Genomic DNA, 61,211 nt, shown 5'->3' with positions numbered 1-61,211 from the left:
TCCAAGAAAATAAACTACAGTCGTGCACAGTAGACCCAGGGGGTGGGTGAGGGTATTTTGTGAGAAAATACAGGAAGATGAAGAGGAACCAATAATTAGATAAATGCTTATGAAAGAAAAAATATTGTAAAGGCAAATGGCAAATTCCACTCCAAAAACAAAACAAAAATTTATTTTTTTCAAAATACATATTATGCTAGAAGTCAGCCAGCCATAGTACTCTAATGACCCAAAGACTTGGTATCATTCATTATCTCCAATCTTGTGAATTTGAACATCCAAATTCTCCCATCTTTAAATAATATGATAGTTTATCATAAGGTGTTAAACTGTGAATTAGCTAACTCTCCCCCAATGATTTCTTTAGCCTTTTCTTTCTTTCTTTCTTTCTTTCTTTCTTTCCTTCCTTCCTTCCTTCCTTCCTTCCTTTCTTTCTTTCTTTCTTTCTTTCTTTCTTTCTTTTTCTTTCCTTTTCTTTCCCTTCCTTCCTTCCTTCCTTCCTTCCTTCCTTCCTTCCTTCCTTCCTTCCTTCCTTCCTTCCTTCCTTCCTTTCTTTTCTTTTATTAAATTAAGTGAGAGGAGGGGAGGCAGAGACAGACCCTGTCTAGCACCTGAACCGGGATCCACCCTGCAAGTCCCCTACAGAGTGGTGCTCTGCCCAACTGGGGCATAGCTCCGTTGCTGAGCAATGGAGCTTTTTCTTAGTGCCTGAGGTAGAGGCCACAGAGCCATCCTTAGCACCTCGGGCCAATTCGCTGCAATGGAGCTTTGGCTGTGGAAGGGGAAGATAGAGGGGAGAGAGCGATAGAGAAAGAGAAGTGAGAGGGGTAGGGGTGGAGAAGCAGATGGTCCCTTCTTCTGTGTGCCCTGACCTGGAATCAAACCCGGGACATACACACGCTGGGCTGACGCTCTACCACTGAGCCAACTGGCCAGGGCAGTGTATTTCTTGAAAACTCAATTTTACTTCTTTTTGAAAAGGAAATCCCAAGACAGGCCTGGGTGACTGTTTATTTAAAACAATTAGGATGACGTGCCCTCATGCAGGGTCCCTTCTACACAGAGAAGACTCAGGTGAGGGAGGTTTACTTCACTCTGCTTTTTGGTTCAGGGGGTTGAGTCTGACTTCCCTGGCAAGGGAAAAGGGCAGCTCACTCATACTTTTACCTGGCACAGAAGAAAATTATTTTATGAAAGCATTTTTACATAATTTTCCATAAAAATGGGGAAATTTACATTCTTTAATCTAGATGGAGTATTAATCAATTTTCTAATTATTCATGTAGTTCAACAGATTATTATTTATTAATGATTTCTTAAATGTAGGGAAATATCAAAGAACAAATGTCTGAAATTAAGTTATGTTGTCTGTGTTGGGTTTTTTTAAGATTTATTTTATTTATTGATTTGAGAGAGAGAGAATGGGGGGGGGGGGGAGCAGAAAGCATCAATTTGTATTATGTAGTTGCTTCTCGTATGTGCCTTGACCAGCCAAGCCCAGTGCTTCGATCTGGTGACCGCAGCATTCCAGATCAGTGCTTTATCCAGTGAGCCACCACAGGCCAGATGTTGCCTGTGTTTTTAAATTTGTCTAAACTGAAGTTGCCTTTCTAACTGGCCTTCTCTAGAGAAGACCTTGATTCAAACATTTCATCGGTCCCTTCCCTGTTGAGATAACCAGCCATTCATTCCTACTATTGTCCGTTCCTAGCTGACACAAACAGTCGTTAGCCGTCACCTCTGCAGTGTCCTCATGGCCCTCTCACTCCCACTCCCTCCGACCCTCGGGGCCAGGCCAGCATTGAGGCCCTTCCAGCGCCCTCCTCGTCTCCCATTGGCATCTGGAAGGTGTTGCTGTCCTTGTTTCCCATTCCTTTTGTAAGCTACTTGCTCTCTCTATGTTTTTAACTGCATGAATTAAATTCTTTTTTATTTTTACTTACTTTCTCTTCAGTTTAAGTGTTTAATAATCAAGCATTAGCAAGTAAGTGAAAAAATTATTTCAGAGAAGTCAGTATTCCCACATCTCAATCAGCAGCCTCTCCTTCCTCAGTCACCTGGTTCCTTAGGGGTGATAGTAAACTGGCCCAGGCTCAGTTACCGCAGGTGTATTCTCTGGAGTCTGTGTGTCTTGTGCTGACATTTTGCTGGACCTGGAGTCTCACACGTCTCCTTGCGGCCTCACCTGCAGGCCCCCTCTCAGGCTTCACCTACCCCAGTCTTCTTCCCGGGCAGAGCAGATTATCAAGTGGGGAGGCAGAAGCTAGGGCTCCTTCTGGTTTTGAACTAAAGATGGTTTATGTTTTCTAACATTCTGGGTGTTATTTCAGTTAGTAACCCCTGCCTCCTTATCATTTTTGTACCTGTAATGAACTATTTCTCAACAAAAATATGGCTGGAATGATAAAAAAGGATTTTCCTTACCAGCAAAATTATTGTTTCCAAGGTGTGTGTTTTTTTTTTTTTGACACTCTGCTTGAAATGTTGCAAAATATATACAGTATCTCCTTGATTTTTCATCTTCTCACAGAGTTCCATGCTTCCTGGAAGCTCTTGGTAAGTGTGCTGTGGTCCCGAGCCGTCCTCTTCCACCACTGAATGAGAACTTCATCACTGCATAAGTTGGATGCCATTTCTCGTACTTCTTAGTACTCTAACAGGATTTGTAAAAACATTATTTTGGTTTTTACTGTAGTCAGGAACCTCAATGCTTTGATTTTGCTTTTGGCATATTCCTACAGATGGCTGAGAAGGACAGTGAAATCTCGCATGTGAACTGTATGTAGCATCTGTACTAAAACAGACACACTGTGCAGGGTTTTCTCAGATCCTGCCATGTTTACCAGGTGCTTTCTGCATCAAAGAGGATGGTGAGAAACCACGGAGTTTTTCTAGACTGTCTTACAGCACTTTAAGGTGAAGTATCTTTATGGGCAGACAAGGAAGAATAATGGTTTCAGAAAACTACTGAATGAAAAGTCCTAATGAGAAAAAAGAAACTATATTAACTGACTAATGTATAATCTACCTTTCTAGAATTCTTTTTTTTATTTCTTAAAATATAACATTAAAGATAGATTTATGAAACATGATATATTTAAGAAATCTTTGCAAAGTTGTTTTTGGGTTCTCTAATTTGTCTTCTTTAGGAAAATCATATGAAGATTGAAGACTAATTTACTTAACAAATTCTTGCCTTTCATTTTAGGTAGCATTAGAGGTACATATCTTTGAATTTACCTTATTGATTTGTCTCTCATGCTGTTGCATGGATATGGGTTGACTGTGGGAATAGAAATAATTTGTTTGAAGACCAGTCCAGCTTTTAGGAAATAAATATATGGCTTCCAGAAAGCTAGAAAATACTTGATAACGTCCATGTTCATTTGCAATATAGCCATGGAATCGTAGATGTTAGATCTGAGAGAGCATCTGGTTCAACCCTCTCATCTTCTGGATACAGACTCTGAGCCCAGAAAACATGAGTGACTTCTCTAAAGTTACAGAGATAACACAAATCAAACCCTACACCTTCCTAATCCCAAATTCAGTGCCCCTTCCACTATACCACACAACCAAAGCATTTTTCTGTACTACTGGAATTAAATGTAAGCCTGTAAATAGTTCATTTATTGATTGAAATCACAGCATAATTAATTTTTAATTATTGTTTTTATATTATCAGTCTTAATTCTTTGAGAATTACATGTTTTTTATGTTTCTCTAATGGGAACTGTAAATATCTTGGTTTCTAACTCAATATCACACTGAATATACTTACATTTGTTTATACTTTGTGTCCAATCAATATATAACAATTTTGTTTCTGTTTTTTATTGTCTAAAAACCATCCAATTTCTTTTCAATGATAACCTGGATGGCAAAGATATTGATGATTTCCTATTTAGTACAACCCATGTGAAGTATACTTTGGGACCCTAAATATGTTTATTAATGTGAACTGCTACTTCTCTCAAGTTTTTTTTATAACAATATATTTGCAGTCTAGGGCAGCCTCCTGTCTGTTGTGTGTGGCATATACTCGCTGTGGGCATTTACTAAGTGATGGCCATTATAATAATAATAATTATTATAGCCCCATTTCTTGTTTTCTTTTATTAAGCCCACTACTCTTCTACCAACTGGCTGAAGAAGCTGATTGCAGGGAAAACATTTTATTTTTATATAGCCTTTAAAGGATTGGTTTCAGTTAATCATATATTACAACATAGTTATGGAATCTGACATTGGGGAAATAACATTGTAAAGTGAACTCATGCCTATTCTGAAAAAAATATTTTAAATAAAATTTAAAAAAAGTCCTCAACAACTAACATAGGTTATAGCCATTAAAATAAATTCTTTTATATTTGGTACAAATCCTTATCACTGCAGTGGCATCCCATGACATATTTATGTCTCCTATGGAAAGATTAATGTTGCAAGCAGTATATATAGAAATAGAATCTGTTTTCTTAAGATCTTTTAATAACTACCTATATTCTTTTGAAAAATTTATTTATTGCTTCTGCAGCTTTTAATAGAAATAATTATCATGAAATGAAAAGAACTAAATGATATCAGAATTCATTAAAGTTAATCTTGGGAATGATTTGCCTTGATGGATAAATAGGAGAACAAATGTTCCCAGGCAAGTCAAAAGTCAGTCCACAAGGTTTTACTTGCCACTGCTCATCAGAATTGACTGTAATTTGGGCAGAGAAAGGGTTTGGAGAATTAAAACTTGGCTTCCAAAGAAGTGCTGCTGAATTGAAATAGAGGCATGATCTGGTGTCTGGTTACATTCACAAACTTTATACCAAAGAAGAATTTAGATTATACTGATTCCGAGCTGGAAGCCTTTAGCTAGAAACTCCTTTGTTACTAAGGGAATTTCTATGAGAAATAAACTTCCTGATTCTATCTATATACCTGGGAACAGCACATTTGAAGATGGAGGACCAAAAGAAATATCCAAGTCACAAACCTGCAAGCTATTCAGGCAAAATACAGCTGGAGAGAAAGCTGTTCCCACGATCCTGGAGCTTCCCCAGCTAGCCTGTAGGTGGGTGTGTTTAACAGAAGGAAGCAATGGAAGCCCGCCTGTCAGCCAGCCTTTAGAGCTAATTAGCTCAGCACACAACAAAGATAAGTGGGCCTGGGAGGAGGGCCCCCTGAGGGGTCTTTAGATTCTGGGAAATGTCTGATTGGCAGATGTTAAAAGGGATTCTTTGGTAATCCTGTGCATCAATGAGCTGCACAAATTCAGTCCAGGGCTGCAGGAATTCAGGCATGAGGACACTGTGCTGCAGGCTTACACAGGCAGACCCAAGATGGACAGAACCTTGGAATCCCTGCGGCACATCATTGCGCAAGTCTTGCCTCACAGAGATCCAGCTCTAGTCTTCAAAGATTGTAAGTACTAAAGGGGGAAAAGTTTTTTTTTTACTTTTTAAGAAAATAGCCCCAAACATCTAGTTACATCCTATTTAAGTATGATTTCTTCGAAGACTCTGTAGTCGTGCGCTGTGGTCTAAATTATATTTAACTTGTTCCTGACTTTAGTCAGGAGAAAGATTTCATTTCATTTCACCTACGGTATGAGTTGCCGGGTTATTTTTTCTATTTTTTCAGTTATGCATCTTGCTAATGGTTTAGAAGTCTCTCCTAAAATTTAAGACTCACCTAAGACTTAATGAACTTTACCAGATGCTTTTTTGAAATAAAGCAAGGCTGATTGCTTCTAAGATTGAAATTAAAAATAGATTGCATATTATAATAAAATATATATTTACTAACCTGTTTAATCCTTGATAACATATATTAGTTATGTTGAATCAAGTACTGTATTTGTCTGAAATTTTTTGTTGCAAGCAAAAGTTAGTAAGTCATCATTGAGCTCTTAAATTTTGATAACAAATTATAACACATTCGTTAAAAGGCCAGTAAAATTAGATGTCTTTCACCTCTGCAACAGCCTTCCCTTCCAAAATATCCAAATGGCTATGGCAAAGATATTTTAAAATTTTCTTTTAATGATTATGAAAAATAATTCAATGAAGCTTTCCAAATCTGGCAATACTATTAAACCATTTGTCATATAACTTTGTTTCTGGAACCGATTTGATTTCCTGCTGCTGCAAAACAGACTATCTTCCAATTGTATCTTATCTACAGTGGGTTTCATATTACAAAGAGCTTCTGAAATAGAACTTTGCTATGGAACTGCCCAAAAGGTAAAATGCATATGGATTTTTTTTTTTTACTTCAATAGGTTATAGCTTTCTTGGTTGTAAATCTCTTCATGTTTGTCTCCATCAAAGCTTCAATGGTATGAATTTTTCCTTTCTGAGTGCTGAATAATGTTAGTTTCCAGATGTCCTGTTAGTTTATATTTCTCATATGTGTGATGAAGAAAAAGAAATGTTAGGCCATTTTATTCTATATTCTTTTTAGAAATTAAATTATAACTTATCTGACCTCTAAGGCATAAAATTAAAGCCCTTCCTTCTTTTCCTCCTTCCTTTCTTCCTTTTTCCTTCCTTTTCTCCTTCCTTCCTTCCTTCCTTCCTTCCTTCCTTCCTTCCTTCCTTCCTTCCTTCCTTCTTTCCTTCCCTTTCCTTCCTTCCTTCTTTGTATTGTCTTTAAGCATGTGTCAATATCTGTGTTAGAAGTAATAAACTCACTCCCTACCCCAGTCTAACCTGGAGACTATTCAAGGTTGGTTATGTTTCTTTAAATGAAAAGGGAAGGAAAGAATGTCTCCTACAATAGCACTGAATTCACTAGAAAGGGTAAAGGGCTCTTGACCTGCCCAGAGCTTTGAATAAATTGTATAAGACCAGGGGTCTTATGCTGAGTCTTTGGATAGTGGAAAAAGTAAAGAGAAATAAAGGGAAATTTTTTTCACTGAGTTCATTATGAATTTAAGAAGTTTAATCTGAAATCACTTTTAAGATGCATTAATCCCAGAAATTGTTTATAGTTTAGCACAAAGAATAAAATAGAAGAAGGGTTAAAATAAAGCATACATTATATTTTGTCATTCAGACCTTTGCAGGGACTCTTTTATATGTATAAAACAACAACAACAAAGAAGTATCCTATTTTATGTATTTCATTCGTTGACATAGAACCTCAATGTGATCAGGTAGCACTTCCTGCTTAACCTAGAAGGTGCTGATAACTCTGCAACTGCTTGCACTGCTTCATAGGTGTCAGTATTCAATTGTGTTTCTAATCTGAAAGATGACCAAATGAAAGGAAGCCAAATGACAGATTTCAGTTCCAGGAGTTTTTATAACATCAAAACACCCAACCACTCAGCATTCTCGTGGAATAAATGGGAACAGGCTTAGTTACCTTCTGGGGCAAAAATCAAGTCATCTTGGGACTATGCCATGCCTTGGCAACCTACCGTGCACATGCCAGAGTTTAGCATGCGGACTCATTTTCTTTGGCACACCTATAGTTGCTGCCACCACAATCGTGTTTGACACACACAGCCTATAAAAAGCTGCCATCAGCTTGGAATGGCAGGTTCTGAGCACCTCCTCTCCTCCTAGTCACTTCTGGCTTTTCTTTCTTCACCCTGGCCCAGTCTCTTCCTTCCAAAAGAAAAGGGCTAAGGAATTAAGCACATTACTGCCAATTGCTTAAGGAAAATTGCTACTGTACTTTCCTGCAAGATGAAAAGCCAAGCAAAGAAAGTTTTAAAAGGCAGCACAGTTGAACAAAGGAGTGTAAAAAACACTGTAAAAGTGTTTTTTCTAAATTTCTCTTCTATAAAAGCAAAGGCAATTTTTTTCTTTTTATTATTTAGAAATACATAACATAGAGGATATAAGTGATCCTTTTATTAATTTGCTGCCCTCTGTTGGCATTTGAATTTTTAAAAAAACAAGCAATAGTAAATTAAATGTTTTCTTCAAGTTGGTGAGGAAACGCACCCACAGTTTTCTGGTCTGAGACCAGTGCACCTGAGGATAGTTACATTAATTTAAATAAATAAAGTTTGAATGCATTCCTCAGCCTTTCAAGTGGCAGTTTGCGATTCATTAAATCCCTCATTTGTTTTAGACAAGAAGTTCATTGGCAGTTGAGATTTGTTTTTTATTTTCTTTCCTGGAAGGAAATGAATTCTGTTAACAATTTTGTCCCTTTTCTCTATTCTATATCAAAAATAAAAATAACCTAAAATAAAAATAACGGAAAGACATTTTTAAAAAGGTGCGCTCTCAATTTGAAGTTTGCTCATTAGGCTGTCACTGGACTGTTCTCCACTACCTAAATGTCTCCATTTTGTAAGAAGTAGCCCTGGGAGTCTCCGCCCCACCAAACAGAATCTCTTTGCAGAGAATTGAGGCACATCTCCCTGCTGCCTTCCACTCTTGGCTTAGTGCAACATCCAGTTATTTTCATGTGCCATGTGTCACAAGCAAAGATGAGCTATTGTGAAACAGCCTCGTCAAATCTCTAAGAGTGTGTGTGTGAGCTTACTATTTGTTTGAATTTATACTAATGATTGACAGTTTCTCGCATGCTTTCTCAGAGGAAATCACATTTCAAGGTGGCTGTATTCTCAGCTCTTACTCTGAGCATTAATTCTTCAAAATACAAGAGCACAATACACTTATCTGCCGTCTGGAGGCTCTTCCTTCATTCACAGGAGTGCTAGGAAGTCAAGAACTCATCATGTGATGACAGACACTATGCTAGGAACATTAATTCTTCACAGCGAGACAGTAACGTCGATACTATTTTTAGTTATAGGTGAGGGAACTGAGGTTCATGGAGGTTAAGTGACTGGCCCAAGGTCACACAGCTGGTAAGTGATAGAGCCAGGATTCAAATTCTACCTTCCAACTTCTTACCTTTAGCCATTACAAGACATTGCCTCTCAGAGTTGTTATATGAGCATGTCATGGCAATCTCCGTTAGGAAAACAGAGAGGGGATTGAAATGAACTCTTCCGGAAGTGTGGAGGACACCCACTTAGTAGGCATATCTGAACAGAAGTGTGACAGAGAAGAAGGGCAGTTTTGAGGAGAGAACCGCTTGTTGAGATCAGGTTATTCAAGAACAGTGCTTTGGGGAAGGTGAAGACAAGGTTGGGAAGGCAGGTGGAGTCCCCCTGACGTGTGGGCAATAGGGAGCCATCAGAGTTAACAGTGATTCTAGATTACATCTGGAAGTTTATAGCCTTTTGTTGCATTGAGGAAAAGATTATATTGACATCAGTTGGAGGTACACTTCCTGATACTAAGTGGGGAGACAATTACAGCTTTTTCACAGCAAGAATCCTTTTATCCATTCAGGCAAGATGCAAGATTTGTGAATGTACACATGCCTATAGGGAGAAACCACATTCACTAACTGAAGGCCAAAACCAAGACAAGTTTTCTCACACAGATAGTAAAAGAGCTATCTGAGCACTGATTGAAGACATGAGGATGTGCTGGTTTCTATCATTGACTTATAATGTGACATGTTAGATTTCGCCAATATGTTTCCCCAAATTGTATAATGAAAAAAAGTAAGATGGAACCTTTATTAAACATTGCACAGTTTGAAGCAAATTTCTCACATATTTGGGATGCATTAACTCTTCCATTTTGGGAAGCATTTCCATGAATAGAAAGTTTTATTTATATAAGATAGGTGAATACTTTACTTCAAAAAAAATACATTTTTACCTTTTGGAAAAATTAGACCAGACTATAGAGCTATTAAAAACATCTTCGTAATCATGAATCTGGCTGTATGCAATGTGGAAAGAGCAAAAGTACTCAAGAGTCAGATATTTTCTTCATTTCATGCTTTTTAGTATAGTTATCTGAAATCTACAAATTTGATGGTACATTTCTGGTTTCCTTATCTCACAGAAAGGAAGAGGGTGTGAGGGATGAGGCACGTGTGCAGTGAAATCTGCACACCTTGCCTTGTGTCCCACCATGTAAGCATGCCTGAAAAAGTGTGGTAAGAACACCTCCACTGCTCACGAGCTCAGTTTGGAAAAAAGGATTGCATCTTAATGACAATTATTTGAACTGTGGATGTCTGGTCTACTGAAGTATATTCAAATGCTAATTTTACTTAAACATTTTATACTAAAAGATAATACCAAATCTTTTTATTTGAATTTATACTAAGAGAAAAACTCAGATTTTAGTTGAGATATCACTGGGATAAGCACTATTCCCCCTTTTTCAGTAAATATACATTTGACAGTTTAAATAGTAAAAATCCCAGCCCCAAAGGAAAGGGTTTCAAAATGGAAATAAATAAGTAGCTTCTTGAACACTTAGTAGCCACATCTGTCCTAATATATTTATTTCTTAATATACAAATAAAAGCTTTAACAAATAAAAATAAAATGTGATTGACACTCATCCTACGATCACATCAGGTGCCTCTTTATGGTCTGCTGTTTCTCTCACCATAGGCTTTCTTAAGAAAAACAAAACAAAAAAACAGTTCAGTTTTGTTAGCCTGAACTCAACTTTAACAACTTCTGAAACTCATGTGTTAAGTTACAGCCCATAATAGGATACAGCTGCACAAGGGTGAGTTTCTAAGTTATGAATTTTCTGTTTAAATGATACGGTTTTACTGATTATGTGCTACAGATTGATTTAAGAAATCTAAGACAACTTTAGAAGCCTTTCATAAAAGAATCTTCTTTATTTAATACACTTCATATTGAAGTTTTAACCCCAAAGACTCATTTCTTTTCCTCCATGTTCAAATGCTCGTATAAGTTTTGTCTGTCAAGGTAGTTAAAACAATCTTTATTTTAAAAGAGAAAGAAATAAAAAGAATCCTACTGAAAGTTTAATATTGACAAAATAGGCAATTACTGTACTCCCAATAGCTCTCTCTAGTCTCTCTCTGGTGTCTGTGGAATGCTGTGTGAGTTATAGTTTAGTGTTTTCCCCACTGTGATGATAATCAGTTGATCCCTGTTTTGATCTCACCCTGTTGGGCAGCTGTGGGAGCCCATCGTTAGTCACCACTCCTTTGGCACGTACGGCCTGCACTGTGTAGTTGTGTTCCTCGCACGGGGCTCTGCACTGAGTTAGAGTTTCACTGGCATGTTTTTGTCCACACCTAAGTTGGAAATCCCAGGAGGCAAAACCATGGCTTGCACTCCTCTGTGAGCCCCAAGGTGCCTCCCATTTGGTCAGGCGCCTAGCAGGTGCACAGCAGACCTGTTTTGATTGCTGATTGGTTTGTTTCCTCTCTCACCAAAGGAGGGTTAGAGATTTTTCCCATTGTCAGGTGTTCTTCTTTATGATGAAATAAACTGTGCTAAGATCTTCTAAGCAGTGGCGGGATTCAAATAATTTAACCAGTTCTCTGCCCTAATGACCATTTTAAGTATATAAAAACAATATTCCAAAAGGTAGTTTATTATTTCATGCACTTAATACTTAAATAAGAATAAAAGAGGTACACAAAACTAGATTATGTTTTAAAATATTAATAAAAAAATATTAAATACCTGACAAAAAAACAATAAAACTTATTTAAAATATTTCCATATTGCTTCTTAATTGGTGTCCTCACTTGCAATTTTTTTTCACCTATGATGGAATGAACATTACTACGGGCGCTTAGAATACGCTGTTGCGCAGATGAACGTTAAAAAAGAGTAAGGAGCCTGACCAGGCGGTGGCACAGTGGATAGAACGTTGGACTGGGATGCAGAGGACCCACGTTCAAGACCCCGAGGTCACCAGCTTGAGTGCGGGCTCATCTGGTTTGAGCAAAAATGCCCACCAGCTTGAACCCAAGGTCGCTGGCTCCAGCAAGGGGTTACTCGGTCTGCTGAAGGCCCATATGGTCAAGGCATATATGAGAAAGCAATCAATGAACAACTAAGGTGTTGCAACGCACAATGAAAAACTAATGATTGATGCTTCTCATCTCTCTCCGTTCCTGTCTGTCTGTCCCTGTCTATCCCTCTCTCTGACTCACTCTCTGTCTCCTTAAAAAAAAAAAAAAAAAAAAAAAGAGTAAGGAATATAAATTTGTGATTTCCACATTGGGCAACTGCCCAGGCACCCACCTTAGAGAGGTCCTAGATTACAAGTGCTATTTTAACAACCGGTTCGCCGAACTCCAACAAAAAATTTGGTATTGGTTCTGCCCAATCTGTGCAAATCGGCTGAATCCCACCTCTCCTAAATTATCATCCAGTGACACCTTAATCACCACCTAATTGCATGCATGGTTAATATGACAGTCAGATGAGACAGGAGGGAGCAGATAAAGACGCTCTCTAAACACGGCCGCCTCAGGCAACTCTCCCAGAGCACTGCCTCAGGTGGGCCTTGGTAAAACAGCCTGAATCATCCCATATACCGCATTGGTGCATGACTTCGATTGGCTGTCCTTATATTCACCCTCAGAATCTACCTTCAACTCTGAGTCACCAAAGACCATGCTTGTACCACACACAGCCTTTCAGGCCTGACTCTGTGCCTTGCACATAACCCTCATTCGATAGCTCATGGCAGGGTTTTGAAGAGCTTTCTTGTAATGACTGTTTCCCAGAGAAGATGTGTTATACACCTAAAGCCACATTTGCAAAGATTTGACTCTTTTTAAGTATGCAGAACTGGTCAGCAAAGCAACATGTTTTTCTTTATCTATATGTTTGATCCTTGGTTGGTTATATCAACAGTCCTGCAAAGTCTCTTCAATGCAGTGCATGGTCAGTACCCGATGGAACATGAGAAGATGCATGCTCCCTGACTGGTGAAATAGATTGCATTAGGCTCTTATTTTAAACACAGCTCATGTGGTTGCATGACATCGCCTTACCTGTGGTGCACACACACCACACATGGGAAGCAGAGCTGCTGCCACACGCCAGTGTACTGAATGGCTTCTTCTTTTAATTTGTCTTTGTAATTCCCTCTGGCTCCTTCATATTCTGTCCCTTCTTACTTTTTTAAAAAAAAATCATTCTATATATCCAAAGATATAAAAAATAAGTGTTATTTAAATTTCTCCCCCCCCCAAAAAACTTCAGCAACTTTTTTCCTAAAGACAAAATTTAAACCAACAAAAATGATATACTTCTTGCATATTTTGGAGAATCTCCAAAGAGGCTAACTTTGTAAAACACCAAAAGGATCATAATTCCCTCAAGAAAAGTGTTCAGGGTAGAGGATGGGGACCAGACCAGAAGAAAAGAGAAAGCAAACAAAAGAGACCCAGCCAGCGCTCCAGCTGCTGAGGGAGTCCGGCCCGACTTGGGAGCACGACTAAAAGAGTTTCTCTGCTGTGAACAAAGCAAGACTCCGAGCAGCCTCAGTCCTGCCGGGTGGCTGTGGCTCCCTTTGAAAAAACGTCTGCACAAAAGGGGCCCAAGTTTCCTACGTGTTGCACCTGACATACAAGCTGTGTCAGCAAGAGTCCATTAATGTGGTCAAACTTAGCAAAGCCTGAGGATAGTTTTAAATGATTTGACAGCTAGCTTTACTGGTCAGTGTCCTGCGTTTCCACAAGGCCAAGCACAAAATGCAAAGGTACCCCATTTTGCATGAATGGCAAATTGCATCATACCTTGAGCTTATGCCCAATTACATGGGCTTCCTTTCTTATTAATATATTTTTTCTCAACAAAACTAGGAAATCACATTAACAAAAACAAGTTTTAATGATTAAATTTCAAGCATAGAAAATACTAATTTACTTTAAAGTATTATCTGGTAAGGCTAATTTAATTGAAACTTATATTAAAATATTACAGAACATAAATCCATCTGCTTGGAGGCAGAGAATCAATTTGAAAATATGTTAGTCATCTAGAAAACCTCTTAATGGTTTATCCTGAATTGGTAACCCTTTCAATTTGTCCTTAATTGTTTTTGGCAAGGTACATTTTACCTAGCTGGAATTTTTTCTCATGTAAGGCAGAAAGAAATTGATTTTTTTCTGATAGATTTATAACATACTTTTACAAATTTTTTTTTTCAGGCGAATGACTGCCTTCCATGCAGGACTTATATTAGGTAATTGAGCTGGGAAATGAACTATATGCCACTTTCCTGAAGCATAAAAAGTCATTAAACATTAACTTAAAACAAAAGTTAGGTTCTATCTGTAATTTTTGCTAAGAGCAGGTTTACTGCCTTTAGCATTCATTAGAAAGTGAAAATTTGGGATAAACATTCATATTTCCAGATTTTGAGACACATACCATTTCATCCATTTATTTTTTGGCTACTGGGAAGTTTGTTTTTTTTTTTTTTTTTAATTTTTTTTTTTCTTTTTTTTCATTTTTCTGAAGCTGGAAACAGGGAGAGACAGTCAGACAGACTCCCGCATGCGCCCAACCGGGATCCACCCGGCACGCCCACCATGGGGCGGCGCTCTGCCCACCAGGGGGCGATGCTCTGCCCATCCTGGGCGTTGCCATATTGCGACCAGAGCCACTCTAGCGCCTGGGGCAGAGGCCAAGGAGCCATCCCCAGCGCCCGGGCCATCTTTGCTCCAATGGAGCCCTGGCTGCGGGAGGGGAAGAGAGAGACAGAGAGGAAAGCGCGGCGGAGGGGTGGAGAAGCAAATGGGCGCTTCTCCTGTGTGCCCTGGCCGGGAATCGAACCCGGGTCCTCCGCACGCTAGGCCGACGCTCTACCGCTGAGCCAACCGGCCAGGGCTACTGGGAAGTTTTGACTTTACCTGTGAATATTATCAAAAGAGCTTTCTCTTTTCTATCTCTGAACTCTTTACATATTTTGGAAATAAATAGAACAATGTATACAATTAGAAAATTTTCAGACTTACTTTTAGAATGTTTAACAATATGGTTTCCAATCCAGGAACAGTCAAATTCAAAGTTACAGTATACAAGCATATAAACATGCCTTTATCTCTGACCACAAATAATAGCTAACACTCTAGGGCAGTGGTCCCCAACCTTTTTTGGGCCATGGACTGGTTTAATGTCAAAAAATATTTTCACAGGCCGGCCTTTAGGGTGGGATGGATAAATGTATCACATGACCAAGACAAGCGTCAAGAGTGAGTCGTAAACAGATGTAACAGAGGGAATCTGGTCATTTTTTAAAAATAAAACATCGTTCAGACTTAAATATAAGTAAAATGGAAATAATGTAAGTTATTTATTCTTTCTCTGCACACCGGGGGTTGGAGACCACTGCTCTAGGGGTTATTATGAAGGTCTCTATTTGAGCATCTTCCATTTTGAGCCTTAGAGCAACCCTGTGATGTAAGTACTGCATTTTACAGGTAGAGCCGGAGCAGCAAGTGGGGCAGGTATTTTACAGTGCGAGAAGCAGGAATCAAACCCAGGCAACCTGGCTCCAGAGTGCATCGTTTTAACCACAAAGTAAACTGCCTGCCTGTTGATAAAAGGTGGAGAGACAAGATGCAGTATGAAGTTCGTTGTGTTTGAACCAGTGCCTTTATTCGAGAGCTCTTCTCTGACATACTCTATAATCCATCAGGCATTTACATCCTCTGTATCACAGAATTCCCTTACTGTGTCTAATCTGTGAAAATGACAAGCTCTGCATTTTTAGGATAAAAGCCCTCTGAGTGCCCAGTTATTGATTTCCTTTTCCCAAGGGACTCTGTGCTCTCTCCAGGCTGCCAAAGAAGCATTCTGTTACTTGCTTCACCTCCTGCCCAAGTTCCTCCCTGAGAAACCTTCTCCCTGGGGTAAACCAGATTCGAAAGGGCAGCCACACATTCTCTCCAAGGGCTGGGGCCCTTCCTCTGCACGGACAGCAGCAGCCACCGCAGGCAGCGTGACACATTAGCAAGAACAAAAGAAAAGGACCCTGTGCTCCAGCCTTTCTCTTCCCCTCGGGTAGAACAGAGACACTAGGACAATGGGGTTGATATTCAATCACTAAAAGAAGCTACATTTCCTCACCCTGTCCCCCGTCAAATCCTGTCCCTCTCCTCGCGGTATCCTGTCCCTCTCCTCGCGGTCTCCTGTCCTGTCACTCCCTGTACAGTGACTCAGCAGAGGCATTGTTATTCTCCTCACTCTTTTCAAACCTGACCCTCACCCTCTAGGAGCAGTTTCTCTCTCTTTTCCTGAACTTTCCAGCCCATATTCATCTGTTTTTCTCATTCTACTGATTTAATTATTGTGGCATAAATTTTTAAGTTTTAAATATTTTAAAATCATCCCTGTTTTACATTGTAGCACTCTAATATTTTGTTCACTAATTATATTATGAATATATTATTTTTGTAATCAAACTGTGAGTCTTTATGGACAGAGGTCTGTTCTGAACTTCGTTTTTAGTCTATACTATCAAGGGCAGTGTCATCAGATAGACTATGCCAGTGCCACACTGCTGGCTACTTATGGCACCCTGGTACCACCAGCCACTCTCAAATCCTCTTCAACAGAGCGCTCATGCAGGCAGCATAAATGGATGAGAGATGGCACTCTAAGACAAAGGGACTCCTCCCGCCCCCACATCAGGCTTTACTGCACCCTGTGTATTATGAAGATGAAGCCCCAGCTATTGAGTGGCAGGCCATCACTTGTCTACTCTGACCACGCTTCATCTTTTCTGCACATACTGCACCATCTCCAGCTGAGGAATGGCGGCCACCACCATGTCCATGTTGTGTGGGCACCACAGTGGCTTCACGTGGGAAAGTTAAGTGAAGCAATTCTTTTTTATTATTATTAAGGGAGAGATGAGGAGGCAGGGAGGCAGAGAGACAGACTCTCACATGCTCCGCAACCGAGATCCACACAGCAAGTCCTCTATGAAGAGGGGGGCTGCTCTGCCCATCTGGGGCTGCAGTTTTGTTTCTTAGTAACCAAACTATTTTAGCACCTGAGGCAAGGCCATGGAGCCATCCTCAGCACCTGGGGCCAACTTGCTCAAACCAAGCCATGACTGAGAGCAGAAGAGAGAGAGAGCAGTGAGAGAGAGAAGGGGGAGGGGTGGAGAAGCAGATGGTCACTTCTCTTGTGTGCCCTGACCAGGAATCGAACCCAGGACTTTCACACACTGGACCGATGCTCTACCATTGAGCCAACAGGCCAGGGCCTGAAGTAATTCCTGTGAAGAGCCTCCTGTGCCTTTCCCTTCCAGGCCTCAAAAATGCAGCATATTTTCTGTACCTTTGATAACATTCAAGTACTCAACTAACATTTATTATGCTTCTACTATATTCTAAATGTTGTGAAAAAAATTATATAATTCTTCCTCTGAAGAGTACTGTCTTTAGTAAAGGTAAACATACATGAGAACAACTTAAATGTCATAATAATTAAGAAAGTGTCTCTGGCCTGACCTGTGGGGTGCAGTGGATAAAGTGTTGACCTGGAAATGCTGAGGTCGCCGGTTCGAAACCCTGGGCTTGCCTGGTCAAGGCACATATGGGAGTTGATGCTTCCAGCTCCTCCCCCCTTCTCTCTCTCTGTCTCTCCTCTCTCTCTCTCTGTCTCTCCCTCTCCTCTCTAAAATGAATAAATAAATAAATAAAAATTAAAAAAAAAAAGAGAGTGTCTCTGGATAAACAAAGAGCACAGACTATACACTCAGACAGAACTAGGTTTAACATCCCAGATCTAAAATTTAGTCACTGCGTCATTGTATCCAGAGCATCTTTGACTTCTTATCTACAAGTTGTGGATGATAAAACCTATTCCTAGGGAGCACTGTAAGGATTCAATGAGAAAGTGTATAGTGTCTGGCATAATAAAGGAGATGAAAATAACACCCTACTCCTACAGCAGGGCTTTTCCAACTTGAAGCCCCTCGGACTGCCTGAGACTCTTGTTAGGAAAGGAGATTCCGGTTCAGTAGGCCTGGGGCACAGCCAGAGATCCTGCATTTCTAACAAGTTCCCAAGGGAGAGCTGTGCTGTTTCTCAAAGAGGTACAGCTTCTGTAGCAAGGAGTTAGAGATTGGGGGGGGGGGGGTACTTCTAAGGAGCTGATGCTGGAGGTAAATTTTAAAAAATAAGTATGTGCCACCAAGGAAGACAACAGACAGTGGAAAGAAAGGCATTCCAAGACAAGAGTGGAAATACGGCTCCTGCTAGTAACATCAGAAGCAAGGGAGTGGGAGGGGCCTGGAAGGGGACTGGAAGAGAGACATTGGAAAGGGTAAAAGTATCAAGACTTAGGTTTTCTATGCCTTGCCAAGGACTTACTTACCTTGTAGGTAATGAAGAACACCCAGAAGGATTTCAGAAGCTGTTGAGTGATTTGGTCAACTATGAAATTCAGAAGCTTGTCTTGGGAAGAATTGGAAGATGGGTTGGATGGGAAGATGACCGAGTCGGAGGGCACTGTGGTGTACTTGGTGAGATATGACCCGAAGCAGCAGAGAGTACAAACCGAGAAGAAGTGGAAGATGGGTTGGATGGGAAGATGACCGAGTCGGAGGGCACTGTGGTGTACTTGGTGAGATATGACCCGAAGCAGCAGAGAGTACAAACCAAGAAGAAGTGGTGACTGTGGGAGACATCAGGATATGGAATTGACAAATCTCGGGCATTTACCATATATAGAAAGAGGAAATGAAGTTTAAGGTTTCTGCCAGGTTCCTGGGCTAGGTGACTGGATAGTTGACCACTTCACTTTTTAAGTAATTTGGAAAAAGAAGAATTTATGGAAAAGAAAATGCACTGAGTTTGGGAATTTGTTGAATTTGTGCAACTTCCACGTGAAGGATGGAGTTGGAGTTACAAGAAAACGTTTGGGAACTGTTGGTGTATATCACGGCAGATGAAGCAATGGATTTAAGTTCTGTCATTGAAGGAGAACAGTACAGAGAGAAGCAAGAAAAAACAAAGAAGGACAAGATTCTGTGCAAAGCAGCATGAGGGGTGGCAGGAGGAAAGAACCCACACGGAGACAGAGAACAAAATGATCGGATACAGAGAGCAGCTCAGGAAGACTACTGTCAGAAAAGCCCGGGGATGTGAGTGTTTTTAGAAGAAATTGATCAGTTGTGTCCAATGCAGTTAGAAATCAAGTAAATAGGAATAAAAATTAAGAATTGGTGATATTTGCCAAAGCAGTTTCAGTGAATAATGTAGAGGAAAGCCAGATTATAGTAGGTTAAAAATGGGTGGAAAATAAAGAAACAGAGATTGTAATGTGGAATATTCTTCCGAGCAGCTTGACTATAATGGGTGGAAAAATTTTAATACCTAGTTGCCAGAAATAGTTTCAATATTGAGTGTTTTATTTAATTGGTTGATTGATTCATTCACCATCTTGAACATACTTATGATGGGCAAAAAGGGGTGTGCAAAGAGGAAACATCTAAAAAAATAGGTTAAGAGAATGACTAATATAACAATACCCAGGAAAAGCAACACAAACTCATTTGAGACTGCAGGCATTAAGGTGAAACTGGACACTTGTGTTGAGACTGCAGGCATTAAGGTGAAACTGGACACTTGTGCAGATGAGTCACTAGATGCTAGATGTAGGGTTGGGCATCACATGCTTGAGTTTGTTTCTTTAACATGAAGCCAGGATCATTGATGAGCATTAAGGTGCAATTGCACCTAGAGACAAAACTGTGGTGAAGCCTATTCTCAAACTTGGATTTTTTTTAGCAGTACTTGACCCTCTGCTTGTATTGTCTTTGATACTGTCCATGAACCTTGTTGTTACTACTTCAAAAAAATAGAGGAGCATGTTTTTCATAAATAGGGTATCCTCTGATATACCGATTTTTGGAATTCCAAATAGCAAGCTGGACTTCTTCTCTCTGCACTCCATTCATCTGCTTTTCCAGTCGTCAAGAGGAGATAGAAATAGGAAGATGGATTGTGTGTGTGCAGGGACATATATTGCAATCTTTAGAGGTGATGACATACATAAGACCATCAAAGAAATCTTCCAAGGTTACAGAATGAAAAATATGAAATCTGCTACTTTTATTCATGCAGAAATCTTACTTAATACATACCTTCAAACTCTTTAATCCACATAGCTTTATGTGCCAAAATTCTTGTTTTCATTTTACCTAAATAATCTTTCATTTTACCTAAAGAGGTCTTCAACCTCTTACTCTAGTCCTCAGCTGAACATCATTCAATAATGAACTTACTTGAAATAACTGCTGCCTGACCTATGGCGGCACAGTGGATAAAGTGTCAGCCTGGAACACTGAGGTCACTGGTTCAAAACCCTGAGCTTGCCTGGTCAAGGCGCATGTGAGAGTTGATGCTCCCTGCTCATCCCCCTTCTCTCTCTCTAAAAATGAATAAATAGAATCTTAAAAAGAAAGAAATAGCTGCTAATATGCTTTGTTGACTATCAGAGCAACAAGCCACTGGCTTTGGTTTTAGGCTTCAATCTTCAAGATATCTTTGTTGAATTCTGCAGGTCAAACACAAGTAGAAACACCAACCAACCAGCTCAAAATCTTTGTTTTCCCGGAGACAAGAGAGAAGGGAGGATGAGGAGCAGAAATACAGTTTAGAAAATAAAAGTTATAATTCTATTTTGAGTTCCATTCACTGGTAGAAAATGTTATTTCAAGTATTTCTCACTGAATGAAAAAGTTCTGTAATGACCAATCTCACTTGGACCACTTCATCATGTATTTTATTGGTTAATTCAGTTATCCCTTCAAATAATCTTACATTTTTCTAGATTCTTTACAAACCACCTCTTAAAAACTAAACACTGCATTGTATCTCTATAAAACTGGAAAGCAAAAGGAAAAGAAAAAAACTGAACACTGCAGTTTAAAAATATACACAGGATTTAGGTTCCTTGAGTGTCTAGATAATTTCTCTAGACTCTGCACACTCTGAAGCTGACCAGTGACCTGGGGGTGAGGCAGAGGAGCCTGGTGGTCTGGGAAACAGTTCAAAGGGGGGTTGTGCTATGTTTTTGCCTCCAGATCAAACTGTGACTCTCTTGACACCCTGTAAAATATCAACACCCAGGATTTTAAAGTACTTCCAGAAATGTATTCCAGAGAATGTCAAAGGGCATAGACACTATGCTACACAAAAAATGAGAAAAAACAAAAATTTATTTAATCTAGAACTTGAAATCTGAAGTTGGTATTAGAAATCTGTACAGTATATTTTCATCTGCAAGTGAGAGACTCCAGTTCAAAATGGTTTCAGGACAAAGCAGATGCGTTGGTTCAGGAGCTCAAACTATTCCATGGGAACTTCCATCATCTCCCCACCACACTGCACCCATCGCCTGAAGCCAAGTCTCTTTGACCCCTTTGCCCACCTTCACCTATCCTCTTTCCCTCTGGCAGTCACGATATTGCTGTCTGTGTCTTTGTGTTACACATTACACTTTTTTTTATTAATCCCTTCACCGTTTGTTGTTTTTTGTCCACCTCTTGGCACACTCCCTATGTTAGCTTTCTTGTAAACGTGTTTCCTCTCTGCCTAGGTGGCCCCTGCTCAGCATCCATCCCCTCCCCCTGCTCAGTTTCCATCCCCTCTGCCTAGGCGGCCCCCTGCTTAGCTTCCATGCCCTCAGCGACCTCAGTGAAGAAGGAGAATCTAGCCTTCCAACATTTCCAACAAAATTCCTGGATTTACTGGCTCTAGATAATTTGGTTTTGGTCAAATTCTTACCCTCAGCCTTGGAAAAGACATGGTTGAAGAAACAGCTGTTCTTTAAGGAAAACCTTAGCACACTTCCACAAAGAGGGGAAGGAAGCAAACGGCAGGCAGGCAAAAACCCCAGATGCCCTCTGCTGCCTTCAGGCTGCATGGTAGGCTCTCCTGTGGATACAGGGATAAGTTTCTAGGAGGCCCCAGAAATGAGTAGACCACTTGCATGAACCTATAGGAGGTAGATTTCTGCTTACTCCCAAAGAGGACCTTTTCAGTCAGAACCATTAGCAGTTGGAATAGGCTGTTTCAGGAGGTGCCCAGTACCAGGTCTTCCACGTGCTTGGGCACCGGCCAGATGGGCATCTGTTAGTAGTGTTGAGCAGGGAATTCCTGCATTAGGCAGAGCTTTGCCTGCATGACCTGTAAGTTCTAAAATTCTATTATCCTTGTTAATTTCCACAATTCAATTTGCAGTACAGGATAAACAAACCAACCTAATTTGATCTGGAAATTCTGCAGGCTATCACAGGTCATTTAATCTAAAACACATGGCTACAGCCATTACTATGTTCTCTGAAGTCATCTAACAGACGTGGTTCTTAACAAGGTCTCCACGTTATTAGTCTCACTTACGGCTTTTTCCAGCCTCCTGCTCGTTGCACAATTACCTTTCATTGTTCAGATTGGGGTGGAGAGAAGCATAAAAGCGTTTTCTTTTTTCTGCCTTTTTCCTCTAAAACTTTATAATAGGTGAGTCCTAATTAAGATGACATTGCTTACATCTTCACTCTTGAATTTGGCTTTTCCTTTGTGGGTTTAAGAATATATGAGAAATGGGAGCAGGGGCCATATATAATTATAGCTCGGAACAAAGTTTATTAAGCCAAATTTTTAAAGAAAAAAGAATGAAAAAATTTAAATTTGATATTAAAAATTAATTTATAAAGTTAATTTAATATACTACAATGTTGTTAGAATTAGGGTGCAAAATACTTTCAGCCATGCTTGAGGAGAAATAAACACATTTTTGTTAAATAGTATTTGCTTCTTTCACAACTGAAAGCACCCTGAAAATAAAATTTTGTTTTGCCAGGGCATGTTTATTTTTAATAACTGGTTACATTTCTCTCTTTTTCAGTGAACGTTGTGTCGATGTTACAGGAATTCTGGGAGAGCAAGCAGCAGCAGAGGGCTGCGTCCCCGAGTGAAGGGACGGTGGTGTACGAGTCGCTTCCGTCTCCTGGACCGCCCTTTGTGAGTTACGTGACTCTTCCAGGGGGAAGTTGTTTTGGCAACTTTCAGGTAAGAAGCAACCATAAATTGGTCAGTGAAAGTTAATTGGGTTAAAATAGAGTAAGCCCCCCTCCCCAATAGAGTAAGCCCTTTTATAAAATGGTAACATTATAACTTTTCTCAGTTGCAGTGAAAAAGTTGTGTCATATTCCATTATATTTATAGGAAAATTGGTCAGATGTTTCAATTTTTTAAAATTAGTGTGTCCCCTGATCATTCTTTATGGAAAGTGAATTTTATAGCATTTTATTTGCCTGATAGTTGCTCTCTTTTCCCTCAAAATATTTTGGAATATACGTTAAAGAACAAGGAAACTTGGACAAAGTCCTTCCATGGTGGCCGTTCCATCAGCAGAGAGTCTCCCCTTTCGTGAATTTTGTCATCAAATACCAATCAATCTACTACACACCAAAGCATGAACCAACAGCAGAGGTTAAGACTTACAGGGCTGCGATCAGGCACTTGTGCTAAGCTCAGATTCTGTTTCTGAATGACTGTTTATCCTTAGGAAATTAAATGAACTTCTTGATCTTCTTGACTTTGAGATTCCCCTGGGGTTGGTCAGAAGTGATAAGCTATACATGCAATGTGTTTATTTGGTATATAGCAGGCATTCTAACTATTTTTTTTATAATTATTACAAAGCCTTTCTAAATAAAATAAAAAAAACCTTTCAGTTGATTAAATTTTTATTATGTTTATGATGGGTGTAACTGATGATTCAATTCTAGTTGTATACCTACTCACACAAAAACATTGGCCTACATTAACTGTCAACATCTGGTTATCCAGTGTGTGTAACAAATACTCATTGAGTGACTAGGAAGTATCAAGCATTGGGCCCAGTAATGAGGATATGGTTCATACCTTGAGGAAATCAATATACAAAAATATTAGAGTAATTATAAAGAATTATATTTGAGGGTCAATGAAAGCATAAAGGAAGAAACTTCTCAGTTTACCAGTCACCTTGTAAGTGCTTTTTTTAGTTCAGCAAACCATTTCTCAATTTTCAATAACTGGCAAAAGTGTCTAATTTATACTTTACGTACAATGTGAAACTCATAAGCATTTAAGTTTCTCTCTAACTTTGACAGTTAGGAAGCCCAGAGTCAAAATTTCAGTGCATGTCTTTGTATTCTAAGTCTACAGAACTTAATGTCATGTAATACTATTATTTATACTATATTTCTACCTTTAGTCTCCCTTTTGACTTGGTATGTCTCACTCATTTATTTTACCCTATTACCATGTATCTGTCTTTATGTTACTTCAAATATTTTGTGGAGTGCGAGGAGGATAAAAAGACCCACAGACCTGCGTTGGCCTGGGGGAAGCAAAGAAGGACTCACGGGGATACAGTCACAAACTGAGGTGTGCAGTTACTAGTGCCTTTTGCCAGAAGAGTACAGGCGACATTCTCGGCATAGAGAACAGTGTGTGCAAAGGCATGGAGCAAGAGAAAACCACAAACACTTTCAGAATTTTTAGGATTAAGTGGTGGGAGAAGATGGTCAGAAACCCACACAAACCATAAGGGATTGTCACGCTTTGCAAAGGACAACAGGTTTTATTCTATGTAAAATCAGCACCCCTGAAGAATTCTGAATAGGAAAGTGATATATTCAAATGTACTTCAGACAGATTACTCTGGCAGTAGCATGAGATAATTTTAAGGCTAATTAAAAAATTGCTCTAGAAACTTCTGACCCCATCAGTCAGTGAGGTCCTACCTTCTCCTACCTTGAGTGATGGTCACCAGTGGATTTTGACCTCTGACTAATGAAAGTGAATTGCCTGGGGAGGATGATTTGAAAGTGGGTCTTGAAGCCTCAGAACAAAGCTTGAGGTAACCCCAGACCTTTAGACAAGAATGATGGCCAGGGAAGGGGGAAGGAAGTTGAGCCACTGACGAAGGGGTTTGCTGACCCACCTGCAGTACCATCATCACATATTATGAGATGGAGTCTGCCTACTCAGACAGCCTGCCCCTCAGGCTTCTCATTTAAGGGGAGACCTAGGGAACAGACCTACTCAGCCACAAAGCAAGGTCATGACAGCCACCTGAACAAATTTATTTCTTTGTCCATGAATGTCAATGGACTAAAAGATCACCAAACATTTGAGGAAAGCCAAAAGCAAAAGAGAAAAGTTCAAGGCAATCAAACAAAAGAACAGAAATAATTCAAGTAACAAAAGACAATAGAGAGTATTACAATGAGTACTCTCAAAAAATTGTGGGAGGATATTTATCCCTAAAATATCTATGATAAAAGGAGCCAGGAAGGAACAGGAAATTTAAAATATGATTGCCAAATTAGAGTAATAGATAAATAAATAAACAAATAAAAAAGGAGTATATAGATTACAGCTGAATTAGTAAAGGATAACAAAGTAAAAAAAATAAAAGTAAAGTACATTTTCTAGATTTTCTAGAACTTAGATCGCAAGACAAAGAGAAGGAAAAAGGTAGTACCAGAGACATAAGGATAAACCTTGGAGATAAACAGTAATTTAATAACGGTTCTAGAAAAAGGACAAGGCCCTGGCCAGTTAGTTCAGCGGTAGAGCGTCGGCCTAGTGTGCGGGGGACCCGGGTTCGATTCCCGGCCAGGGCACATAGGAGAAGTGCCCATTTGCTTCTCCATCCCCCCTCCTTCCTCTCTGTCTCTCTCTTCCCCTCCCGCAGCCAAGGCTCCATTGGAGCAAAGATGGCCCGGGCGCTGGGGATGGCTCCTTGGCCTCTGCCCCAGGCGCTAGAGTGGCTCTGGTCACAGCAGAGCGACGCCCCGGAGGGGCAGAGCATGCCCCCTGGTGGGCGTGCCGGGTGGATCCCGGTCGGGCGCATGCGGGAGTCTGTCTGACTGTCTCTCCCCGTTTCTAGCTGCAGAAAAAAAAAAAAATCAATCGATTTAGAAAAAGGACAAGAAAATGGGCAAAAAGAAATACCAAAAGTAATTTTCTTCAAGTTAAAAAAAGCACAAATTTTTATACTGAAATGACCCATCATATTCCAAGCAGAATGATGTCAAAAGAATCACTCAGCTCTATGACTGTGTAGGACTTAGGGACCGCATTATGCTTTAAAGACGGATTAAAAGTTTTTGTTTGATATGGCATCTGTACATTGATCACACTGTTTATTATTATTATTACTATTATTATTTAGCATAAATTGAATATATATGTAGGGCAGATTTGGGGAATATGATGAAATAGGGCAAAAACTGACAAACCAGGTAAAGAAAACCAAAAACTATTTGAAAAGATAAATAAGACAAATCTTTGGCATTTCTGAGTAAGAACAATATACAACACATACACTACACTAAGCATGAGAAAGGGATGCACTTATAGGAATGTAATATAAGAACACTACATAAACGATTATGTTTTTAAAACATGAAAACCTAGATAATATTGACTACTATCTGGGAACTCTCTGTCTTATCTTTGAAACTTTTCTATAAGTTGACATTTATTTCAAAATAAAAAAATTTTCTGTATTTTTTAAAAAACACCTCAATAGTTTCCTATTACCTTCTTATCAGAGTCTAAATTTTTTATTCTGTCAAAAAGACTACAACTAGCCCTAACATTTCCTTCCAGCTTTATGACCCTGAATTCCTCTTCTGACACTCAGTGATTTGTCCCGACTGTCCCTCATGGTGCCGTGACCTCTTCTAGCCACTCACATACTCACTGTGACTTACTCATGAAGTGCTGTTGCCACCTTCCTTTCTTCGTATCTAAACCCTGCCCAACTTCCAGGACTCCTCTCGAATGTCACACACAGTCTTCGTGGATTTTCCCTGCATTGCCCTGCTAGATTTTTCTACTTCTGATTTCCCAAAGCAGTTATCTCAGTTTCTCTTCTAATGTTTTATATTTTTTACCTTCTGCTACAGCTACTTATGTGCCGCTTCTGCCTGTATAATAAAATGTTGAGTGCCTCAGGGCCAGGGCCTGTATTCTTATATTCCTATGACTTTAAGTACTGTGCTCTGTATATATTTAAGTGCCTAATAAATTTTGTGGAATGAATAGCTAAATGAATGAATGAATGATAAATTCCAAGAATTGATGTTTATATTTGTCCAGTTTTTGTATATAGTCACTACTGATTGACATACAAAATATCATATACTATTCTATACAGTGTAATATATGAACTAAGATATTTCACCTAACTCTGCAAGACAGTGGGTTGGGAAGGAAGCACCAGTAACATTAAAATCAGCTAATATCTGTGTTAAAGTTTTGGAAGTGGATTAATTTGGAAGTACTGATTTTAAAAAAAGAACCTTTTAATTTCTCTGCATTTAATTTATACATTAGTAATCTTCACTCCACTCTGTACCAATGACCATGAATAACCAAGATTTGGCCATAATCAGATATATTTGCTAATATGTAATAAGTACACTTATTATAATCTATCTAGAATATAATGCATTTGGCAAATAGGTGAATGGATCTAGAGAGGATATAAGCCTAAGAAATTCTAGCCTGGGCTGGTTGGCTCAACAATATAGCGTCAGCCTGGTGTGTGAAGGTCCCAGGTTCAATTCCCAGTCAGGGCACACAGGAGAAGCGACCATCTACTTCTCCACCCCTCCCCCTCATTCTTCTCTCTCTCTTTCTCTCTTCTCCTCCTGCAGCCATGGCTTGACTGGTTGAGAAAAGTTGGCCCTGGGCACTGAGGATGGCTCCATGGCCTTCAGCATCCTTCAGGTGCTGAAATAGCTCTGTTGCTGAGCAGCAACGGAGCAGTGGCTCCAGATGAGCAGAGCATCACCCTGTACTGGGCTTGCTGGGTGGATCCCTGTTGGGGCTCATGTGGGAGTCTGTCTCTCTGCCTTCCTGCCTCCCCGTCTCTCACTTACTAATAAAAAAGAAAGAAAGAAAAGGAAAAAAAAGAAATTCTAATGTTCTTATTTTTGTTTTTGCTATCTTGAGAATTATGAAGTTCCCAACTGTCTCATAAATTTCTACCCAAAATGGTAGGAAGACTTTCTTTAGGAAGTACATGCAACATCCTCTATGTGGTCTTTAAAAAATAGAAAACAAGATGAAAAATCTGAACTTTTCAGCAGGGAGGAGTCTTGGTGATCTGTGATCATTTAAGGGTCTCCTTTTCCTTATGTTTAAATCATCATATTTTAAGGTTCTCAGGGGGATCATTAACATCCTTGCTTTAAAAGAGCCAGAATTTCCTGAATCAAATATATTTTGAAAATGTGTTTGGGTGATTGGCTGCCACATCTGGCCCCTTAACCCATTTGGCCCTCCAAAATATGACTTGAGAAAAGAAAACCAGGAAGCAAAAAAAGAGGAAAAGAAAATCGCTCCTAAAGTAATGTCCTTGCAGTTTTCTTAGTTCAGAAACCATCTTAAATGCTATTTTCACCATATAACTTTCCATCATGTTCTTTGCTAGCAATTGGCCTGTGAGAGCCTACATGCTCATTCCTGCAATGCCTTTCACATAATCAAATGTCACCATTGTGCATTGCAAATCATTTCATGATGGATTATTAATGCCAAGACCATGTGCTGAGACATGGAGAAACCATTATGCCAGCAGTAGCCTTCTTACTGAGCTGTGGGTTTCACCTCCAATGGTGCCAAGTAATTGAAAATACTTGAGGTGCAGTATGGGACCGGGCTGCAGGATTAATCCCTCTAGTTTCATGAAAGCTGTAAGAGATTATGCTCATTCATTCTTTAGGAAAGTGGTATTCAGACTGTGCTTTAGTTTTCTGATTAATCAAAGGAAAGCAGTTAAAAGGCTCTGATGGACACAAACCACTGGTTTTATGCAAAGAAATCTACTGAAGTAAATGGGAAGCTGTGTTCAGGAAGACTAATTAAAGAATTTTCAGTTAGTCTTGACAACACAACCTTCCCCCCAAAAGAACACAGAGCCAGAGGGAAAGAAAGCAGCCATAATCCTGTCTTTAACCCATTCCTTCATAAGCTACTATGGTATAGGAAAAGAGAAGTAAAAATATCATTTTTTTCCATTGATAAACAATGAATAAAATGATCTATTGACACTAAATTATTTTTTCTTTCAGAAAGTTATATTGAAACACATTAGTACTTACTGTGTCTTTTATAAAACACACTATCTCCTAATATTACAGGCATTAAATAAGAATTCATGCATTTTGGATTTATTTTCTTTATGCCATTTTTTGTCTAGGCAGTTAAAGCTTCCCTAGCCATACCACATGACCATGAAAACTGGCATTAATTTTCATTTTTTACAATAAGAGCAGCACAAGGGTCATCAGCTCCTTTTGATAAACTCAGAAGGAAAGCTGCTCATTGTTCCAGCAACTGTTTTTGTTTCCAAAACCAAAAGGGGAACTTAGTTGAGTGTTTTATCTTACTTTACATTTTGTTCTAAAGGTTTGTGATTCAGCTTTCATTTTCAAGCCTGTGACATGGTCTTCAATATACTCTGCTAGAATGATTTGATTAATAAATTTTATTCTTATTTGGAATGAAAAGCAAAAATTTAAGGGGTTACAGTACTAGACCATGCAATTATTTATGTGCATGAATTATGGTTGAATAAAAAATGTATCCCCCTGGCTAAAACATTGATGTGATAGCTCAATTTATTTGAAATTTAGGACACTAATTATTGGGGTATTATATCTTTTGCACAAGCCTTTTGTTCTGAAAATTGCTTCACAATTATAAACACTTGGGGTAAGGTACTTGAGCTATTTGCACAATGCCAGGCACTACATGAAATAGATATGTAATCTTTATTATATGCGGCTTAAGTGTCTGTTTGTCGCCGATAGCTTATTGGTTGCTTGCGTAACTGTACTAGCCAATGGGGTGAAGTTGCCACGGCTGAACGCAAATTGAGTGGGTCAGGGGGAAGGTGAACATTTGTTTGCATTGGCAATCATCTGCTTTTGAAACAATTTAAGGCTGAATGCAAATTGAGCGTGTCAGGGGGAAGGTGAACATTTGTTTGCATTGGCAATCATCTGTTTTACATAAAAACTACGTCTTAACGTAATTTCTTTTAAGAATGCCTTCTAGAAAATATAGCACTGAAGAGGAGAGAAAAGGAGCTAAAGCTGCACAAAAACAGCTTTCTCGACAAAAAGAAACCACTGAGCAGAGAAAGACAAGGCTTGCTTCAGTCGCAGAACAAATGCGTCTTTCTCAGCAAAATGAGACTGATGAGCATAGAGAAACAAGGCTTGCCTCAGATGCAAGACAAAAAAGCCTGTCTCAACAAAATGAGTCCCTTGAACAAAGGCAGGAGAGAAATGCAAAAAAACGACAGAGTAATGCTGACCGAAACGCAAAAAGGATTAAAACAGTTTCAAATGGAGAAACTTTAATTTTTGAGCATTCCTCTGGTGACATGAATATTAAATGTGAACACTGTCAGTCCTTAAACTTCAAGTTAGAAACTAATCGATTTGACCGTGGCAAGAAAGGATTTTCTCAATGTTGCAAGTATGGAAACATTGTAGTCCCACTAATTGAGAATTATCCACCACTCTTGAACAAATTATTGACTAATCAGCATCCAAATAGCAAACAGTACATGGATAGCATTTGATCCATTAATAGTTCGTTTGCTTTTGCGTCCATGGGAAACAAACCAATTGACTTGCCTGGACCAGGACTTTATTGCTTTCGACTTCATGGTCAAGTTTACCATCAAACTGGAACTTTGCATCCTTCTGATGGGAAAAGAAAGTTTGCTCAATTATATATACTTGATCCCTCAGAAGCCAGTTCGGCACATTTAGAATGGAATAAAAGAGTTCCTGAGACCTTACTTAATGAAATGGGGGAATTATTTCAAGACATTAACCCATTTGCTACTGCATATAAAATGATGCACGAAGTTGAAAAAAAGTCAGCCTCTAATGCTATAGCAAGCAATGAGCCAGCAATCAGCATTGCCATGGCCATTGTCTGTGATCGTAACTTAGATCAAAGGCGGTATAATGTCCAGCAAGCCAGCGAAGTGGCTGTCATATTTGAAAACACTGATGGAGAGCCACCACATGAGTAAGATTTAATAATTTACCCAAAGGCTCAACCTGGACAAACTGAATTAAAGCGAATCAGCACATGGGATCCAAATCTTGACCCAATGATGTATCCTTTACTTTTTCCACGAGGAGAGCAAGGCTGGAAGCCTAAACTTGGCTTAAATAATCCTGGAAAAAATAGATTGCAAATTTCAGAAATGGAATTTTATAGCTATATGTTGTCAGTTCAAGACAACTTTAATCCACTTATAATGGCAGGAAAATTAACTCAGCAACTTTTTTGTGATTGGTATTGCCGAATGGAATCTGGGCAGCTTTACTACATTAGAACTCAACATTTTATTATTTAAATCACCTTTATTTATTGAGCTAGTGGTGGCTCTTAAGAAATGTACCGCCAGTGGTTTCCTTCATTGCACTCTACTTTAAGCAATTAAGCAAGTAGAAGGGGGAAATCCCATGGGGCACTAAGCAAAGGGGCGTCCTCGCCGCCTGCCCTGGGTAAATCAGTTTGAATTAGCAGACGCCTTTGCACAAATCATTTTAATTACAATTTATAATATCTAGAACAGCGGTCATTTCATATGACCGCCGGGCTTTCTAGTAGTTCCATAGGCAAGCTACTGGTTGATTTCTTTTGTTTGTTTTCAACCAATGTTTGGTGTTACATATGGGACAGACCAGTTTTGAGGCATGACACAGAAGATGAATTCCTTGCAAAGCTCTGTTTGTTAAGGGGCTTTAATGCCACTTAATTTTCAGACCAAAGCCTTTGCCTATGAAGATACCTAGGAAAACCACCTTTCGAAGGCACACACTGGCTAAAAGAAGGATAGGGCTGCTTAATTTTGTTTCTAGTTAGTTAACACAGCAAGCATACTTCACCTGTATTAACAGATATAAAACACATATTTAATACTTTCATTCATTGAATGATTTTTCTCAAAGTCTAGGGAATTAAAAGTATATTTAAATCACAATAAGCTAAGTTTATACAAATATTGATCGACTTACGAGTTCTGCAATTTATGACCATTCGACTTTATGTCCATAATCGCTAGCCACGACTGCTCTGCGTCTGGCAGCGCAAGCGTTGCCCAGCTGGGCATACGACAGTGCGGACCAGCTTCCGGCAGCACTACCATCTCCACATGCACCATTTCAACTGTTATCCCAGACTCGGTACAGCAATTTGTGTTTTATGTCTTGGATATTTTTCATCAAACCCCTCCCAAGATGTCTACCAAGAGGAAATTGTCTTTGCAAATATTAAACCAGTTGTACTGGTAATGCAGTGTTTCGCTTAAACCTGACGAATATAAAAATAAGAAACAAAATGGTGTAGAGATGATACAAATAGCATAAACTGAACAAAGAAAATTATGATATATAACAATAATGAAAAAATTATGATAAAATATGACTTAAAGATTTTTATAACATTATTTCACAGTACTGTACATATAGCCTACTCAACTTACGACCAAATCGTGTTACGGCCAGTCTGTCAGAACCAATCATGGTCATAAGTCTAGCACTAACTGTAAAATTATGTTTTTCTCAGGAGAGAAGGACTAAGAGAAAATTTGATTAATTCATAGACTTGACTTAATGGAATTGTAATGCTCTCTTTTTACCAGTTATTAAATAAGGCCTAGCCTTAACATTCCATGCTCCAAATAGGGAGTTAGTTTCTGCCATAAAATTGAGACTGTTGCCCTTCACTAATGCTGTTTTATGCCGTGTTTCTATTTGAAATCAACCATGACCTTTCTCATCTCTGTCTCTAGAGTTGTATACTTGACTCAGATGCACAGCATGTTAAGTAATGTAAATTAACTTCTAAAGGAGGTATTTCTTGGTAGAAATCTCCACAAGAAAGCATCCTATTTTGTAACTGATGAGACCCAAAGAAAGGAAGATTAGTCATAACCCTTTTCTACTTGAAAGTCATATGCCAGCTAATGATCAAACTGTACTGACTTGCCCATGAAACTAGGGGTGCGTGTTGTTTTAATGAGACCTTAAACATATTCTGCAGCCCTTTAATCTGTCTTTTCTTATCAAGCAAAATGCATAAATGTGCTTGGCCTTCAAATAGAATAGCAGAGTGTAGTGAAGAGAACACTTGGGAAAGGGCTCCTGGTAAATAAAAACTTGGGACTATCTCCACAGGAGTCTCCCAGTTCCTCGCTGATAAGTCTCAGGAAGATGCTCACTGTGTCAGGAGCTGCTGAGTGAGGAAGAAAGGCTGACTCCATCTTTCCCCAGCCCCCCTCCATCCCTCTCAGTGCAATCAGAGCCAAGTCCCTTTACATCAAAGCAACTATAAAAATAAACCAAAACTTTGAGCCCTGATCAATTCATCTTGTCTTCACCTTTACTTGAAAAAAGAAAAGGAAGAAAAGAAAAAAGGAAAAAGAAAAAAACCTCAAGGAGCAAAACACAACATGGTTTTGTAATAGTTACCAGGAACCTTAGTCTAGGTACGTGTGTAGAATAACATATGTGGCAGAGGTAAATGAGGAGGAGGCCAGGTGGTTTATATTATAAAAATAACATTCTGACCCACCATGTGCATGAAACGTTTCTTTCAGTTGACAGGAACTGGTGAGTTTTCTCTGAAAATTGGACTCCCAGACCATTCCCTTCCCCCATACCCAGCAAAGACCCCATTTCCAGCACACACAGAGCCCTAAATTGTTTTATTTGCAGTAGGTCTGACCTATGGAGAAAGAGACACAATATTAACCTGGGTGACTGAGTTCCCCTTTTTCACATCACCATCTGGAAGGGGGGGAAATGTTAACATGTCCACAATTAGACAAATTGGAACACATGCAAATATTCATGCTTAGACCAAGATGGTCAAGGTCTTAAAGCACTGAAAGGGGGACAATTAGCAGCAGGGCCTGGTTTGTGGCATTCTTTCTGCTGATGGCTTGCTGTCAGGATGAAACTGAGGTGTTGGTGACACTGACCAGAGCTGGCAGGCTGTACACACAAACTCTGCAAGTCAAGTCACTGCTGAGACTTGGACTCCAAGTCACAAAAGCACAACGTTTCCAACCATCTGAATGACAGAGTTGACAGCCTAACGGATTTGGGCAAGAATTCTCACCTCTCATAGAGTCGGTTTATTTGGTTTTGCCACCTGAAAAGTCCCAGTGCAGGAGATTTCCGTGGGGACCATGTGCTATTGAGCTGAGTGAATGCCAGCTGAATAACACTGGCCCTTCTTCACTTGCAACAATATAAATATCTAGAGTCAAGATTTTGAATGGTCATTATTACAAGTTGGAACAATTCTAACTTTGACTGATTTTATTTCAATCAAATTATATATTTCCTAATAACCTGGAATACTTACCAGTCAGTAAAATACTTTTATTTATTACAATCCAAAATGTTAAGATCACATGTATTAAAATCTGTTACAAAAGAAAACAAAGGATGCAATGTGTCAAAGTTTACTGCTTTCAAAGGTGCTCAATGCTCAATTCCATTTAGTGGGAAAACATCTAATTGTTCCTTAGCATCCTATATCTATAAGAACTGACAATAATAGCTTTCTTTTCAAAAACAATTAGTTCATTTCCTCAACTGAATCCATCTGAAGACTCTGATTCCGTAGGTCAGATTGGGGCCTGGGAATGTGCCTGTTTAACAACCTCCCCAGGTGATCTTACTATAAACAGTAACTTTGAACTTGAACAGTAACTTGAACTATTGTTTCAATATCGTGGCCTACGCTTAGCAATGGTCTTCGTAGTGTACCCTGCAGACTCCCAGTAGCTTGCTGGTGATCTAACATCCAAAATAAAATACAAGACCAGAATGAGCTGGTCTTGGGATAGAATTTTTTTTTATCTAATGGAGCTTGGGAAGTTTAATTTAAATAGCTTTTGCTCTGAAAGAGTTACTAAACACCATTGTTTTGTTTTAACAATCTTATGTGGTAAAATCCCAAATTTTCATGACCCATTTAATCAAAGGGTCACTTCCAGACAACACTATAAACTTCCTCCAGAAGATGACATTTGATTTTCTGGTCTAGTCATAGCTGGCCTTTCTCTCTTCATTTTTCCTTTTTCTAAGTCCAGGTAAAGGAAAGCATCAAATGGCAACATGAGGGAAGACGAGATTATGAAAATTGTCAGCACATTTATTTCCCTTCTCCTTGAGCACAGTTTCCTCTAGATGAAGTTGAGTTCATCATGCTGGGATGGGAAGAGATACTTTTGGAGTCTTATGTCAAAATGACCGATGGAATATCAAAATTGGAGCCTTGGCTAAAGTACTATGCTGGTGTTAAGAATGTTGTGAGACTTTAGCTAAATTATATATCCTCACTATTCTGTGACAAGCAGAATAGTATTGTAGTTAAAAATCTGTGGACTGCCTGATCAGGTGGTGGCACAGTGGATAGAGCGTCGGACTGGGATGCAGAAGACCCGGGTTCAAGACCCCAAGGTCACCAGCTTGAGTGCGGGCTCATCTGGCTTGAGGAAAAGCTCACCAGCTTGAACCCAAGGTCACTGGCTCCAGCAAGGGGTTACTCAGTCTGCTGAAGGCCCGTGGTCAAGGCACATATGAGAAAGCAATCAATGAACAACTAAGGTGTTGCAATGCGCAATGAAAAACTAATGATTGATGCTTCTCATCTCTCTCCGTTCCTGTCTGTCTGTCCCTGTCTATCCCTCTCTCTGACTCATTCTCTATCTCTGTAAAAAATAAATAAATAAATAAATAAATAAATAAATAAATAAATAAATAAAAATTAAAAAAAAATCTGTGGACTCTCAAGTCACACAGATCTGGAGTTGAATATTGTTTTGGTCACTGTTTAAGTTATGTGACCTTGAGATATGTAACTTCTGTTTCCTCATCTGCAAAATAAGGATAAAAATAAAACCAACCTCATAGGATTGTAATGACAAGAGTGACAATAAACATAAAGTGCTTAGCTAAGCAATGAGGATAACTATTATTGGGCTGTCAAGGGTGGGCTGAAAGAATTCCTAATTACCTGAAGTGAACAAAGCCTTTGTATTAGTTATGTATGGCTGGGTAACAAATTGCCTCAAAACTCAAATTGTCTCACACAGTTTCTGAGGAGCAGGAATCTGGAAGCAGCTTCGCTGGGCAGTTCAGGCTCAGGGTCTCCTGCAGGTTGCAGTGAAGCTCTCAGCTGCAGTGGTATGTTGTTTCAAAGCTTGATCACGTCTGGAGAGTCAGTTTCCGGTCTCCCTCAGATGGCTCGGCAGAGGCATTCGTTCCTTACCACGTGTGCCTTTATGTAGGATGGCTCACAACATGGAAGCTGACTTTTCCCAGAGCAAGTGAGCCATGGGAGAAAGCAAGTGTGATCAAGACAGAAGCCACAGTGTCTTTTATAACTTAATATCTGCAGTATTCTGCTGGTTATGCAGACAACCCTGGGACAGTGTGATAGGGCACTGCACACAGGTGGGAATGCCGGGAGGCGGAGGTCAGCATGGGGAGCTATCTCAGAGGCTGGCTACCGCTGCCTTTACGGAGTTTTCCTGAGCAATGCCACGGACTTTTTTTTTTTTTTGCTTTAATTTTAGATTAGAGCCAGGAGGCTTTGAAATGATTCTAGTGGTTTATAATCTACCAGCAAATGAAAGGCATCTGAGCATTAAGATAAATGTCTGAGTGGGGTCTGCTAGCCACTTGAAAAGCATGTGGTTCCACATGCCTAACAAATGCACAGCTGACTTGAGTAAAATCTCGACTATTAAATATTCCAGCTCTGCACTTTCACAAAGTGCAAAGGACAGAAGTTGTCTCTTTATATTAACAAGTAAGAATGGTTAGCAGATAAGGCACGGTTTACAAATCTGTATTTATGATTAGGGTCCGGCTGAAAAAACAGCAAGAATGAACCATACAATCTGGGAAGTCTAATTCTAGCAGGAAGTTGCTTTGAAATAACCCCATACTTCACTCATTCTTCAATTGATGTCTTTGATGACTGGTTTAGACACATCAATAAAATGTTCTGTCACTTACTATATTTTATATTCTTGCATCATTTCCCACTGTTTGATGGTAACTCTAACAGTGCCTGTTCTTACAGCAGAATCCACACTGTGATTTAGATTTGCCAAGCAGATTGCTTTCTTGCCCAAGGTTTTAAGATCTTAAGATTTGAGAGGTCCCATTAAAAGATCCCTAAAGAAAAATATGCAGCCTTTATTAGCTTGGATTTGTAGCTCCAAATTTTAGAAGAAAGCGGCTGGTTAAGATTATAAACATTTTGCAGTACTTGTCTTTCAGAAATGCAAAGAACAATAGTAAGGAAAGTCCTTTGATGGCTCAGAATTTATTTTACATACTTATTAATTGGTACACTTTCTCCCCCATTTTAACCAAAGATTCTGCATTGCAACAAAAAAATAAGTAAAGACATGTGTCTGCTTTACAATCGTGATATTGGTGAGGTCTCCTAGTCCTTTTTCCTGCTTTCTGGGCGCGGGCTCTCTCTGTTCTCCCAGCCCAGCAGCACTTTGATCTCAGAAGCAGTGCCATTTGGTTGTAAGTGTATGTGGTGCCTTTGATCTAGTACTTAGCTGGTCTTATTTAAAATAGATAGCTTCTTTTATCTAAGTAGTGTTTACTAGGTCTCTCTCTATGAAAGATGGTTTAAATTGCCACTATTTAGATGGAAAGTTACATAGTTCCTTAAGAGTACCCAGATCTGAATCTAATTCTCTAAATTCTAAATCCCCAGTAGCTTTATTATAGATTTTGTAAAGCAAATTTTTACTAAAATGAGCTGCCCCATTAGATTTCAGGTAATATATGTAAAAACTTTGCTTGCTTTTCAATGAGGAACTGATTTGCCAAAGAATAATAAGCATCCTATACACAGGCAAAAACGGTCATCTCAGTGTCTGAACTTAATGTACAATTATCACTCTGATATTCATATATTATTATATTTTTATATTACTGGATTATGCATACTATAAGGGGTATATTTAAAAGGGACTTTTAAAATAATAAAAATCTATCTTTAATTCTCCTTCTTAGGATGATTTCTTGAGCATTTTATCAAGTGCATTAGTGACTTGTGTTTGAATTTCCTAGGCTGCATTTAATTATTCATTCAATAAACTATATAGCAGGTGCAGAGGCACAACGGTGACTAAGCCACACTGACTTAGGCTGCTCACAGCCTGGCGGTCTGTGAGCAGAGCACTCGCAGACAATTATGTGACATGTGGCAGTTGCTTCTCATGGAAAGTGATTCTCCAAGCTGACCTTTGGAGTGATCAGGGAAGGCTTCCTAAAAGAGGCGGTACCCAAGCGTCAGTAAAATACTGCTGACTCAGAAGTCATTGTTCCGTAAATTGCAAGCCAAGTCCATAATGCAAAGCCAACCTGTCTGCCCAGACACCAGCCTCATGCCTTACTGTTTAATGCAGGTGGCCTAACACTTGGAAGAGGCCTAAACTTGAGTGGCTTTGCTTGTTGCCTAAGGCTACCCCAAAGCCTTTCTGCTTGACATTTAACACTAAAAACCCCAAACTGCTTTTCACCTTTAGACCTTTAGCTCAATTCTTTATTTAAAGAAGACATTGGAAATATCTGTTGCAAGATAAAGTAGCTGCTTTTAATTGTTCTGTTTGTTAGGATCCTGACACATTTTTTTTTCCATCCTCCTTGGTGTCATGTTCCTATTATTTCACAAGTCTTGCCATGACTTCATCTGCATACTACCTGTGTGCGGGCACTGAATAGCACTGACCCTGGGAGAAGAATAGAAGGGTCCTTTTGAGGCCAGGAGGCTGGTTGGGAGAGAGGCAGGAAGAAGTAATCTGTAGTCAAGTACAGGATCAATACAATAGTGGTTATGATGTTCTCAGAGGGACATCTCGGGGAAATAAGAGGCGGCTGGAGCCTGACCTTGAGACTCATACTGGGTTTGTGGAGATGGCGAGGAGAGGCTGGCCTCTGGACGACACAGTGTGGTGAGTCTGGAGTGCTCCTGGGTCAGTGGAGTGTGGGGCAGATGAGGAGAGGCTGGCCTCTGGACGACACAGTGGTGAGTCTGGAGTGCGCCTGGGTCAGTGGAGTGTGGGGCAGATGAGGAGAGGCTGGCCTCTGGACGACACAGTGGTGAGTCTGGAGTGCTCCTGGGTCAGTGGAGTGAGGGGCAGATGAGGTGGAGGCTGGCCTCTGGACAACACAGTGGTGAGTCTGGAGTGCTCCTGGGTCAGTGGAGTGTGGGGCAGATGAGGGGAGGCTGGCCTCTGGACGACACAGTGGTGAGTCTGGAGTGCTCCTGGGTCAGTGGAGTGTGGGGCAGATGAGGTGGAGGCTGGCCTCTGGACGACACAGTGGTGAGTCTGGAGTGCTCCTGGGTCAGTGGAGTGTGGGGCAGATGAGGAGAGGCTGGCCTCTGGACGACACAGTGGTGAGTCTGGAGTGCTCCTGGGTCAGTGGAGTGTGGGGCAGATGAGGAGAGGCTGGCCTCTGGACGACACAGTGTGGTGAGTCTGGAGTGCTCCTGGGTCAGTGGAGTGTGGGGCAGATGAGGAGAGGCTGGAGTGCTCCTGGGTCAGTGGAGTGAGGGGCAGATGAGGAGAGGCTGGCCTCTGGATGACACAGTGGTGAGTCTGGAGTGCGCCTGGGTCCGTGGAGTGTGGGGCAGATGAGGTGGAGGCTGGCACGTGCTGGAAGCAAACTGCCGGCTTCGGCTCTTCCCTGTGGTGCTACCAAACCCTGAGGCTGCAAAACTGAAAACAAACTGGGATCTTTAGTACTTTCCCTGTTCTTTCACATCAGTCATCAAGCACCACCACCACTGTGTTTGGGACTCATTCATTTTAGGTGTCAGGAGCCTTCAGAATCAGAGAGACTAGCCTCCACATTTATCCAGTGAGGAAATAAGCCCCAGAGTTCAGCCAGCCAGGTCTCCCAGTCACGGAGCAGCCAGCCAGGGGTGCCTGGCCACCCTGACGACCAGGAGCTGGGCCTGGACTTCTCTTCCTGGCTTGTTTCTCTCTCGGAGTCTCGGAGTAGGTCTAGGACCCTGGACAGTTCACAGGAGCTGTTGGAGACAGGCGATCACTCTGGGGTCCTCCAACAGGAGTGCTCCTGGGACCTGTAGTTCTCACAGGGCTTCATCCCTCTGTCTGTGTGCTCAGGGTCCACGTCAAGGTAGAACGCTTAATTGAGATTTATAGTTGATAAGTAAAGAGACGGAGAGAACAGAAAATTAGGATACATTGAGCAGACTCGTATGAGCCATAGAAAGCCAGGCTGGAAAGAAGGAGAGCAATATGACATTTGGGAGAAATTGTTTTTTTCCTTATGAGTTACAAATCATAGGCTGCCTATGGCCCCTAATTTCAGGAAGGCCAAATGGAGCATGGCCCACACAAACTGTGTGGACTGAAACCCAGGTGGAAAAGGTGGTCCTCGGAAAAATCAGGAAACTTATTAGAAGGAAGGTAGAAGATGAATGCTGGGAAAACAACAATAGAGTTTGATAGCAGCCCCCTTGTCCTAACCTGGAGATAAAAAGGTATAAAGCTATAATGTTCTCTTAGAGGGTTACCACATGGAAAATATTCTCACTGCTTTATCTACATGAAATAACTGAGCTATCCTTAAACCTGTTACACAGGGACCTCTATTGTTATTTACAGAGGAGGAAACTGAGTCACAGATCTTTCAGCACGTCAGTGCCTGAGCGAGGTCAGAAGCCGAGTGGCCTGACTCCAGAACCCATGTATTTAGTGTCTAAACAGTACTTCTCAGTTTCCTTCTTTCCTTACATTTTTTTTAAATAAAGGTTTAAGGAAGGACCTGATAATGAATGGAATCACACATGATTCAAAAGCATCTTAAGACCAACCAAGGCATTTGTATGGAATCTAGGGTTGAAAATAAACCTATATGGTCTTTGAGGAAGTAGCAATGGGTCTCAAAGAACAGGTAAATCTACGAATAGAAATGTTGAGAAACTCCCTGTAGTGGGGATGGAATGGTGAAATGCTAAGTCTTTTAATGACTCCTTTTCTCCTTCCCTTCTCAAGTGCTGCTTAAGTAGAGCCGAGGCCAGACGGGATGCCGCTAAAGTGGCCCTAATCAACTCCCTCTTCAATGAGCTGCCCTCTCGAAGGATCACCAAGGAATTCATCATGGAGAGTGTGCAGGAAGCAGTCGCCTCCACCAGTGTGAGTACCCACCAGGGAAGGGAGGAGCTGGCTGCACTGAGGATACTGAGGCATTTGAATCTTGGGAGATGCTAAAATGAACACATCCTTAAAGAATTATGCAGCAAAAGAACACTAGGATTGGAAATCACAAAATTGGAGCTGGCTCCCAATTCTTCATGTCAATAATGTTCTTTAACCTCCTCGGATCACAATTAATCAAGCTTTGAATCAATGGAGGTAATTTGATCCACCTTGATTTGTTTATTTGAATTTTTACTGTTTGAGGAGCATTGATTTGTTTTAGTGCCTGAGACCACATGCAATTGAATACTGCTTTAGTTACTTAGAGGTAAACTAGCTCATTTCCCCCTAAACTTAACTAATCTTGCAAATTATCTAAAATGCTTATTAAAAGTGCCAATTTCCCCAGCCACCACGGAATACTGCAGTCTGTATTTTTATGAAAACGCTGACTGCTTAGAAATGGGAAAAATTGTATGCTAAATATTTGTTAATTATTAAAATTATCACGCTTAATCAATTCTTTCATAGGGCCTTGGAAATTTTTGTAATGGACATAACTAAACAAAGTGCTTTAACAGCAGAAAACTTCATCTGAGAATCTAGATAGGACGTTTTCTCAGCAATCCGGGAATAGATTTGTCCCACGGATTATTTGGAGCTCCTGATCCTGGTTACCTCCAAACTGTAAGCCACGAGGACGCCTGGCTCCCCGCTGTGGCAGGTGTCTCCTTGTATGTCCTCCGAGGGCAGGAACTCGGCATTACCAAAGGGATGAGCTCACTCCTGGCTTGTCTTTAGCATCGATAAACCCCATCTGAGATTTTTATTCTTTGATTCCCTTGATCTGACTGTAAAGGTTTGGTCACTATGGAGAAGCTGTTGGTAATATAGGACACACTAGCAGTTGCCTTTTTTTTCTCCTTTTCCCTCATAAATGCTCTTATCACACAGAGGAGAGGTAGGAAAGGGGCAGAGAGTGGTTGACCTGGCTTGGAGACATCAGGAGCTCTGTTCTGTATCTGCTCTGAGGATGAAAGGAAACCTTTGTTTTGCTGCCCTATAAATTTCAAGTGCCTTTGAGGAAGAGAAGTTAGGGAAATTATGCCTGATTTCTCTGTGTGGAATTTACTCAGGAGTATGGAGGGGCCCTCGGTGTAAATGCAATTCATCATTTTTTCATGTAAATTTCTAAGGAAAGAGAATACTAGGTTTGCAAGCTTCTGAATGCATTTCCTCTGGGATATTTAAAAAGCCAACATAAATATTTCAGCCGCAGTGTGTTAATGTTATTGCATTCAAAAGCTATAAATTTGTGGCTCTCGGATGCTGGCAGTCGTTATGTTCAGTCTCACAAAGCTACTGCCCACCTTCTCAGGAATCCAAGACCACGGGATATTGAAGGGCTGACCGCAAAGCTAGGTTAGCTTTTTTCTTGTCACTCCCCCTAACCAAACTGAAGGAGAATTTCATTTCTACCCATCACCCACCCACCTTCTTTGCTAAAGATGAAGTGATCCAGCAGTAAAAAAAAAAAAAAAAAAATGAAAACCAAGATCCATGTCTCCCAGCCGAACACCAGCATATAACAAAAAGCTTCTATTAAGAATCATGGCGCCTGACCAGGCGGTGGCGCAGTGGATAGAGTGTTGCACTGGGATGCGGAGGACCCAGGTTCAAGACCCCGAGGTCGCCAGCTTGAGAATGGGCTCATCTGGTTTGAGCAAAGCTCACCAGCTTGAACCCAAGGTCGCTGGCTCAAGCAAGGGGTTACTCGGTCTGCTGAAGGCCCACGGTCAAGGCATATATGAGAAAGCAATCAATGAACAACTAAGGTGTCACAACAAAAAACTGATGATTGATGCTTCTCATCTCTCTCCATTCCTGTCTGTCTGTCCCTATCTATCCCTCTCTCTAACTCTTTCTCTCTAAAAATAAAAAATAAAAAAGAATCATGGCAATGAAATGTGAATGGTCCATACAACTGGACAATTCTTTCCCTGTTGGTTCCAAAATCTTGCCTGGTTATCACTGGAATCAGAGCAAGGTCAGGGTTTTAGGATTTCAGTGACACCCGAAGGCAGCCTCAAAGGGCAATTGCTCAAACATTAATGCCACCATCAACTAAAACACTGTGCAAGGAGGCAGGGATTTCTGCCTTGGGATAATTATTCTTTTAGTGAGTATATAACCAGTTAACATTCTAATCAAAAGCCAGATTCAACGATTACAAAATCTTCTTTCCCCTGAGTCCTAGTGAAATTAAGGACTTTATCCCAAATTAACTGGAGACTTGGTTGTGGAAGTCACACCTGAGTGGTTAGGACCACAGTGCTAGAATTAATGTGGGGCACTGTATTAATTTGTGATCACCCAAAGAAGAGGAGGGGAAAACCCGTGATATTTTCCTTTTCTGCTTCCTTCTCAAGGGCACTCTGGATGATGCGGACGACCCCAGCACCAGCATCGGAGCTTATCACTACATGTTGGAGTCAAACATGGGGAAGACCATGCTGGAATTTCAGGTACCTGACCTCCAGCCACTTGTTTATTTTGCCATACAGTCGGAAAGCCTGGGAACGCCATGCCCACCACTAACATCTCCTGTCCCCCGGCTCTACTTTTGTTTGTTTGTTTTGGTCATTTTAGTTGAACCCTCTTAGAATCTGGTATGGTAGGTCCATCTTCAACACACCTCAGCAGGCTAAAATAAACATGCAAACAAGGCATGATTTCTACTTTTGTAAAGGGAATTAAGACACTTAAATCTAAGAAATAAGGAACACCACTGACTTATGACTCTAACATGTCACCAGCTTTTTAGTACAAAGTTCCCCGTTAACCAAATCTAACAGTTTGAAGTGTTGGTTGTAGCCATTTGGTTCTTAATTTCCAGAGTCATAGATGAAGGTGCCTGCCGTGTGTATTAAACAACGCTCCCCTCATTTCTGGTATTTCTATTAGACAAAATCTGCCATGTCCTATCGTTAAATAAAAATACTTAAGCTGTAAACTTTTTTAATCTACTACAGACAAGTGATAATAAAGCTGAGGTACTACATTATCTATTATTTCCAACTTAAAAAATGAAATCAATAACAATAACAATAAGAACAGTAACAGCTGACACCGGATGCTTTCTTTGGCACTGTGCTAAACATGTAACAAGTATTGTCATAATTTAACCTTCAAAGTAAGTGTATGAGTATTTATTATCCCCATGTCATCACTGTAAAAAGTGTACCGTATAGGCTGGCAAATGGCGGAGCCAGGGGTCAGACCCAGACGGTCTGATTGCTGAGCTCACACCCTCAGCTATTATTCCTATATTGGGCTGGGCAGATGAAAATTCAGTTGTCATTAGGCATGAAATGTTTGCCCGCTAAAATATATATATTCAACTGCATTCAGGTTTACATATATATGCAGTGCTAGTAGGAATCAACATGCAATGTTATAATGAAGAGCTTTTACCCCCACTATTGCTATTTTTATGGGTTAGACTCTTAAGAAACAATTAAAGGTATAAAGTTGTATGGACATAAATGTTCATCATGAAGTAATTTACAGTGGTATTATCGTTGAGCCCTGAAGTCACCAGCTTTCAAATTCTTTCTTTGGTACCTTACAAACTCTCTTCTGATGACAATGACATAGCCATATCTCAGGTGTATACGTCCTTCCTGCCTAGTTTTAAAAACTAATATTTTCCTCATCAGTCCCTGTTTGAGTGAAGAAAAAATACTCTTTTTTCACCTTGTCCTCAGAAGATCTTGGTCATCTATTTTTCTTTTTAAGTGGCCATGGTCCTTTGGTGTTGCTTGTCTTGATTTAGAAGAGAACAGGTATCCCTAAAGCCCACCCTCCGGAGTAGACCAGGGGGCATATCAGCTCAGTGGTTTTGAGCTCAGGCTTTGGAGTGGCTGGACTCTTTCAGTTTGGCTGTGCTCCTCACTTCTAAATCTGTTTCCTCGCTTGCATGTAAATCAGATAGAGGAATAGCAGTGGCATCAGCTCACACTACCATTGTGAGGATTAAACGGGACAATACAGAGAGTGCAGAACGGCTCCCGGGATATTGTAAATGCCCAATGAAGGTTAACAACCGTTATATAAATTTCTGAAGAAGGACTGCTTTATGTGAAATGCCTGAGGCTACTAGGTGGATTTCTTTGACAATTTTTTATAACCTAAAGGTTTGAGGTGAAGACAAGGTAGCTCCCCTGCACTAAACACCGCAGGGTCATTGCTGTAAAATGAAAAGGGGGACTGTGAAGGGTCGTCCCCACCCTCCCTCACAGCAATCTACAGTCAAACAGATGAAAAATGAAAGGGAGGATCATAACACAAGAGCAAAAGAAAAGCACAAACTAAAAATTATACAGACTTGTGTATGAAGTTTGCTCTACCATTTACCACCTGTGAACTTAACTATTGAGAGATTTAGCTTTTCTGTGTATAAATAAGAATCACAATGCCCATTGAACAGGCTTTTTGTGGGACTTATATAATATGACATTTATTATTAAGCATCTAGCTAGCATAATGATTTCCTCAAAGAAGAACCTCATTTTTTAAAATTCTTCCTTTCTCAGTGCTGGGGGGAAAAAAGGGTATTTTTTTTAAATTATAGAATGAATATTGCCTACTACAGTACATAGTAGCTTATATATGATTTTGTAACTATTTTTAGAAAATCAGGAGTGATTTTTCTTTTTCATTTCAAATGAACATTTATTGACCACATTTTTATACGAGACATGGTTAAGGAATGTATCTCTGGTCTGTGGACAATTCCCTCCACTGTGTTTATCCTCAGCTCAGCACATCCTGTGGCTCACTCGTCTTTTACAGTTATTCACACATTCCTATGATGGAATCATAGGCTTGTTCAGAAGCTCAGAATCTTCTTAGAAAGCAGTGGTTAGCAGAGTAGGGTCACAGCCGACGGAGAATATGCTCCATTTTAAACAAGCGCTGAGACGAACTTGCTGCTCTCCATGGAGGGACTGGGCTCTTCCGATGCTCCAGCTGTGGATGCTTCTGAATAATCACCAGTGACGCTGGAGGTGTTAGATTCCATATTAGGGGACAATTCCAAAGCTTGTATATTCTCCAAACACGTGTCAGTGGTCAACTCTATGCCACCAAGAAGGTGTAGGGCTGTGGTCGACTCTAGGTTAGTGGAAACTTTAGTTCAGCATGTAACTCTGAGTCATTGGCTATGCGTGTGTCTGAGTCAACGTCGATGTGTGGGAGTACTGAGAGGAAAGTCCCAGGCAGGAAGAAGCAGGTCAAGAGGATGAAGACCTTGGTCATGATGAGGGCAGGGGCAGCAGGGAGCACAGGAGGCTGTAGAAGATGGGGAGCCAGGTGGCAGGCCCTCAGGGCCAAGAAGGGGTTTTGAGTGCAGGTGGGTTAGTCTGCCAAAGATGGGGAAGGTGAACTTTTTTTTTCATTCTTAAATTTCATCCAAGTACTGTGAAAGGCTGTACTTAACCACCTGGTAGTGATACTTTAATTGCCTTAGCATAGGCTGTGTTTTTTTGTGTGGTCTATTATAGTGAGGTATTTAAATATATGAAATAATAGTTTCAATCATGCTGTGGAGATGCTTCATAAATTCTCGTAGAGGAGGCTGGGGGTGGGGTGGGTACAGCCATAGGAAGAGGAAGATGTGAGGGCAGGAAGAATCCCAACTCCCTTCCCCCAGCAGAGATGCTGACAGCCAAGGAGGATGCTTAGAGCCCGTCCCTCTTCTCTTGCCAGCTCTAGGTTGCCTGCAGGGTCCTGAACATTCCTTGGTGGCCTGGGTTAAATGCATCAGCTTGTCTCTGCACATAATGTGAACTGACCACAGACCTGGGTTGTTTGCAGCCAACACAGCACTTCAGTACCCCTGGTGGGTAATAGATGTGTGTTTGTATCAGTAGATGACTATGCCGTATAGAAACAAGGCTGGTGTCTCCTGACTGCCCACAGGCTTTCCAGGGGGCTGTCAAGGAGGCAGCACTCAGAGGAAACGTGATAGGCTTCTGCTTACCTTCACTTCGTGGGAGGGAAGCCGGGACGCCTGTTTAGAGGTACCCTTGCCTTAGAGAAAACGGCCTGATGTCTGGGGGGAGGGATGGTGGCAGCACCAGTCGCTGGGTCTTGTCAAGGTCAGATTCAAGGCAGACTCTGACTGAAGCTGGTTAATATATTTATTCTGCAGCCTAATGCAATTCAAAGACGAGTTGTTTATTTACATCTTTGCTAAATTTTCCAGGTTGCCTTTTAAAACCTCATCCCATAAACAAATTTCCTTTTAAATCCACTCTCTTGGGTGGGGAGATGGTGCCCACCTGTTTTTCAAGTTCTCCGTTTACAGTGTTTGTTTTTCTTATTTCTGACGGATCACAGAACCACGCCAGTCTCCCAGACATAGTTCCAGAGAGAAGCAGTGTGCATTTGCTCCCCACAATGCAGCTGAAAGGCCAGTGTTTCTACTAGGTGGCAATTCCAAGAAGCACTGTGAGGACAGAGCCCAGTTGTAGCTGGTTTGAATGGAATGAATGACAAAATGACCCGATAAAGCTATAGAATGAAAGCTGTATCTGCAGTTTTCCCTGAAGAGAAAGAAAACACAGGGCTTGATTCTCCACTGGATTTTAAATTTACTTTGCTGATCAAGACTAGCTATAAAATTTGCAAAACCCATTGCAAAAGGAAAATACAGGGCCTTTTGTCCAAAAATTACTAAAATTTCAAGACAGTAGAACGTTAAACCAAGCTTGAGGTCCTGTGTGACCGCACAGATCACGAGCTCATGAAACTGGCCTTGTCCCTGAGACAGACCCATGAGAAGGTCCCAGACTGGGGTAAGAAGTGTTAAGCATTCACCTTAGGCACAAAATTTAAAGGAGTATAAAAAAAGCTCTGTAATTAAAACAAATAATATTATAACATAATATTGTAAAAAAGCCAAAGTTAATGTTCAAAAATTTGTGACAGGCAGACCAGGCAATGGCACAGTGGATAGAGCATTGACCGGGAACATTGAGGACCCAGGTTCGAAACCCTGAGGTCACTGGCTTGAGCGTGGGCTCATTGGCTTGAGTGTAGGCTTACCAACTTGAGTACAGGGTCACCAGCTTGAGTGTGGGATCATAGACATGACCCCAAGGTCGCTGGCTTGAGCCCAAGGTCAATGGCTTGGCAAAGGATCACTGGCTCAACTGTAGCACCCCAGGCAATGCACATAAGAGAAAGCAATCAATGAACAACTAAAGTGCCACAAGTACTAGTTGATGCTTTTCATCTCTCTCCCTTCCTGTTTGTCCCTCCCTCCCTCTCTCTCTCTCTCTCAAAAAAGAAATCATGACAAACAAAATGCCTTATTTTAAACAATGACAGAATTTTAAAATTATTTATTTACTGATTTTTTTTTTTTCAGAAAGAGAGAGGAAAGTGGGAGAGAAAGAGAGAGAGAGAAAGAGAGAAACTTTGATTTTTTTGTTCTATCTATCCATGCATTCAGTGGCTGACTCTTGTATGTGCCCTGAGCAGGGATTGAACCTGCAACCTTGGTGCATCAGGAAAATGTTCTAACCAACTGTCTATGTGGACAGGGCTAATGACAGAATTTTAAATAAAAGACCCTGAACTTTCATGGCTCATTCTAAACCTTGCTTCACCCAGTTCACCCTAGTCCCACGCCAGATAGGGCAGCTTCTTATTTATCTGTCAGAGTTACACGGACTCCTCGGGTTTATAGATCAGCCCACATAACAAACAACACAGCCCCCAAATGTCTGTGTGGAGCAAGACAGATATAGTTCATTAAACAGACTTCCTTTAAAGTGACAGGATTTGAACAAGTAGAAAAAAAGACTGGAAGACCAAGCAGCAAGGAATCAGTGTGAAGCTAGGAAGAAAATCCTTATAGAAGTCCACAGCAGCCTTGCCCATCTTGCAAGGATTTCTGGTGGACTAAATCATTAGGAAGCACACAGAGATTCCTGGGGTTGAGCCTAGGGCTCACACAGCTTCAGGAAAATCTAAATTTGGTCTTATGAAGGAAAATAAAGAAGTGAGACAGGAAGAATGTGGAACTATTTCCACACACTCTACATAATGTTAGCAAGATTAATATCTATAGAAGAAGACAAGAATTAGATGGGAACTTAATGAAAGAAGGCAGAAAGAAGATCGTCTTCTCTGGAGGATTTTAGGAATAAGAGCAACACTGGGGAAGAGGTGCTTGTTCCTTGCAGAGGAAAAAAGTTCTTGGTGATCAACCAGAAATTTAGACAGACCAGAGTGGGTGAGGAAGATGACCCTCCTGCAGGCAAGAAGAGTTCAAGTCTCTGGGGAGATTTTTGAGAGATATAGGTTGCCAGGGACACGAGACAGTTCTCTGGTTTGGTTCACAGAAAAATTGTGGGTTTTAAAGTCTTAGGGGAATTGCTGTTTGATGACAGGAGTTTATCTGGAAAGGGGAGGCTTGTGTATAGATAAGAAAGAGACCTAAAAAAACCTTGGAAGAAGAATATGTTACTAAGGAATAGAATTAAGATCCCTGATAACAATAGGCTATGTCTCAAACTGTGCCATAAGGGTGTAAGGACAATGCCAACAGGGCTGCTGGTAGTAGCCACATAATTAACTCAAGTTTATTCAAACATATAATTCTAAAATGTCTGAAATCTCAGAATGACTTTGTGTCTCCTGGTTTTCATACTGAAAACATCTTTGTTATTTGGGAAAGACAGTAATTCAGCTTTTTTCATTAGGCCAGGGGTCAGGAAACTTTTTGGCTGAGAGAGCCATGAACGCCACATATTTTAAAATGTAATTCCATGAGAGCCATACAATGACCCGTGTACGTTACACATTATCCAATAAAATTTGGTGTTGTCCTGGAGGACAGCTGTGATTGGCTCCAGCCACCCGCAACCATGAACATGAGTGGTAGGAAATGAATGAATTGTAATACATGAGAATGTTTTATATTTTTAACATTATTATTATTTTTATTTAAGATTTGTCTGTAAGCCAGATGCAGCCATCAAAAGAGCCACATCTGGCTCACGAGCCATAGGTTCCCAACCCGTGCATTAGGCAGTAGGACATCTGTCTAAATGTAAGGTTTTCATAACTAATTTCATGACCAAGAAGTTTCTTAATTGTTTTGTTATTTTCTGATGATTATATGGTTGCAGTTTGTGGTATTAATTTACAATAAATGTCTCTCTAACCAAAAAAGAAAAAGAAAAAGAAATGCAGATAACTTCAGTGGAAGATTGCAGTCCTAATCACATTAGGAAAGTGAATACTCAGGATGTGTGCATGCTGTAGCTTGCCCTGCTGTGGTGCTGCTGCTGGAAGGTGACTGCTCGTGCTCAGCACGGACCACTGAAAACTATGGGTCTGCTGGAATGTCAAGTCAACCTTATTGTCCATGTTTTAAGGCATTTTCTTGACTGAATTTATAAATTTAAGAGTATTTTACAGTTTTTATAGTTTGTCCATTGTATGTTTTATATTTATTTCAGCCTAATTTTCAAAATTTAAATGTTTCATTAACATGTAAGATTGTCACATGATTGAAAACTCAAAGGGTGCAAAAGAATGTCAGAGAAAGTCCTCCCTCCCACTGCTGTCCCCGGACACTGCTCTTCTCTGCACAGAGGCAGCTAATGCTACCCGATTCTTTTGTATCTGGTCAGAACTCTTCTAGACATTTACAAGCAACTGTTTATAGAGATCATCTGTTTTTATCCACTAGGAGCACACAGTGTACAGGTTGTAGACTTTACTATTATTTTAGTTTAACAACAGGTCCCAGGGATGCTTTACATTAGAACTTAGAGAGCTTTCTCATCCTTTCTTTATGACTGCAGTGTGTTCAGTAGGGTGAATGTATTTTAGTGGAAAAAAAATATCTTTTCTCTACATTTCTGAGTTCATAGCTAAGATTCCTGTAATGAAAGACAGATTAACAAAAGAAAAGCATAAGTTTATTGACACATACACCTCATGTCAGTATACTGAGAATTCAGGATTAAATACCATCATAACAAGGAAAGAGGAGAAGGGGAAATAAATTATTTTTAAGATAAGTGTGGCCCTGGCTAGTGGCTCAGTTAATAGAGCATTGGCCCAGCATATAGATGTCCCAGGTTTGATTCCCGGTCAGAGTACACAGGAGAAGCGACCATCTGCTTCTCTCCTCCCCCTACTCTTTCTCTTCCCCTCCCACAGCCAGTGGCTTGACTGGTTTGAGCATGGCTTCAGGCGCTAAGGATAGCTTGGTTGATTTGAGCATCGGCCTCAGATGGGGGTTGCTTGGTACATTCGGGTTGAGGTGCATGCAGGAGTTTGCCTCACTATCTCCCCTCCTCTCACCTAAAAGAAAAAATAATAATAATAGAAGAAAGATGAGCCTCACCAGGTAGTGGCACAGTGGATAGAGTGTCGGACTGGGACACAGAGGATCCAGGTTTGAAACCCCAAGATCCCTGGCTTGAGCACAGGCTCATCTGGCCTGGGTTTGGGCTTATTTGGCTTGAGTGCCGACTCACCAGCTTGAGTGCAGAGTCGCCAACTAGAGCATGGGATCGTAGACATGACCCCATGGTCGCTGGCTTGAGCCCCTGGGTAGCTGGCTTGCAGCCCAAGGTCACTGGCTTGAGCCCAAGGTTGCTGGTTTGAGCAAGGGGTCACTTGCTCTGCTGTAGCCCCCAGTCAAGGCACATATGGGAAAGCAATCAATGAGCAACTAAAGTGCTGCAAGGAAGAATTGATGCTTCTCATCTCTCTTCCTTCCTGTCTGTCTGTCCCTATCTGTCCCTCTCTGTGTGTCTCTCTCTCTGTCACAAAAAAAAAGAAAGAAAAGAAAAGAAGGATGAGTGGGCCCTTAGAAGAATAAATGGGAGGTATGATTGTGACCAAGTTTTTCTGGGTATGGTGTGGACTGCCAGTCTCCTCTTCTGTGGTAGCAGTCAGTCTTCCCTGGCTCATGAAGCTCCGCAGGAGGGGATTCATGCCAATCAAGTGCCTTTGGGGACCTGTCTTCAGACAGAGAAGATAAGGTTAGGAAAAGCCTCTGTGTTTGCTGTTTTTCAGGTGCCCTGAGCTCACAGTAATGAATGCCCCAAAGTGGCATACTTTGTGGTAGCATGTCTTAAACTCATATTCTACTACCCTTCAGTGTCATACTTTATTCAACCACTTAAAAAAAATAAACATTTAAAATATTTTCAGTCTCAGGCAATTTCAAAAATGATGTAAGGAATAAGCTTGCCTATACATTATTCTTAGATGTACTGACATATTTAGATAACTAAATAGAAGTTATCTAAATATACCAGTGTATCTACTTTTAATGTTGTAAGATACTTATTGATTACTTAATCATTTTATCATGCAAATGTGGATATAGCAGGGGAGGGAAGGAAGAATGCTGCAGAAGCCTAGGACTCTGGTGTTCGAAGTCTCAATGTGTCCTGACAATAGTGTATATTTTATTTCCCTAATAGAGTAGGGGGCCAGAGCTGTGACCTGCTCTGCTCTCACTTAGGCACTTTTTGTCATGTTTCTGCCTTGAGACTAATGACAGGTGTTTGGGTTTCGTAGGAGCTGATGACCATCTTCCAACTCTTACACTGGAATGGAAGCCTAAAGGCCCTTCGCGAAACAAAGTGTTCCCGACAGGTGAGAGTTTACATTCCAGAATGGGTTTATGTCATATGGACAGAGCTGATGGTCAGTGATCTTTCTAGGAGATTTCCTTTATCTGGATTCTTTCTGTTTAAAGTTGGTGCTATATTTATAGAGTAAGAGCAGAGGACAAAAATAAACAATATATCTATATCTATTTATATATAGATATGGATATAGATATACAGATATATGGATATATGGATATATAAAACAGTCCAGTTGAGTGGTTGAGTCAGGAACTAATTAAATATGCATGCTGGACGTAGGACTGATTTAGATACCTGTAGTGAATGCCGGAACAAAGGGTTGTTATGAGAGACTTCGTTTCTAAGGCCAATGTGGAGTATGCTCTGTACACCTGCCCTGCCTGCTTAGACTGTGTGCCCCCTCCACTCTCCGCTCCGGAGAGGAGCTTGGGAGTGCCCTGCCTGAGGACCCCTCACTGAGGAGAAGAGGTCAAGTTGATTGCAGGGGGAGGGTGTTTCTGACCACCACCAAAAGTCTCCAACAGACGAGAAATAATTATAAAAGTAATCAAGCTGGCATTCAATCATCTCAGTTTTTTTGGTTTGGAAGTTTCTTCTTTACTTTCTAGACTCAGGGTCTTACTATTCCTTTGCTACCTATGAGAAATAGCCTTCCCTCTTTTCTTTAACGGCAAAGGTAAAGCCTCTCCTGTTTTTTCACCTACTACTATCCTCCAATATTTATCCTTTCTTTAACCACTTTCAGACTTTGAAGGATGCTAGTTTGTTTTTGTTTTTTTAAGAATTTGCTAATGGGAATTCGTATGAGGAACAAAGGCTCTATGAGTCAGCACGACGAAGGTGGATGGAAGCGCTTCCATGTGCGACAGCCCGGCAGTTTCCAGTTGTTCTTTGCGCAGAAAGTCTGGCTTTCAAAATGTCAAAGATGGAAAAGAAATGAGTAGCTGACAATGGCTTTGGTTATTTTTTCTTTTCCTTTGATTTTGTAAAAGGCCTTTGAAATATGCAGGGTTGGTTATAAACACTTTTCCATGATTGTTTTTAATTTGTTCAGGTCATAAATAAATACCATATGTTCTTGAAAATAAAAATAAGCAATGCCTCCATTCCACAAGATCTTCTTAAAGTGTCTCCTTCGAACCTACGCATGACATTACAGTAATTTTTCACACAAGAATTGACAGTTAGTAAACAGACGTGAAGGTACCATTATGATATCAATAATGATAATGCCTACATTTTGTAATATATTGTAAGAATTATTTCTGTAGTTTCTGCGAATCATTTGGACTGTCATTTTCCTGATGCTAACTACACATCTCCTAGCGAGGTCAGGCCTCTATTTCATGAACATCATTGAGTCTTCCTGGTGCTAGTGTTTTGACTCAATCTGCAGTGATTTTGCTTTGCTGCACCAGCTCAGTCCTTCATTTCCTTTAAGACGTAAATATTTCACTTCAGTTTGTTAACATCAGACAGGTTTAGTGGTTGGTAAAACCTCATGGATATGGGGAAAGAGGAGGCAGAGGAAGGCCGTGAACACGGGTGCCTTTGCTGCTCTTTACTGACACACTGGACTTTGTTTCTTGGCTCCCAGGAAGTCATCTCCTACTATTCTCAGTATTCCCTGGATGAAAAGATGCGCAGCCACATGGCGCTGGACTGGATCATGAAGGAGCGGGAGTCGCCAGGAATTCTCTCTCAAGAGCTACGGATGGCCCTGAGGGAGTTGGAGGAAGCCCGGAAAGCTGGACAAGAACTACGGTTTTACAAAGAAAAGAAGGAAATCCTGAGTTTAGCCCTGACTCAGATCTACAGTGACCCTGACACTTCCACACCCAGTGATGACCAGCTGAGCCTCACAGCCCTCTGTGGCTATCACTAGCGAGGCCAGTTCCAACGACTCCAAGGCTGGCTGAGGCCATTTCCTAACATGAGAAAGCTCACTGAAGGAGATCATCAGAGTGTTTAGCACCTATAGCTCACACCTCAAGGCTGTACTAATTCTCCTTACCCATTCTATTCAGAGACTCAGAAAACAGTAAGACCCTTATAGAAGCCAACATCCCCCTCAATGCAGTTTTCCCATCACACTCACAATAGTTCTACCTCAGAACGGAAAGGATGGAGACAGGATGGTTTGACATATGACTTGCTTTTATGTTTCAAAGAATGGGCCTGGGTAGCATCCCCCAAAAGAGCATAGGTAGGACTGGGAAAGTAGCATGATAGCATTCTTTATTAAATAAAAACATAGATTGGGATTAAAGAAAAAGTTTGGATTGTTTTTTAAAATATTCAAGGGTCAGAGTTTCTTCCTAAGATTTGTAAACTAAGAGAGCCTACACTGTACTAGCTGTAATCCAAAACTACACTGGGAATTTTATCTGGACATCCCATATCAAATATCTTGAAGTGGTAATAGTATGAGATTACTTTAAAATTTTAATGTGGCTTAAAATGCTAATGTAATAATAATTTTTAAAAATTTGTACTCATCCATATGGGGATAAATATTATCACAATGAAACCCTCAAGAAGAATTAATAACCTATTTTTATGTGTCCTGTAATCAGTCATGTTCATTTATAATTTGCAAATAGATAACTTGAATTGATTTATTTTTGCCACCACAGTCATATATCTATAGTGCAGAAAGCTTTTGGCATTTTAAAGGCTGAAACATTTTGAAAACTCATGAGCATTTAACAGTGTTTGCATTTGATTGGTTTCTAATGCATTAGAGAGAAGGAATCTTTAGCTGTATTTGTTGTTGTTCAAGAGCATTCATCACCAGTGCTCAAATCTATTGTCATTTTAAGTTTAAATTACTGGAATCTCCTTTAAAGAAAGGTAAGATATTGCTGTCTCTCTCTCTCTCTCTCTCTCTCTCTCTCTCTCTTTTATTTTATTTTTATTTTTCCAAAGTAAGAAGCAGTGAGGAGGCAGACAGACAGACTCCTGCATGTGCCCGACCAGGATCTACCCGGCATGCCCACCAAGGGGCAATGCAGTTGGAGCCATTCTAGTGCCTGAGGTAGAGGCCATGGAGCCATCCTCAGCAGCCGGGCCAACTTTGCTTCAATAGAGCCTTGGCTGCGGGAAGGGAGGAGAGAAATAGAGAGAAAGGAGAGGAGAAGGGTGGAGAAGCAGATGGATGCTTCTCCTGTGTGCCCTGGCCTGGAATCAAACCTGGGACTTCCACACACCAGACAGACACTCTGCTGTCTCTCTTTGAAAATGGGTTGGATCAAACAAAAATGGCTTGGATTAAAAAACCATAAGCCAATGCAAACTAAATTTTTGATGTTTGATGGCCACTCAAGTTTAAAAACGGCAGCAGTGACAACTTTAAACATTTGTAGGTATCTCTGTATCTGTAATGTGAAAAGGATTATCCTGCATTTAGTCCAATAATTCAAATTCAATTCAATTTTACCACTTTTAAACCACATTGTTTTTTTTTCTTGTTTAGGCAAATGCAAAGTAACTTTCCTGAAAGCTAAAACTATTATAATTACTTTAAAGTTTACAAAAATATGATACTTAACCTTATAGTGATACTTTAACTTTTGTACATATTTAGATATATCTACAAAAGATATTTACATATACAAAAGATATTTAGATATATCTAAATATGTACAAAAGTATTTGGCACTCCTTAAATTCCCATAAAAACAACTGTGTATTGATCATATATTTTGGAATTAGCCATAATAATAAAAAGTTAACTTCACATATATTTCCCACTCCAGGGGAAAATTTAGCTACATATCTGCCCTACAGTAGTATTTTGAAAAGATAATAATACTATATAATATTATATTTTATTTTAAAATATTTTTAACAAAAATTACATTTCTCCCAATAATGAAGCTAAATGTCACCTAGAAGAAAACTTTATTCCCTTATATTCCCAAAAAGAAATTAGAATACTGTTTTTCAGTTGAATACATTTTGAGGAAACTGTCTATATAAAGTACTTTTTTATAAACTCATTATTCTTTGCCACAATTTCCCACATTGAGTGTAATTAAGACAGGTTCACCTTTACTGCATCTGCAGCGTTTGACAGTGACCACCTCAAGCTGACACCATCTAATTAGATGCAAGAATGGGAATTGGCTGGGAAAATATCAGGTTTACTTTCTGCTCTATAATTAGAAAACTGCACCGTTCTATAAACCAAACATAGAAGTCCTCCCTTGGCCACTATCAGTTTTTCCTGTCTGGAAGAAACTCTTCATGAAATGGCATGGAAACTGCAGCAAAAGCAACCAAAGTTAGATTCTTTGCCACTGCTGGTCCCTTCTGATGTTCCTTTATTATAAATCAATTTGAGCTAAGACACAATGGCTGTCTGCACATCATATAAACATCAATAACCCTGGCCCAGAGAAGAGCAGGGCTGGAGAGCAAAGTAGAATAGTGTTATTTTTCCTTTTCTTTTTAAATTTTTTTTATTATTTTTATTTTTTTGTATTTTTCTGAAGTTGGAAATAGGGAGGCAGTCAGACAGATTCCTGCATGCACCCAACCGGGATCCACCTGGTATGCCCACCAGGGGGCGATGCTCTGTCGCAACCAGAGCCATTCTAGTGCCTGAGGCAGAGGCCATGGAGCCATCCTCAGTGCCCGGGCCAACTTTGCTCCAGTGGAGCCTTGTCTGTGGGAGGGGAAGAAAGAGACAGAGAGGACGGAGAGGGGGAGGGTGGAGAAGCAGATGGGCGCTTCTCCTGTGTGCCCTGGCCGGGAATCGAACCCGAGACTCCTGCATGCCAGGCTGACACTCTACCACTGAGCCAGCCGGCCAGGGCCTATTCTTCCTTTTCTATATCTTGTTCTCAATAGCACACTGTGTCGAAGGGGACAGGAATGGAGGGTTTTCTCTCTAAGTGTGTGGAACTCTGGTTCTGAACCTTTTCTGATAATAAACCATTTGAAAATCTGGTAAAAGCTATGGAACCTTATAGGAAAATCAGACCAAAATTACACAGTTTCAGACAGTGTATGAACTTCCCCAAATTCCATGGATTTCTCTGTTTCAGAAGTTCCAGTTTGAAACTCTTAATTTGAACACATGCGTACATTCTCATAAACTCTTCAGCAGGGATCCAACCTTATTCAGCCATAGCCCCATGGACCCTATTTCTAAGATAAATGTCATCATCCTTAAATACAAAATTGCACTGTATCTAGACAAGTGATAAGTTTAATTTTTACAAAATCCAAACACACCAGATTATTATAAAAATAAAGAGCTTAAAGCAAACTTGCAGGTGGAACGCAGAGCGCATTCCTAGCAGCTGTGGCTGATGCAATGCTGTGAGAACACTCCAGCTCCCAGAACCCTCCTGGGCACACTCAGGAAGGGAGCTTGCCTGCTTTAAGGAAGTGACTTAGCGTCAACCAGGCAGCTCCCTGATCTTTTCAGCCACTGGCTATGAAGGGCACGCTGTAACACCCTATAGGCTGAACCTGTATATATAAGCTAGCTTACTTCCTGAATAAATCAGATCTGCATCACTGAACCAGGTCCCCGGAGTCGGGTCTCTGCATCTCCATCATCCTCACCTCTGGCAGGACTTGTCCACACAAACTAGTCACTAAGCTTGTGTGAACATATCAGACTATAACAGATTTAATAAAGTGATTGTTCCTCTGGTGATCAGAATTTAGTTGTCCATTTATTCACAAGCTGTAGTCCATTGATAGGTTTGTTACTAAATTCATTCATCTATTTCTAGTAACAGGTTGTACTAGACATGTTGTATTCCTGACATGTTGTATCTATATCAAGTATGAATTTGATCAGTTTAGTCTCAGGAAAAAGAGAGCATAAAAGTTTTACTCCCTCCTGTTTCTTTTGGAAAAGTTTTTAAAGCCATGGGTATTGTTGTAATTGGCTTTATCTCTGAAATACTTCAGAGAATTCTGAGTTATATTATGCCATGCCTTTACTTCTTGCCAAAGGACAAAAAAAGCCATGCTAAGACTATTTTTATTGTCCTTGACTGTGTTTACAAGTAATAACTATTCAAAATACCATTTTTTATATATATTGTTGATATTTTTTTGTTTTGAGTGGCAGAAATGCAAATATCAAGATTGCTTCTATGATATTCATCATCATCATGTTAAAGAGATAATATTAATACTCTTTTTAGCCAAGACTCCAGGAAAACAAGTTATTTTCCTACCACAATTCTTCTGAATTTTAGCTGCACATTAGAAATACCCAAGGAGCTTTAAAAAGTCCTAAATATACAGCCTGTACCCAAACCAATGAAATCAGACTCTCTGGAAGGGGTACTCAGGCATCAGCATTTTTAAAAGCTCCCATGTATCTCTAATATGCCATAACATTGAGAACCACTGCTCTATCCAAGAAATTCTGTTTTGGTGGCCGATGGCCTAATAATAGGAGTTATTATTGTATTCACTTGGCCTTGACTGCAAACTCAAATATTGAGCTCTTCTGAGCCAGGCAGGAGCAAACTCTTTCTTTTTTGGGCAAGAGACTTTCCAGGAGCCCAGAACTAAAGCAGGGCAAGTGTGTGTGTATATGCACACACACACACTTACAAACACACACACCTTATTTTTTTCAGGAGAACCACATTGTTTCCTAGAGTTCAGGCTTTCTTTCTCAAATATAATACACGAACTAACTGCACCAGAATCATCTGGCATACTCATTTAAAAATACAAGTTCTGATGACATCAGAGTAATGGCAGTATGAGAGATACCCTAGTTCTCTCCCCTTGAAATTTCAACAAATTGAACAACTATAACACAGTGAAGGAACCTCAGCTAGTCTCAGCCTTGCCTAAAAAGATCCACACTTAGAATTGACTATAGGTGCAAAGGAATGAGACAATGGAGTGGAAGATAAGACACAGTGGTGGTCAGCTCTGGAGAGGAGAGTAACCCAGGGTGACTGGGTCTTCTGCCAGGAGGAGCAGTGAGATTGAAGGACAGAGGGGGAGATGTTAAACCAAAGTGCAGCCAAACAAGAGTATTCCCATGGTCTGCCTGTAGCCAGCACTCCAAGCAAAGACAGAGAAAACCAAAGCACAGACCCCCAGCCTCCCAGATTTTACTTCCTCACCTTGCGGGTGGCAGAGACTTACCCCATAGCTAGCTCTCCAGAGCCACTCTCTCCTCTGAGGAACAGAAGTGTTCCCCATCTGGTCACCTGGTGTGTTGAGACATGGAGAGGACAGCACAGGCCTGAGATTACCATTGCTAGAGCTATAAAGCTGTAAATCCCTCACAACATACCCCACCTACCAATGTGACTGCAGCCCCACATACATCATTGTAATAGCAACATCTCAGCGGAAGTCAACCCAGGAATTTCACAGAGCTAAAACTTTTAATACAGTAATATGTACTGAAAAAGAAAACAAGAAAACCTTTTAAAACTGCAATCTCTTTTTTTTTTAAATTTCCGTTGATTACATTTTTATATATTTTATTCTTATTTTTTCTGGGTGTTTTGTGTGTTTTTTAATTTTTTTGGTGTGTTCTCTTTGTGTTTTGTGATTTTTCTTTTTTACTTTTTATTATAAAAAATAGTTTTCATTGTATTTTTTTTCTTTTTTGTATTTTTCTGAAGCTAGAAACGGGGAGAGACAGACAGACTCCCGCATGCGCCCGACCAGGATCCACCTGGCACGCCCACCAGGGGGCGATGCTCTGCCCCTCCGGGGCATTGCTCTGCCATGACCAGAGCCACTCTAGCACCTGGGGCAGAGGCCAAGGAGCCATCCCCAGCACCCAGGCCATCTTTGCTCCAATGGAGCCTCAGCTGCGGGAGGGGAAGAGAGAGACAGAGAGGAAGGAGAGGGGGAGGGGTGGAGAAGCAGATGGGCGCTTCTCCTGTGTGCCCTGGCCGGGAATCAAACCTGGGACTTCTACATGCCAGGCCGATGCTCTACCACTGAGCCAACCGGCCAGGGCCTCATTGTATTTTTATTTTTAAAATTTTTTTGTTTTTTGTTAGCTTTCTTAACAGTACCACTCTCAAATGCCATCATTAAAGAAGAAAACAAATACCATGGCTACACAAGAAAGAGATGCAGTTCAGAAAGATAATAAAAAATCTCCAGAAAGCAACATCAATCACATGGAAACCTTGGAGTTAAACAATAGAGAATTCAAAATTGAAGTTCTGAAAATACTCAATGAGATGCAAGAAAATGCTCATAGGCAATTTAATGAGCTCAAAAAATATTAGTGAACAAAATCAGTATTTCACCAAGGAGACTGAAACGTTAAAAACAGATGAAGAACTCAATACATTAATTAAAAAATGAGGTAGCAAGTTTAGCTAATAGAACAAGCCAGATAAAGAAGAGAATCTCGGCCCTTGTTGGATGGCTCAGTG

At 40.4% G+C, this 61,211-nt stretch overlaps 1 protein-coding gene across 1 annotated transcript; it reads left to right on the top strand.

Moving 5' to 3' along the window:
- Positions 1-5,215: 5,215 nt before the first annotated feature.
- On the top strand, positions 5,216-55,144 carry LIX1 (limb and CNS expressed 1). Its single transcript, XM_066383776.1, has 6 exons — positions 5,216-5,415; positions 22,709-22,872; positions 40,979-41,119; positions 43,552-43,647; positions 52,742-52,819; positions 54,413-55,144. The coding sequence occupies exons 1-6, from the start codon at positions 5,334-5,336 to the stop codon at positions 54,698-54,700; spliced, it is 849 nt and encodes a 282-aa protein (XP_066239873.1). The 5' UTR covers positions 5,216-5,333; the 3' UTR covers positions 54,701-55,144.
- Positions 55,145-61,211: the final 6,067 nt, after the last annotated feature.

Source organism: Saccopteryx leptura, chromosome 4 (assembly GCF_036850995.1).
Source record: "Saccopteryx leptura isolate mSacLep1 chromosome 4, mSacLep1_pri_phased_curated, whole genome shotgun sequence".
Taxonomy (NCBI): Eukaryota; Metazoa; Chordata; class Mammalia; order Chiroptera; family Emballonuridae; genus Saccopteryx; species Saccopteryx leptura.
This window is presented reverse-complemented; position numbering and strand designations above follow the sequence as displayed.

Bases quoted from the DNA above. Each gene is read 5' to 3' on its own strand.
- LIX1 (XM_066383776.1), top strand. From the start codon at position 5,334: ATGGACAGAACCTTGGAATCCCTGCGGCACATCATTGCGCAAGTCTTG. The intron at 41,120-43,551 runs GTGAGTACCCAC...TTCCTTCTCAAG, and splicing joins AAGCAGTCGCCTCCACCAGT to GGCACTCTGGATGATGCGGA. The intron at 52,820-54,412 runs GTGAGAGTTTAC...CTTGGCTCCCAG, and splicing joins AAACAAAGTGTTCCCGACAG to GAAGTCATCTCCTACTATTC.